Genomic DNA, 72,089 nt, shown 5'->3' on the forward strand with positions numbered 1-72,089 from the left:
ATTGAATCTCAGTCAGTGACAGGCATTGAATCTCAGACAGTGACTGGATTTGAACCTCAGTCAGTGACAGGGATTGAACCTCAGTCAGTGACTGGGAGTGAATCTCAGTCAGTGACAGGAATTGAATTTCACACAGTGACTGGATTTGAATCTCAGTCAGTGACTGGCATTGCATCTCAGTCAGTGACCGGGATGGAGATTCAGTCAGGGACAGGGATTGAACATCAGACAGTGACAGTAATTGAATCTTAGTCAGTGACAGTGATTGACAATCAGTCAGTGACAGAGATTGAACCACAGTCAGCTACAGGGATTGAATCTCAGTCAGTGACTGGGATTGAACCTCAGTCTGTGACAGGGATTGAATCACAGTCAGTGACAGGGATTGAATCCCTGCCAGTGACAAGGATTGACCTCAGACAGTGAAGGGATTGAATCTCAGTCAGTGACAGGAATTGAATCTCAGTCAGTGACAGGGATTGACCCTCGCACAGTGTCAGGGATTGACAATCAGTAAGTGACAGGGATTGAATCTCAGTCAGTGACATGGATTGAATCTCAGTCAGTGACATGGATTGAATCTCAGAAAATGACAGGGATTGACCCACAGTCAGGCACAGCAATTGATTCTCATTCTGTGACAGGGAATGACCATCAGTCAACAACTGGAATTGAATCTCATTTAGTGACAAGGATTGAATCTCAGTCAGTGTCCGGGATGGAGATTCTGCCAGGGACAGGGATTGAACCTCAGTCAGTGACTGGGATTGAATCTCAGACAGTGACAGGAATTGAATCTCAGACAGTGACTGGATAGGAACCTCTGTCAGTGACAGGAATTAATTCTCAGTCAGTGACAAGGATTGACTATCAGACAGTGACAGGGATTGACCCTCAGACAGTGACAGGGATTGACAATCAGTCAGTGACAGGCATTGAATCTCAGTCAGTGATAGGGATTGAACCTCTATCAGGGACAGGGATTGAATCTCAGTCAGTGACAGTAATTGAATCTCAGTCAGCGACAGGGATTGAATCTCAGTCAGTGACAGGGATTGAATCTCAGTCAGTGACAGCAATTCAAACTCTGTCAGTGACAGGGATTGAATCTCAGTCAGTGACTGGCATTGAATCTCAGTCAGTGAAGGGGATGGAGATTCAGTCAGGGACAGGGATTGAACCTCAGACAGTGACAGTAATGGAATCTCAGTTAGTGACAGTGATTGACAATCAGTCAGTGACAGAGATTGCACCATAGTCAGCTACAGGGATTGAATCTCAGTCAGTGACAGGGATTGAACCTCAGTCAGTGACAGGGATTGAATCTCAGTCAGTGACAGGGATTGAATCTTAGTCAGTGACAGGGATTGAATCTCAGTCAGTGACAGGAATTCTAATTCTGTCAGTTACAGGAATTGAATCTCAGTCAGTGCCAGGCATTGAATCACAGTCAGTGACCGGGATGGAGATTCAGTCAGTGACAGGGATTGAATCTCACTCAGTGATAGGGATTGAACCTTAGTCAGTGACAGGGATTGAATCTCAGTCAGTGCCAGGCATTGAATCTCAGTCAGTGACCGGGATGGAGATTCAGTCAGTGATAGGGATTGAATCTCATTCAGTGACAGGGTTTGAATCTCAGTCAGTGACAGGGATTGAACCTCGGTCTGTGACAGGGATTGAATCACAGTCAGTGATAGGGATTGAATCTCTGTCAGTGACAAGGATTGACCTCAGACAGTGACAGGGATTCACCCTCAGACAGTGACAGGGATTGAATCTCAGTCAGTGACAGGAATTGAATCTGAGTCAGTGACAGGGATTGAATCTCATTCAGTGACAGGCATTGAATCTCAGACAGTGACTGGATTTGAACCTCTGTCAGTGACAGGAATTGAATCTCTGTCAGTGACAAGGATTGACCCTCAGACAGTGACAGCGATTGACAATCAGTCAGTGATAGAGGTTGAAACGCCGTCAGCTACAGGGATTGAATCTCAGTCAGTGACTCTGATTGAACCTCAGTCTGTGACAGGGACTGAATCACAGTCAGTGACAGGGATTGAATCTCAGTCAGTGACAGGGCTTGACGCTCACACAGTGTCAGGGATTGACAATCACTCAGTGACAGGGATTGAATCTCAGTCAGTGACATGGATTGAATCTCAGTCAGTGACATGGATTGAACCTCAGTCGGTGACAGGAATTGAATCTCAGTCAGTGATAGGCATTGAACCACAGTCAGTTACAGGGACTGAATCTCAGTCAGTGACTGGAATTGAATCTCAGTCAGTGACAACAATTCAATCTCAGTCAGTGCCAGGCATTGAATCTCAGTCAGTGACAGGCATTGAATCTCAGCCAGTGACAGGGATTGAATCTCAGTCAGTGACAGGCATTGAACCTCAGTCAGTGACAGAGATTGAATCTCATTCAGTGTCAGGGTTTGAATCTCAGTCAGTGACAGGGATTGAATCTCAGTCAGTGACAGGAATTCTAATTCTGTCAGTTACAGGAATTGAATCTCAGTCAGTGCCAGGCATTGAATCTCAGTCAGTGACAGGGATTGAATCTCAGTCAGTGACAGGAATTGAGCCTCAGTCAGTGACCGAGATTGAATCTCAGTCAGTGATAGGGATTGAACCTCAGTCAGTGACAGGGATTGAATCTCAGTCAGTGACAGAGATTGAATCTTAGTCAGTGACAGGAATTGAATCTCAGTCAGTGACAGGCATTGAATCTCAGTCAGTGACCGGGATGGAGATTCAGTCAGTGACAGGGATTGAATCTCAGTCAGTGATAGGGATTGAACCTTAGTCAGTGACAGGGATTGAATCTCAGTCAGTGCCAGGCATTGAATCTCAGTCAGTGACCGGGATGGAGATTCAGTCAGTGATCGGGATTGAATCTCAGTCAGTGATAGGGATTGAACCTTAGTCAGTGACAGGGATTGAATCTCAGTCAGTGACAGGAATTGAATCTCAGTCAGTGACAGCAATTCAAACTCGGTCAGTGACAGGGATTGAATCTCACTCCGTGACTGGCATTGAATCTCAGTCAGTGACCGGGATGGAGATTCAGTCAGGGAGAGGGATTGACCCTCAGACAGTGACAGTAATTGAATCTCAGTCAGTGACAGTGATTGAAAATCAGTCAGTGACAGAGATTGAACCACAGTCAGCTACAGGGATTGAATCTCAGTCAGTGACAGGGATTGAACCTCGGTCTGTGACAGGGATTGAATCACAGTCAGTGATAGGGATTGAATCTCTGTCAGTGACAAGGATTGACCTCAGACAGTGACAGGGATTCACCCTCAGACAGTGACAGGGATTGAATCTCAGTCAGTGACAGGAATTGAAGCTGAGTCAGTGACAGGGATTGAATCTCATTCAGTGACAGGCATTGAATCTCAGACAGTGACTGGATTTGAACCTCTGTCAGTGACAGGAATTGAATCTCTGTCAGTGACAAGGATTGACCCTCAGACAGTGACAGTGATTGACAATCAGTCAGTGACAGAGGTTGAACCACCGTTAGCTACAGGGATTGAATCTCAGTCAGTGACTCTGATTGAACCTCAGTCTGTGACAGGGACTGAATCACAGTCAGTGACAGGGATTGAATCTCAGTCAGTGACAGGGATTGACGCTCACACAGTGTCAGGGATTGACAATCAGTCAGTGACAGGGATTGAATCTCAGTCAGTGACATGGATTGAATCTCAGTCAGTGACATGGATTGAACCTCAGTCGGTGACAGGAATTGAATCTCAGTCAGTGATAGGCATTGAACCACAGTCAGTTACAGGGACTGAATCTCAGTCAGTGACTGGAATTGAATCACAGTCAGTGACAACAATTAAATCTCAGTCAGTGCCAGGCATTGAATCTCAGTCAGTGACAGGCATTGAATCTCAGCCAGTGACAGGGATTGAATCTCAGTCAGTGACAGGCATTGAATCTCAGTCAGTGACTGGAATTGAACCTCAGTCAGTGACAGAGATTGAATCTCATTCAGTGTCAGGGTTTGAATCTCAGTCAGTGACAGGGATTGAATCTCAGTCAGTGACAGGAATTCTAATTCTGTCAGTTACAGGAATTGAATCTCAGTCAGTGCCAGGCATTGAATCTCAGTCAGTGACCGGGATGGAGATTCAGTCAGTGACAGGGATTGAATCTCATTCAGTGACAGGGATTGAATCTCAGTCAGTGACAGGAATTGAATCTCAGTCAGTGACAGCAATTCAAACTCAGTCAGTGACAGGGATTGAATCTCAGTCAGTGACTGGCATTGAATCTCAGTCAGTGACCGGGATGGAGATTCAGTCAGGGACAGGGATTGGACCTCAGACAGTGACAGTAATTGAATCTCAGTCAGTGACAGTGATTGAACCACAGTCAGCTACAGGGATTGAATCTCAGTCAGTGACAGGGATTGAATCCCTGTCAGTGACAAGGATTGACCTCAGACAGTGACAGGGCTTGACCCTCAGACAGTGACAGGGATTGAATCTCAGTCAGTGACAGGAATTGAATCTCAGTGACAGGGATTGACCCTCACACAGTGTCAGGGATTGACAATCAGTCAGTGACAGGCATTGAATCTCAGTCAGTGACAGGAATTGAATCTCAGTCAGTGACATGGATTGAATCTCAGTCAGTGACATGGATTGAATCTCAGAAAATGACAGGGATTGACCCACAGTCAGGGACAGCAATTGATTCTCAATCTGTGACAGGGAATGACCATCAGTTAATAACTGGAATTGAATCTCATTTAGTGACAAGGATTGAATCTCAGTCAGTGTCCGGGATGGAGATTCTGTCAGGGACAGGGATTGAACCTCAGTCAGTGACTGGGATTGAATCTCAGTCAGTGACAGGAATTGAATTTCAGAAAGTGACTGGATTGGAACCTCTGTCAGTGACAGGAATTGAATCTCAGTCAGTGACAAGGTTTGACTGTCAGACAGTGACAGGGATTGACAATCAGTCAGTGACCGAGATTGAATCTCAGTCAGTGAGAGGGATTGAATCTTAGTCAGTGACAGGAATGGGATATCCGTCATTGACAGGGATTGACCCTCAGAGAGTGACAGGGATTGACAATCGGTCAGTGACAGGCATTGAATCTCAGTCAGTGACAGGGATTGAATCTCAGTCAGTGACAGTAATTGAATCTCAGTCAGCGACAGGGATTTAATCTCAGTCAGTGACAGGGATTGAAACTCAGTCAGTGACAGGAATTGAACCTCAGTCAGTGACAGGGATTGAATGTCAGTCAGTGACAGGAATTGAATCTCAGACAGTGACTGGATTGGAACCTCTGTCAGTGACAGGAATTGAATCTCAGTCAGTGACAAGGATTGACTATCAGACAGTGATAGGGGTTGACAATCAGTCAGTGACCGAGATTGAATCTCAGTCAGTGATAGGGATTGAATCTCAGTCAGTGATAGGGATTGATCCTCAGTCAGTGACAGGGATTGAATCTCAGTCAGTGAAAGGGATTGAACCTCAATCAGTGACAGGGATTGAATCTCAGTCAGTGACAGTAATTGAATCTCAGTCAGTGACAGGAATTGAATCTCAGTCAGTGACAGCAATTCAAACTCTGTCAGTGACAGGGATTGAATCTTAGTCTGTGACAGGAATTGAATCTCAGTCCGTGATAGGGATTGATCCTCAGTCAGTGACAGGGATTGAATCTCAGTCAGTGATAGGGATTGAACCTCAATCTGTGACAGGGATTGAATCTCAGTGAGTGACAGTAATTGAAACTCCATCAGTGACAGGGATTGAATCTCAGTCAGTGACAGGAATTGAATCTTAGACAGTGACAGCAATTCAATCTCAGTCAGTGACAGTGATTGACAATCAGTCAGTGACAGAGATTGAACCACAGTCAGCTACAGGGATTGAATCTCAGTCATTGACAGGGATTGAACCAAAGTCAGTGACAGGGATTGAACCTCAGTCAGTGACAGGGATTGAATCTTAGTCAGTGACAGGAATTGAATCTCAGTCAGTGATAGGGATTGATCCTCAGTCAGTGACAGGAATTGAATCTGAGTCAGTGACGGGAATTGAATCTCAGTCAGTGACAGGAATTGAATCTCATTCAGTGACAGGCATTGAATCTCAGACAGTGACTGGATTTGAACCTCTGTCAGTGACAGGAATTGAATCTCAGTCAGTGACAAGGATTGACCCTCAGTCAGTGACAGAGATTGAACCACCGTCAGCTACAGGGATTGAATCTCAGTCAGTGACTGGGATTGAACCTCAGTCTGTGACAGGGATTGACGCTCACACAGTGTCAGGGATTGGCAATCAGTCAGTGACAGGGATTGAATCTTAGTCAGTGACATGGATTGAATCTCAATCAGTGACATGGATTGAACCTCAGTCAGTGACAGGCATTGAATCTCAGTCAGCAACAGCAATTCAAACTCTGTCAGTGACAGGGATTGAATCTCAGTCAGTGACTGGCATTGAATCTCAGTCAGTGACAGGAATTGAATCTCAGTCAGTGACAGGGATTGACCCTCACACAGTGTCAGGGATTGACAATCAGTCAGTGACAGGGATTCAATCTCAGTCAGTGACATGGATTGAACCTCAGTCAGTGACAGGAATTGAATCTCAGTCAGTGATAGGCATTGAACCACAGTCAGTTACAGGGACTGAATCTCAGTCAGTGACTGGAATTGAATCTCAGTCAGTGACAACAATTAAATCTCAGTCAGTGCCTGGCATTGAATCTCAGTCAGTGACAGTCATTGAATCTCAGCCAGTGACAGGGATTGAATCTCAGTCAGTGACAGGCATTGAATCTCAGTCAGTGACTAGGATTGAACCTCAGTCAGTGACCGGGATGGAGATTCAGTCAGGGACAGGGATTGAACATCAGACAGTGACAGTAATTGAATCTCAGTCAGTGACAGTGGTTGACAATCAGTCAGTGACAGAGATTGAACCACAGTCAGATACAGGGATTGAATCTCAGTCAGTGACTGGGATTGAACCTCAGTCTGTGACAGGGATTGAATCACAGTCAGTGACAGGGATTGAATCCCTGTCAGTGACAAGGTTTGACCTCAGACAGTGACAGGGCTTGACCCTCAGACAGTGACAGGGATTGAATCTCAGTCAGTGACAGGAATTGAATCTCAGTCAGTGACAGGGATTGAATCTCAGTCAGTGACAGGAATTCTAATTCTGTCAGTGACAGGAATTGAATCTCAGTCAGTGCCAGGCATTGAATCTCAGTCAGTGACCGGGATGGAGATTCAGTCAGTGACAGGGATTGAATCTCATTCAGTGACAGGGATTGAATCTCAGTCAGTGACAGGAATTGAATCTCAGTCAGTGACAGCAATTCAAACTCTGTCAGTGACAGGGATTGAATCTCAGTCAGTGACTGGCATTGAATCTCAGTCAGTGACCGGGATGGAGATTCAGTCAGGGACAGGGATTGAACCTCAGACAGTGACAGTAATTGAATCTCAGTCAGTGACAGTGATTGACAATCAGTCAGTGACAGAGATTGAACCACAGTCAGCTACAGGGATTGAATCTCAGTCAGTGACTGGGATTGAACCTCAGTCTGTGACAGGGATTGAATCACAGTCAGTGACAGGGATTGAATCCCTGTCAGTGACAAGGTTTGACCTCAGACAGTGACAGGGCTTGACCCTCAGACAGTGACAGGGATTGAATCTCAGTCAGTGACAGGAATTGAATCTCAGTCAGTGACAGGGATTGACCCTCACACAGTGTCAGGGATTGACAATCAGTCAGTGACAGGAATTGAATCTCAGTCAGTGACATGGATTGAATCTCAGAAAATGACAGGGATTGATCCACAGTCAGGGACAGCAATTGATTCTCAATCTGTGACAGGGAATGACCATCAGTCAATAACTGGAATTGAATCTCATTTAGTGACAAGGATTGAATCTCAGTCAGTGTCCGGGATGGAGATTCTGTCAGGGACAGGGATTGAACCTCAGACAGTGACAGTGATTGACAATCAGTCAGTGACTGGGATTGAACCTCAGTCTGCGACAGGGACTGAATCACATTCAGTGACAGGGATTGAATCTCAGTCAGTGACAGGGATTGACGCTCACACAGTGTCAGGGATTGACAATCAGTCAGTGACAGGGATTGAATCTTAGTCAGTGATATGGATTGAATCTCAGTCAGTGACATGGATTGAACCTCAGTCGGTGACAGGAATTGAATCTCAGTCAGTGATAGGCATTGAACCACAGTAAGTTACAGGGACTGAATCTCAGTCAGTGACTGGAATTAAATCTCAGTCAGTGACAACAATTAAATCTCAGTCAGTGACAATAATTAAATCTCAGTCAGTGACAGCAATTGAATCTCAGTCAGTGACAGGCATTGAATTTCAGTCAGTGACCGGGATGGAGATTCAGTCAGTGTCAGGGATTGAATCTCAGTCAGTGACAGGGATTGAATCTCAGTCAGTGACAGGGATTGAATCTCAGTCAGTGACAGGAATTGAATCTCAATCAGTGACAGCAATTCAAACTCTGTCAGTGACTGGCATTGAATCTCAGTCAGTGACCGGGATGGAGATTCAGTCAGGGACAGGGATTGAACATCAGACAGTGACAGTAATTGAATCTCAGTCAGTGACAGTGGTTGACAATCAGTCAGTGACAGAGATTGAACCACAGTCAGATACAGGGATTGAATCTCAGTCAGTGACTGGGATTGAACCTCAGTCTGTGACAGGGATTGAATCACAGTCAGTGACAGGGATTGAATCCCTGTCAGTGACAAGGATTGACCTCAGACAGTGACAGGGCTTGACCCTCAGACAGTGACAGGGATTGAATCTCAGTCAGTGACAGGAATTGAATCTCAGTCAGTGACAGGGATTGAATCTCAGTCAGTGACAGGAATTCTAATTCTGTCAGTGACAGGAATTGAATCTCAGTCAGTGCCAGGCATTGAATCTCAGTCAGTGACCGGGATGGAGATTCAGTCAGTGACATGGATTGAATCTCATTCAGTGACAGGGATTGAATCTCAGTCAGTGACAGGAATTGAATCTCAGTCAGTGACAGCAATTCAAACTCTGTCAGTGACAGGGATTGAATCTCAGTCAGTGACTGGCATTGAATCTCAGTCAGTGACCGGGATGGAGATTCAGTCAGGGACAGGGATTGAATCTCAGACAGTGACAGTAATTGAATCTCAGTCAGTGACAGTGATTGACAATCAGTCAGTGACAGAGATTGAACCACAGTCAGCTACAGGGATTGAATCTCAGTCAGTGACTGGGATTGAACCTCAGTCTGTGACAGGGATTGAATCACAGTCAGTGACAGGGATTGAATCCCTGTCAGTGACAAGGTTTGACCTCAGACAGTGACAGGGCTTGACCCTCAGACAGTGACAGGGATTGAATCTCAGTCAGTGACAGGAATTGAATCTCAGTCAGTGACAGGGATTGACCCTCACACAGTGTCAGGGATTGAACCTCAGTCAGTGACAGGGATTGAATCTCAGTCAGTGATAGGGATTGAATCTTAGTCAGCTACAGGGATTGAATCTCAGTCAGTGATAGGGACTGAACCTCAGTCAGTGACAGGGATTTAATCTCAGTCAGTGACAGTAATTGAATCTCAGTCAGTGACAGGGATTGAATCTCAGTCAGTGACAGGGATTGAATCTCAGTCAGTGACTGGCATTGAATCTCAGTCAGTGACCGGGATGGAGATTCAGTCAGGGACAGGGATTGACCCTCAGACAGTGACAGTAATTGAATCTCAGTCAGTGACAGTGATTGACAATCAGTCAGTGACAGAGATTGAACCACAGTCAGCTACAGGGATTGAATCTCAGTCAGTGAAAGGGATTGAACCTCAATCTGCGACAGGGATTGAATCACAGTCAGTGATAGGGATTGAATCTCTGTCAGCGACAAGGATTGACCTCAGACAGTGACAGGGATTGACCCTCAGACAGAGACAGGGATTGAATCTCAGTCAGTGACAGGAATTGAATCTGAGTCAGTGACAGGGATTGAATCTGAGTCAGTGACAGGAATTGAATCTCATTCAGTGACAGGCATTGAATCTCAGACAGTGACTGGATTTGAACCTCTGTCAGTGACAGGAATTGAATCTCAGTCAGTGACAAGGATTGACCCTCAGACAGTGACAGTGATTGACAATCAGTCAGTGACAGAGATTGAACCACCATCAGCTACAGGGATTGAATCTCAGTCAGTGACTGGGATTGAACCTCAGTCTGCGACAGGGACTGAATCATATTCAGTGACAGGGATTGAATCTCAGTCAGTGACAGGGATTGACGCTCACACAGTGTCAGGGATTGACAATCAGTCAGTGACAGGGATTGAATCTTAGTCAGTGATATGGATTGAATCTCAGTCAGTGACATGGATTGAACCTCAGTCGGTGACAGGAATTGAATCTCAGTCAGTGATAGGCATTGAACCACAGTAAGTTACAGGGACTGAATCTCAGTCAGTGACTGGAATTAAATCTCAGTCAGTGACAACAATTAAATCTCAGTCAGTGACAGCAATTAAATCTCAGTCAGTGACAACAATTAAATCTCAGTCAGTGACAGCAATTGAATCTCAGTCAGTGACAGGCATTGAATCTCAGTCAGTGACCGGGATGGAGATTCAGTCAGTGTCAGGGATTGAATCTCAGTCAGTGACAGGGATTGAATCTCAATCAGTGACAGGGATTGAATCTCAGTCAGTGACAGGAATTGAATCTCAATCAGTGACAGCAATTCAAACTCTGTCAGTGACTGGCATTGAATCTCAGTCAGTGACCGGGATGGAGATTCAGTCAGGGACAGGGATTGAACCTCAGACAGTGACAGTAATTGAATCTCAGTCAGTGACAGTGATGGACAATCAGTCAGTGACAGAGATTGAACCACAGTCAGCTACAGGGATTGAATCTCAGTCAGTGACTGGGATTGAACCACAGTCAGTTACAGGGACTGAATCTCAGTCAGTGACAGGCATTGAATCTCAGTCAGTGACTGGGATTGAACCTCAGTCAGTGACAGAGATTGAATCTCATTCAGTGTCAGGGTTTGAATCTCAGTCAGTGACAGGGATTGAATCTCAGTCAGTGACAGGAATTCTAATTCTGTCAGTTACAGGAATTGAATCTCAGTCAGTGCCAGGCATTGAATCTCAGTCAGTGAACGGGATGGAGATTCAGTCAGTGACAGGGATTGAATCTCATTCAGTGACAGGGATTGAATCTCAGTCAGTGACAGGAATTGAATCTCAGTCAGTGACAGCAATTCAAACTCAGTCAGTGACAGGGATTGAATCTCAGTCAGTGACTGGCATTGAATCTCAGTCAGTGACCGGGATGGAGATTCAGTCAGGGACAGGGATTGGACCTCAGACAGTGACAGTAATTGAATCTCAGTCAGTGACAGTGATTGAACCACAGTCAGCTACAGGGATTGAATCTCAGTCAGTGACAGGGATTGAATCCCTGTCAGTGACAAGGATTGACCTCAGACAGTGACAGGGCTTGACCCTCAGACAGTGACAGGGATTGAATCTCAGTCAGTGACAGGAATTGAATCTCAGTGACAGGGATTGACCCTCACACAGTGTCAGGGATTGACAATCAGTCAGTGACAGGCATTGAATCTCAGTCAGTGACAGGAATTGAGTCTCAGTCAGTGACATGGATTGAATCTCAGTCAGTGACATGGATTGAATCTCAGAAAATGACAGGGATTGACCCACAGTCAGGGACAGCAATCGATTCTCAATCTGTGACAGGGAATGACCATCAGTTAATAACTGGAATTGAATCTCATTTAGTGACAAGGATTGAATCTCAGTCAGTGTCCGGGATGGAGATTCTGTCAGGGACAGGGATTGAACCTCAGTCAGTGACTGGGATTGAATCTCAGTCAGTGACAGGAATTGAATCTCAGACAGTGACTGGATTGGAACATCTGTCAGTGACAGGAATTGAATCTCAGTCAGTGACAAGGTTTGACTGTCAGACCGTGACAGGGATTGACAATCAGTCAGTGACCGAGATTGAATCTCAGTCAGTGAGAGGGATTGAATCTTAGTCAGTGACAGGAATGGGATATCCGTCATTGACAGGGATTGACCCTCAGACAGTGACAGGGATTGACAATCAGTCAGTGACAGGCATTGAATCTCAGTCAGTGACAGGGATTGAATCTCATTCAGTTTTAGGGATTGAATCTCAGTCAGTGATAGGGATTGAACTTTAGTCAGTGACAGGGATTCAATCTCAGTCAGTGACAGTAATTGAATCTCAGTCAGCGACAGGGATTGAATCTCAGTCAGTGACAGGGATTGTATCTCAGTCAGTGACAGGAATTGAACCTCAGTCAGTGACAGGGATTGAATGTCAGTCAGTGACAGGAATTGAATCTCAGACAGTGACTGGATTGGAACCTCTGTCAGTGACAGGAATTGAATCTCAGTCAGTGACAAGGATTGACTATCAGACAGTGACAGGGATTGACAATCAGTCAGTGACCGAGATTGAATCTCAGTCAGTGATAGGGATTGAATCTCAGTCAGTGATAGGGATTGATCCTCAGTCAGTGACAGGGATTGAATCTCAGTCAGTGAAAGGGATTGAACCTCAATCACTGACAGGGATTGAATCTCAGTCAGTGACAGTAATTGAATCTCAGTCAGTGACAGGGATTGAATCTCAGTCAGTGACAGGAATTGAAACTCAGTCAGTGACAGCAATTCAAACTCTGTCAGTGACAGGTATTGAATCTTAGTCAGTGACAGGAATTGAATCTCAGTCCGTGATAGGGATTGATCCTCAGTCAGTGACAGGGATTGAATCTCAGTCAGTGATAGGGATTGAACCTCAATCTGTGACAGGGATTGAATCTCAGTCAATGACAGTAATTGAATCTCAGTCAGTGACAGCAATTCAATCCCAGTCAGTGACAGTGATTGACAATCAGTCAGTGACAGAAATGAACCACAGTCAGCTACAGGGATTGAATCTCAGTCATTGACAGGGATTGAACAACAGTCAGTGACAGGGATTGAACCTCAGTCAGTGACAGGGATTGAATCTTAGTCAGTGACAGGAATTGAATCTCAGTCAGTGATAGGGATTGATCCTCAGTCAGTGACAGGAATTGAATCTGAGTCAGTGACGGGAATTGAATCTCAGTCAGTGACAGGAATTGAATCTCATTCAGTGACAGGCATTGAATCTCAGACAGTGACCGGGATTGAACCTCTGTCAGTGACAGGAATTGAATCTCAATCAGTGACAGGGATTGACCCTCACACAGTGACAGGCATTGAATCTCAGTCAGTGACAGGGATTGAACCTCAGTCAGTGACAGGGATTGAACCTCAGTCAGTGACAGGAATTGAACCTCAGTCAGTGACAGGGATTGAATCTCAGTCACTGACAGGCATTGAATCTCAGTCAGTGACAGGGATTGAACCTCAGTCAGTGACAGGGATTGAACATCCGTCAGTGACAGGAATTGAACCTCAGTCAGGGACAGGGATTGAATCTCATTCAGTGACAGGCATTGAATCTCAGTCAGTGACAGGCATTGAATCTCAGTCAGTGACAGGAATTAAATCTCAATCAGTGACAGGGATTGACCCTCACACAGTGACAGGCATTGACTCTCAGTCAGTGACAGGGATTGAACCTCAGTCAGTGACAGGGATTGAACCTCAGTCAGTGACAGTAATTGAACCTCAGTCAGTGACAGGGATTGAATCTCAGTCAGTGACAGGCATTGAATCTCAGTCAGTGACAGGGATTGAACCTCAGTCAGTGACAGGGTTTGAACCTCAGTCAGTGACAGAAATTGAAACTCAATCAGGGACAGGGATTGAATCTCAGTCAGTGACAGGGATTGAAAATCACTCAGTGAAAGAGATTGAATCTCATTCAGTGTCAGGGATTGAATCTCAATCAGTGACAGGAATTGAACATATGTCAGGGACAGGGATTGAATCTCAGTCAGTGACAGGAATTGAAAATCACTCAGTGAAAGGAATTGATTCGCATTCAGTGTCAGGGATTGAATCTCAGTCAGTGACAGGGATTGAATATCAGTCAGTGACAGGAATTGAACCTCTGTCAGTGACAGGAATTGAATCGCAGTCAGTGACAGGGATTGACCCTCAGTCAGTGACAGGCATTGAACCTCAGTCAGGGACAGGGATTGAATCTCTGTCAGTGACAGGATTAACCCTCAGACAGTGACAGGGATTGAACCTCAGTCAGTGACAGGAATTGAACCTCAGTCAGTGACAGGCATTGAATCTCAGTCAGTGACAGGAATTAAATCTCAATCAGTGACAGGGATTGACCCTCACACAGTGACAGGCATTGAATCTCAGTCAGTGACAGGGATTGAACCTCAGTCAGTGACAGGGATTGAACCTCAGTCAGTGACAGTAATTTAACCTCAGTCAGTGACAGGGATTGAATCTCAGTCAGTGACAGGCATTGAATCTCAGTCAGTGACAGGGATTGAACCTCAGTCAGTGACAGGTATTGAACCTCAGTCAGTGACAGAAATTGAACCTCAGTCAGGGACAGGGATTGAATCTCAGTCAGTGACAGGGATTGAAAATCACTCAGTGAAAGACATTGAATCTCATTCAGTGTCAGGGATTGAATCTCAATCAGTGACAGGAATTGAACCTCTGTCATGGACAGGGATTGAATCTCAGTCAATGACAGGAATTGAAAATCACTCAGTGAAAGAGATTGAATCTCATTCAGTGTCAGGGATTGAATCTCAGTCAGTGACAGGGATTGAATCTCAGTCAGTGACAGGAATTGAACCTCTGTCAGTGACAGGGATTGAATCTCAGTCAGTGACTGGCAGTGAATCTCAGTCAGTGACCGGGATGGAGATTCAGTCAGTGACAGGGATTGACCCTCCGACAGTGACAGGGATTGAATCTCAGTCAGTGACAGTAATTGAATCTCAGTCAGTGACAGGGGTTGAAACGCAGTCACTGACAGGGATTGACCTTCAGTCCGTGACAGGAATTGAATCTCATTCAGTGACAGGGATTGAATCTCAGTCAGTGAGATGATTTGAATCGCAGTCACTGACAGGGATTGACCGTCGGTCCGTGACAGGAATTGAATCTCAGTCAGTTACCAGGATGGAGATTCAGTCAGGGATAGGGATTGACCCTCAGACAGTGAGAGGGATTGAATCTCATTCAGTGACAGGCATTGAATCTCAGTCAGAGACAGGGATTGAATGTCAGTTAGTGACAGGAATTGAATCTCAGTGAGTGACAGGGATTGAACGTCAGTCAGTGACAGGGATTGACAATCAGTCAGTGACATGGATTGACCCTCAGACAGTGACAGGGATTCAATCTCAGTCAGTGACAGGGATAGAATCTAAGTCAGTGACAGGAATTGAATCTCAGTCAGTGACTGGGATTGAATCACATTTAGTGACAGGAATTGAATCTCAGTGAGTGACAGGGATTGACCCTCCCACAGTTTCAGGGATTGACAATCAGTCAGTGACAGGGATGGAATCTCAGTCAGTGACTGGGATTGAATCTCAGTTAGTGACAGGAATTGAAAATCACTCAGTGAAAGAGATTGAATTTCATTCAGTGTCAGTGATTGAATCTCAATCAGTGACAGGAATTGAACATATGTCAGGGACAGGGATTGAATCTCAGTCAGTGACAGGAATTGAAAATCACTCAGTGAAAGAGATTGATTCGCATTCAGTGTCAGGGATTGAATCTCAGTCAGTGACAGGGATTGAATATCAGTCAGTGACAGGAATTGAACCTCTGTCAGTGACAGGAATTGAATCGCAGTCAGTGACAGGGATTGACCCTCAGTCAGTGACAGGCATTGAACCTCAGTCAGGGACAGGGATTGAATCTCTGTCAGAGACAGGATTGACCCTCAGACAGTGACAGGGATTGAACCTCAGTCAGTGACAGGAATTGAACCTCAGTCAGTGACAGGCATTGAATCTCAGTCAGTGACAGGAATTAAATCTCAATCAGTGACAGGGATTGACCCTCACACAGTGACAGGCATTGAATCTCAGTCAGTGACAGGGATTGAACCTCAGTCAGTGACAGGGATTGAACCTCAGTCAGTGACAGTAATTTAACCTCAGTCAGTGACAGGGATTGAATCTCAGTCAGTGACAGGCATTGAATCTCAGTCAGTGACAGGGATTGAACCTCAGTCAGTGACAGGTATTGAACCTCAGTCAGTGACAGAAATTGAACCTCAGTCAGGGACAGGGATTGAATCTCAGTCAGTGACAGGGATTGAAAATCACTCAGTGAAAGACATTGAATCTCATTCAGTGTCAGGGATTGAATCTCAATCAGTGACAGGAATTGAACCTCTGTCATGGACAGGGATTGAATCTCAGTCAATGACAGGAATTGAAAATCACTCAGTGAAAGAGATTGAATCTCATTCAGTGTCAGGGATTGAATCTCAGTCAGTGACAGGGATTGAATCTCAGTCAGTGACAGGAATTGAACCTCTGTCAGTGACAGGGATTGAATCTCAGTCAGTGACAGTAATTGAATCTCAGTCAGTGACAGGGGTTGAAACGCAGTCACTGACAGGGATTGACCTTCAGTCCGTGACAGGAATTGAATCTCATTCAGTGACAGGGATTGAATCTCAGTCAGTGAGATGATTTGAATCGCAGTCACTGACAGGGATTGACCGTCGGTCCGTGACAGGAATTGAATCTCAGTCAGTTACCAGGATGGAGATTCAGTCAGGGATAGGGATTGACCCTCAGACAGTGAGAGGGATTGAATCTCATTCAGTGACAGGCATTGAATCTCAGTCAGAGACAGGGATTGAATGTCAGTTAGTGACAGGAATTGAATCTCAGTGAGTGACAGGGATTGAACGTCAGTCAGTGACAGGGATTGACAATCAGTCAGTGACATGGATTGACCCTCAGACAGTGACAGGGATTCAATCTCAGTCAGTGACAGGGATAGAATCTAAGTCAGTGACAGGAATTGAATCTCAGTCAGTGACTGGGATTGAATCACATTTAGTGACAGGAATTGAATCTCAGTGAGTGACAGGGATTGACCCTCCCACAGTTTCAGGGATTGACAATCAGTCGGTGACAGGGATGGAATCTCAGTCAGTGACTGGGATTGAATCTCAGTTAGTGACAGGAATTGAATCTCAGTGAGTGACAGGGATTGAGCCTCAGTCAGTGACAGGGATTGACAATCAGTCAGTGTCATAGATTGACCCTCAGACAGTGACAGGGACTGAATCTCAGTCAGTGACAGGGATAGAATCTAAGTCAGTGACAGGAATTGAATCTCAGTCTGTGGCAGGGATTGACCCTCACACAGTGTCAGGGATTGACAATCTGTCAGTGACAGGCATTGAATCTCAGTCAGTGACAGGGATTGAATCTCAGTCAGTGACAGGCATTGAATCTCAGTCAGTGACAGGGATTGAACCTCAGACAGTGACAGGGATTGAAACTCAGTCAGTGACAGGAATTGATTTTCAGTCAGTGACAGGGATTGTACCTCAGTCATTGACAGAGACTGAATCTCATTCAGTGTCAGAATTGAATCTCAGTCAGTGACAGGGATTGAATCTCAGTCAGTGACAGAAATTCAAACTCTGTCCCTGACAGGAATTGAATCTCACTCAGTGACAGGCATTGAATCTCAGTCAGTGACCGGGATGGAGATTCAGTCAGTGACAGGGATTGAACCTCAGTCAGTAACAGGGATTGAGTATCATTCAGTGACAGGGATTGAATCACAGTCAGTGACAGGAATTGAATCTTAGTCAGTGTCAGGGAATGAACCTCAGTCAGTCAGACAGGAATTGAATCTCAGTCAGTGACAGGGATTGATCCTCAGTCAGTGATAGGGATTGAATCTCAGTCAGTGACAGGAATTGAATCTCAGTCAGTGACAGGGATTGAATCTCAGTCAGTGACAGGGATTGAATCTCAGTCAGTGACAGGGATTGTATCTTTATCATTGCCAGTGAATGATCTCCGTCAGTGTCATGAATTTAATCTCAGTCAGTGACAGGGATTGAACCTCAGTCAGTAACAGGGATTGAATCTCGGTCATGACATGATTTGAATCGCCGTCACTGACAGGGATTGACCTTCCGTCCGTGACAGGAATTGAATCTCATTCAGTGACAGCGATTGAATCTCACTCAGTGACAGGGATTGAATCTCAGACATTGACTCGGTTTGAACCTCAGTCAGTGACAGGAATTGAATCTCAGTCAGTGACAGGATTTGTCCCTCAGACAGTGACAGGGATTGACAATCAGTCAGTGACAGGGATTGACTCTCAGTCAGTGACAGGCATTGATCCTCAGTCAGTGACAGGGATTGTATCTTAATCAGTGCCAGTGATTGATCTCCGTCAGTGACATGAATTTAATCTCAGTCAGTGACAGGCGTTGAATCTCAGTCAGTGACAGGGATTGAATCTCAGTCAGTGACATGATTTGAATCGCAGTCACTGACAGGGATTGACCTTCAGTCCGTGACAGGAATTGAATCTCATTCAGTGACAGGGATTGAATGTCTCTCAGTGACAGGGATTGAATCTCAATTTGTGACACGAATTGAATCTCTGTCAGTGACATGATTTGAATTGCAGTCACTGACAGGGATTGACCTTCAGTCCGTGACAGGAATTGAATCTCTCTCAGTGACAGGGATTAAATCTCAATTTGTGACAGGAATTTAATCTCAGACAGTGACAGGAATTGTCCGTCAGACAGTGACAGGGATTGACAATCAGTCAGTGACAGGGATTGAATCTCAGTCAGTGACAGGAATTCAATCTCAGTCAGTGACAGGAATTGTCCGTCAGACAGTGACAGGGATTGACAATCAGTCAGTGACAGGGATTGAATCTCAGTCAGTGACAGGAATTCAATCTCAGTCAGTGACAGGGATTGATTCTCAGTCAGTGACAGGAATTGAATCTCAGTCAGTGACAGGGATTGACCCTCACACAGTGTCATGGATTGACAATCAGTCAGTGACAGGGATTGAATCACAGTCAGTGACTGGGATTGAACATCTGTCAGTGACAAGAATTGAATCTCAGTCAGTGATAATGATTGACCCTAAGACAGTGACAGGGATTGACAATCAGTCAGTGACAGGGATTGAATCTCAGTCAGTGACAGGAATTGAATCTCCGTCAGTGACAGGGATTGACACTCAGACAGTGACAGGGATTGACAATCAGTCAGTGACAGGGATTGAATCTCAGTCAGTGACAGGAATTCAATCTCTGTCAGTGACAGGGATTGATTCTCAGTCAGTGACAGGAATTGAATCTCAGTCAGTGACAGGGATTGACCCTCACACAATGTCATGGATTGACAATCAGTGAGTGACAGGGATTGAATCACAGTCAGTGACAGGAATTCAATCTCAGTCATTGAAAGAGATTGAACCTTAGTCAGTGACAATGATTGACCCTAAGAAAGTGACAGGGATTGACAATCAGTCAGTGACAGAGATTGAATCTCAGTCAGTGACAGGAATTCAATCTCAGTCATTGAAAGAGATTGAACCTTAGTCAGTGACAGGGATTGAGCCACAGTCAGTGACAGGAATGGAGCCTCAGTCAGTGACAGGGATTGAATCTCTGTCAGTGACAGGGATTGAGCCTAATCAGTGACAGGGATTGAATCTCATTCAGTGCCAGGGATTGAATCACAGTCAGTGGCAGGAATTGAATCTCATTCAGTGCCAGGGATTGAATCTCAGTCAGTGACAGCAATTAAATCTCAGTCAGTGACAGGGATTGAATCTCAGTCAGTGACAGGCATTGAATCACAGTCATTGACAGGGATTGAATCTCAGTCAGTGACAGGCATTGAATCTCAGTCAGTGACAGGGATTGAACGTCAGTCAGTGACAGGAATTGAATCTCAGTCAGTGACAGGCATTGAATCTCAGTCAGTGACAGGAATTGAATCACAGTCAGTGACAGGCATTGAATCTCAGTCAGTGACTGGGATTGAACCTCAGTCAGTGACAGGAATTGAAAATCACTCAGTGAAAGAGATTGATTCGCATTCAGTGTCAGGGATTGAATCTCAGTCAGTGACAGGGATTGAATATCAGTCAGTGACAGGAATTGAACCTCTGTCAGTGACAGGAATTGAATCGCAGTCAGTGACAGGGATTGACCCTCAGTCAGTGACAGGCATTGAACCTCAGTCAGGGACAGGGATTGAATCTCTGTCAGAGACAGGATTGACCCTCAGACAGTGACAGGGATTGAACCTCAGTCAGTGACAGGAATTGAACCTCAGTCAGTGACAGGCATTGAATCTCAGTCAGTGACAGGGATTGAACCTCAGTCAGTGACAGGTATTGAACCTCAGTCAGTGACAGAAATTGAACCTCAGTCAGGGACAGGGATTGAATCTCAGTCAGTGACAGGGATTGAAAATCACTCAGTGAAAGACATTGAATCTCATTCAGTGTCAGGGATTGAATCTCAATCAGTGACAGGAATTGAACCTCTGTCATGGACAGGGATTGAATCTCAGTCAATGACAGGAATTGAAAATCACTCAGTGAAAGAGATTGAATCTCATTCAGTGTCAGGGATTGAATCTCAGTCAGTGACAGGGATTGAATCTCAGTCAGTGACAGGAATTGAACCTCTGTCAGTGACAGGGATTGAATCTCAGTCAGTGACAGTAATTGAATCTCAGTCAGTGACAGGGGTTGAAACGCAGTCACTGACAGGGATTGACCTTCAGTCCGTGACAGGAATTGAATCTCATTCAGTGACAGGGATTGAATCTCAGTCAGTGAGATGATTTGAATCGCAGTCACTGACAGGGATTGACCGTCGGTCCGTGACAGGAATTGAATCTCAGTCAGTTACCAGGATGGAGATTCAGTCAGGGATAGGGATTGACCCTCAGACAGTGAGAGGGATTGAATCTCATTCAGTGACAGGCATTGAATCTCAGTCAGAGACAGGGATTGAATGTCAGTTAGTGACAGGAATTGAATCTCAGTGAGTGACAGGGATTGAACGTCAGTCAGTGACAGGGATTGACAATCAGTCAGTGACATGGATTGACCCTCAGACAGTGACAGGGATTCAATCTCAGTCAGTGACAGGGATAGAATCTAAGTCAGTGACAGGAATTGAATCTCAGTCAGTGACTGGGATTGAATCACATTTAGTGACAGGAATTGAATCTCAGTGAGTGACAGGGATTGACCCTCCCACAGTTTCAGGGATTGACAATCAGTCGGTGACAGGGATGGAATCTCAGTCAGTGACTGGGATTGAATCTCAGTTAGTGACAGGAATTGAATCTCAGTGAGTGACAGGGATTGAGCCTCAGTCAGTGACAGGGATTGACAATCAGTCAGTGTCATAGATTGACCCTCAGACAGTGACAGGGACTGAATCTCAGTCAGTGACAGGGATAGAATCTAAGTCAGTGACAGGAATTGAATCTCAGTCTGTGGCAGGGATTGACCCTCACACAGTGTCAGGGATTGACAATCTGTCAGTGACAGGCATTGAATCTCAGTCAGTGACAGGGATTGAATCTCAGTCAGTGACAGGCATTGAATCTCAGTCAGTGACAGGGATTGAACCTCAGACAGTGACAGGGATTGAAACTCAGTCAGTGACAGGAATTGATTTTCAGTCAGTGACAGGGATTGTACCTCAGTCAGTGACAGAGACTGAATCTCATTCAGTGTCAGAATTGAATCTCAGTCAGTGACAGGGATTGAATCTCAGTCAGTGACAGAAATTCAAACTCTGTCCCTGACAGGAATTGAATCTCACTCAGTGACAGGCATTGAATCTCAGTCAGTGACCGGGATGGAGATTCAGTCAGTGACAGGGATTGAACCTCAGTCAGTAACAGGGATTGAGTATCATTCAGTGACAGGGATTGAATCACAGTCAGTGACAGGAATTGAATCTTAGTCAGTGTCAGGGAATGAACCTCAGTCAGTCAGACAGGAATTGAATCTCAGTCAGTGACAGGGATTGATCCTCAGTCAGTGATAGGGATTGAATCTCAGTCAGTGACAGGAATTGAATCTCAGTCAGTGACAGGGATTGAATCTCAGTCAGTGACAGGGATTGAATCTCAGTCAGTGACAGGGATTGTATCTTTATCATTGCCAGTGAATGATCTCCGTCAGTGTCATGAATTTAATCTCAGTCAGTGACAGGGATTGAACCTCAGTCAGTAACAGGGATTGAATCTCGGTCATGACATGATTTGAATCGCCGTCACTGACAGGGATTGACCTTCCGTCCGTGACAGGAATTGAATCTCATTCAGTGACAGCGATTGAATCTCACTCAGTGACAGGGATTGAATCTCAGACATTGACTCGGTTTGAACCTCAGTCAGTGACAGGAATTGAATCTCAGTCAGTGACAGGATTTGTCCCTCAGACAGTGACAGGGATTGACAATCAGTCAGTGACAGGGATTGACTCTCAGTCAGTGACAGGCATTGATCCTCAGTCAGTGACAGGGATTGTATCTTAATCAGTGCCAGTGATTGATCTCCGTCAGTGACATGAATTTAATCTCAGTCAGTGACAGGCGTTGAATCTCAGTCAGTGACAGGGATTGAATCTCAGTCAGTGACATGATTTGAATCGCAGTCACTGACAGGGATTGACCTTCAGTCCGTGACAGGAATTGAATCTCATTCAGTGACAGGGATTGAATGTCTCTCAGTGACAGGGATTGAATCTCAATTTGTGACACGAATTGAATCTCTGTCAGTGACATGATTTGAATTGCAGTCACTGACAGGGATTGACCTTCAGTCCGTGACAGGAATTGAATCTCTCTCAGTGACAGGGATTAAATCTCAATTTGTGACAGGAATTTAATCTCAGACAGTGACAGGAATTGTCCGTCAGACAGTGACAGGGATTGACAATCAGTCAGTGACAGGGATTGAATCTCAGTCAGTGACAGGAATTCAATCTCAGTCAGTGACAGGAATTGTCCGTCAGACAGTGACAGGGATTGACAATCAGTCAGTGACAGGGATTGAATCTCAGTCAGTGACAGGAATTCAATCTCAGTCAGTGACAGGGATTGATTCTCAGTCAGTGACAGGAATTGAATCTCAGTCAGTGACAGGGATTGACCCTCACACAGTGTCATGGATTGACAATCAGTCAGTGACAGGGATTGAATCACAGTCAGTGACTGGGATTGAACATCTGTCAGTGACAAGAATTGAATCTCAGTCAGTGATAATGATTGACCCTAAGACAGTGACAGGGATTGACAATCAGTCAGTGACAGGGATTGAATCTCAGTCAGTGACAGGAATTGAATCTCCGTCAGTGACAGGGATTGACACTCAGACAGTGACAGGGATTAACAATCAGTCAGTGACAGGGATTGAATCTCAGTCAGTGACAGGAATTCAATCTCTGTCAGTGACAGGGATTGATTCTCAGTCAGTGACAGGAATTGAATCTCAGTCAGTGACAGGGATTGACCCTCACACAGTGTCATGGATTGACAATCAGTGAGTGACAGGGATTGAATCACAGTCAGTGACTGGGATTGAACCTCTGTCAGTGACAGGAATTGAATCTCAGTCAGTGACAATGATTGACCCTAAGAAAGTGACAGGGATTGACAATCAGTCAGTGACAGAGATTGAATCTCAGTCAGTGACAGGAATTCAATCTCAGTCATTGAAAGAGATTGAACCTTAGTCAGTGACAGGGATTGAGCCACAGTCAGTGACAGGAATGGAGCCTCAGTCAGTGACAGGGATTGAATCTCTGTCAGTGACAGGGATTGAGCCTAATCAGTGACAGGGATTGAATCTCATTCAGTGCCAGGGATTGAATCACAGTCAGTGGCAGGAATTGAATCTCATTCAGTGCCAGGGATTGAATCTCAGTCAGTGACAGCAATTAAGTCTCAGTCAGTGACAGGGATTGAATCTCAGTTAGTGACAGGCATTGAATCACAGTCATTGACAGGGATTGAATCTCAGTCAGTGACAGGCATTGAATCTCAGTCAGTGACAGGGATTGAACGTCAGTCAGTGACAGGAATTGAATCTCAGTCAGTGACAGGCATTGAATCTCAGTCAGTGACAGGAATTGAATCACAGTCAGTGACAGGCATTGAATCTCAGTCAGTGACTGGGATTGAACCTCAGTCAGTGACAGAGATTGAATCTCATTCAGTGTCAGGGTTTGATCTCAGTCAGTGACAGGGATTGAATCTCAGTCAGTGACAGGGATTGAATCTCAGTCAGTGGCAGGGATTGAATCTCAGTCAGTGACAGGAATTGAATCCCATTCAGTGACAGGGATTGAATCCCAGTCAGTCACAGGAATTGAATCTCAGTCAATAACAGGGATTGAATCTCATTCAGTGACAGGGATTGAATCTCAGTCAGTGACAGGCATTGAATCTCAGTCAGTGACAGGATTGACCCTAAGACAGTGACAGGGATTGACAATCAGTCAGTGGCAGGGATTGCATCTCAGTTAGTGATAGGGATTGAATCTCAGTTAGTGACAGGAATTGAATCTCAGTCAGTGACAGGGATTGAATCTCAGTCAATGACAGGGATTGAATCTCAGTCAGTGACAGTGATTTAAAATCAGTCAGTGACAGGGATTGAATCTCATTCAGTGACAGCGATTGAATGTCTCTCAGTGACAGGGATTGAATCTCAATTTGTGACACGAATTGAATCTCTGTCAGTGACATGATTTGAATTGCAGTCACTGACAGGGATTGACCTTCAGTCCGTGACAGGAATTGAATCTCTCTCAGTGACAGGGATTAAATCTCAATTTGTGACAGGAATTTAATCTCAGACAGTGACAGGAATTGTCCGTCAGACAGTGACAGGGATTGACAATCAGTCAGTGACAGGGATTGAATCTCAGTCAGTGACAGGAATTCAATCTCAGTCAGTGACAGGAATTGTCCGTCAGACAGTGACAGGGATTGACAATCAGTCAGTGACAGGGATTGAATCTCAGTCAGTGACAGGAATTCAATCTCAGTCAGTGACAGGGATTGATTCTCAGTCAGTGACAGGAATTGAATCTCAGTCAGTGACAGGGATTGACCCTCACACAGTGTCATGGATTGACAATCAGTCAGTGACAGGGATTGAATCACAGTCAGTGACTGGGATTGAACATCTGTCAGTGACAGGAATTGAATCTCAGTCAGTGATAATGATTGACCCTAAGACAGTGACAGGGATTGACAATCAGTCAGTGACAGGGATTGAATCTCAGTCAGTGACAGGAATTGAATCTCCGTCAGTGACAGGGATTGACACTCAGACAGTGACAGGGATTGACATTCAGTCAGTGACAGGGATTGAATCTCAGTCAGTGACAGGAATTCAATCTCTGTCAGTGACAGGGATTGATTCTCAGTCAGTGACAGGAATTGAATCTCAGTCAGTGACAGGGATTGACCCTCACACAGTGTCATGGATTGACAATCAGTGAGTGACAGGGATTGAATCACAGTCAGTGACTGGGATTGAACCTCTGTCCGTGACAGGAATTGAATCTCAGTCAGTGACAATGATTGACCCTAAGAAAGTGACAGGGATTGACAATCAGTCAGTGACAGAGATTGAATCTCAGTCAGTGACAGGAATTCAATCTCAGTCATTGAAAGAGATTGAACCTTAGTCAGTGACAGGGATTGAGCCACAGTCAGTGACAGGAATGGAGCCTCAGTCAGTGACAGGGATTGAATCTCTGTCAGTGACAGGGATTGAGCCTAATCAGTGACAGGGATTGAATCTCATTCAGTGCCAGGGATTGAATCACAGTCAGTGGCAGGAATTGAATCTCATTCAGTGCCAGGGATTGAATCTCAGTCAGTGACAGCAATTAAGTCTCAGTCAGTGACAGGGATTGAATCTCAGTTAGTGACAGGCATTGAATCACAGTCATTGACAGGGATTGAATCTCAGTCAGTGACAGGCATTGAATCTCAGTCAGTGACAGGGATTGAACGTCAGTCAGTGACAGGAATTGAATCTCAGTCAGTGACAGGCATTGAATCTCAGTCAGTGACAGGAATTGAATCACAGTCAGTGACAGGCATTGAATCTCAGTCAGTGACTGGGATTGAACCTCAGTCAGTGACAGAGATTGAATCTCATTCAGTGTCAGGGTTTGATCTCAGTCAGTGACAGGGATTGAATCTCAGTCAGTGACAGGGATTGAATCTCAGTCAGTGGCAGGGATTGAATCTCAGTCAGTGACAGGAATTGAATCCCATTCAGTGACAGGGATTGAATCCCAGTCAGTCACAGGAATTGAATCTCAGTCAATAACAGGGATTGAATCTCATTCAGTGACAGGGATTGAATCTCAGTCAGTGACAGGCATTGAATCTCAGTCAGTGACAGGATTGACCCTAAGACAGTGACAGGGATTGACAATCAGTCAGTGGCAGGGATTGCATCTCAGTTAGTGATAGGGATTGAATCTCAGTTAGTGACAGGAATTGAATCTCAGTCAGTGACAGGGATTGAATCTCAGTCAATGACAGGGATTGAATCTCAGTCAGTGACAGTGATTTAAAATCAGTCAGTGACAGGGATTGAATCTCAGTCAGTGACAGGGATTGAACCTCCGTCAATAACAGGGATTGAGTCTCATTCAGTGACAGGGATTGAATCTCACTCAGTGACAGGGAATTAATCTCAGTCAGTGACAGGGAATTAATCTCAGTCAGTGACAGGGATTGAATCTCAGTCAGTGACAGGGATTGAATCTCAGTCAGTGACAGGAATTGAATCCCATTCAGTGACAGGGATTGAATCCCAGTCAGTCACAGGAATTGAATCTCAGTCAATAACAGGGATTGAATCTCATTCAGTGACAGGGATTGAATCTCAGTCAGTGACAGGCATTGAATCTCAGTCAGTGACAGGATTGACCCTAAGACAGTGACAGGGATTGACAATCAGTCAGTGGCAGGGATTGCATCTCAGTTAGTGATAGGGATTGAATCTCAGTTAGTGACAGGAATTGAATTTCAGTCAGTGACAGGGATTGAATCTCAGTCAATGACAGGGATTGAATCTCAGTCAGTGACAGGGATTGAAAATCAGTCAGTGACAGGGATTGAATCTCAGTCAGTGACAGGGATTGAACCTCCGTCAATAACAGGGATTGTGTCTCATTCAGTGACAGGGATTGAATCTCACTCAGTGACAGGGAATTAATCTCAGTCAGTGACAGGGATTGTATCTCAGTCAGTGAAAGGGATTGAATCTCAGTCAGTGACAGGGATTGAACATCCGTCAGTGACAGGAATTGAACCTCAGTCAGGGACAGGGATTGAATCTCATTCAGTGACAGGCATTGAATCTCAGTCAGTGACCGGGATTGAATCTCAGTCAGTGACAGGAATTAAATCTCAATCAGTGACAGGGATTAACACTCACACAGTGACAGGCATTGACTCTCAGTCAGTGACAGGGATTGAACCTCAGTCAGTGACAGGGATGGAATCTCAGTCAGTGACAGGGATTGAATCTCAGTCAGTGACAGGGATTGAATCTCAGTCAGTGACAGGAATTGAAGCTCAGTCATTGAAAGTGATTGAAGCTCAGTCAGTGACAGGGATTGAGCCACAGTCAGTGACAGGAATTGAGCCTCAGTCAGTGACAGGTTTGAACCTCATTCAGTGCCTGGGATTGAGTCTCAGTCAGTGGCAGGAATTGAATCTCATTCAGTGCCAGGGATTGAATCTCAGTCAGTGACAGCAATTAAATCTCTGTCAGTGACAGGAATTGAATCTCAGTCATTGACAGGGATTGAATCTCAGTCATTGACAGGGATTGAATCTCAGTCAGTGACAGGCATTGAATCTCAGTCAGTGCCAGGGATTGAAGCTCAGTCAGTGACAGGCATTGAATCTCAGTCAGTGACATGAATTGAATCACAGAGAGTGACAGGCATTGAATCTCAGTCAGTAACTGGGATTGAACCTCAGTCAGTGACAGAGATTGAATCTCATTCAGTGTCAGTGTTTGAATCTCAGCCAGTGACAGGGATTGAATCTCAGTCAGTGACAGGCATTGAATCTCAGTCAGTGACAGGGATTGAATCTCAGTCAGTGACAGGGATTGAACATCCGTCCGTGACAGGAATTGAATCTCAGTCAGGGACAGGGATTGAATCTCAGTCAGTGACAGGCATTGAATCTCAGTCAGTGACCGGGATTGAACCTCAGTCAGTGACAGGGATTGAACCTCAATCAGTGACAGGGATTGACCCGCACACAGTGACAGGCATTGAATCTCAGTCAGTGACAGGGATTGAACCTCAGTCAGTGACAGGGATTGAACCTCAGTCAGTGACAGGAATTGAACCTCAGTCAGTGACAGGGATTGAATCTCAGTCACTGACAGGCATTGAATCTCAGTCAGTGACAGGGATTGAACCTCAGTCAGTGACAGGGATTGAACATCCGTCAGTGACAGGAATTGAACCTCAGTCAGGGACAGGGATTGAATCTCAGTCAGTGACAGTGTTTGAATCTCAGCCAGTGACAGGGATTGAATCTCAGTCAGTGACAGGCATTGAATCTCAGTCAGTGACAGGGATTGAATCTCAGTCAGTGACAGGGATTGAACATCCGTCAGTGACAGGAATTGAATCTCAGTCAGGGAAAGGGATTGAATCTCAGTTAGTGACAGGCATTGAATCTCAGTCAGTGACCGGGATTGAATCTCAGTCAGTGACAGGGATTGAACCTCAATCAGTGACAGGGATTGACCCTCACACAGTGACAGGCATTGAATCTCAGTCAGTGACAGGGATTGAACCTCAGTCAGTGACAGGGATTGAACCTCAGTCAGTGACAGGAATTGAACCTCAGTCAGTGACAGGGATTGAATCTCAGTCAGTGACAGGCATTGAATCTCAGTCAGTGACAGGAATTGAACCTCAGTCAGTGACAGGGATTGAACATCCGTCAGTGACAGGAATTGAACCTCAGTCAGGGACAGGGATTGAATCTCATTCAGTGACAGGCATTGAATCTCAGTCAGTGACCGGGATTGAATCTCAGTCAGTGACAGGAATTAAATCTCAATCAGTGACAGGGATTGACCCTCACACAGTGACAGGCATTGACTCTCAGTCAGTGACAGGGATTGAACCTCAGTCAGTGACAGGGATTGAACCTCAGTCAGTGACAGTAATTGAACCTCAGTCAGTGACAGGGATTGAATCTCAGTCAGTGACAGGCATTGAATCTCAGTCAGTGACAGGGATTGAACCTCAGTTAGTGACAGCGTTTGAACCTCAGTCAGTGACAGAAATTGAACCTCAATCAGGGACAGGGATTGAATCTCAGTCAGTGACAGGCATTGAATCTCAGTCAGTGACAGGAATTGAACCTCAGTCAGTGACAGGGATTGAACATCCGTCAGTGACAGGAATTGAACCTCAGTCAGGGACAGGGATTGAATCTCATTCAGTGACAGGCATTGAATCTCAGTCAGTGACCGGGATTGAATCTCAGTCAGTGACAGGAATTAAATCTCAATCAGTGACAGGGATTGACCCTCACACAGTGACAGGCATTGACTCTCAGTCAGTGACAGGGATTGAACCTCAGTCAGTGACAGGGATTGAACCTCAGTCAGTGACAGTAATTGAACCTCAGTCAGTGACAGGGATTGAATCTCAGTCAGTGACAGGCATTGAATCTCAGTCAGTGACAGGGATTGAACCTCAGTTAGTGACAGCGTTTGAACCTCAGTCAGTGACAGAAATTGAACCTCAATCAGGGACAGGGATTGAATCTCAGTCAGTGACAGGCATTGAATCTCAGTCAGTGACAGGAATTGAACCTCAGTCAGTGACAGGGATTGAACATCCGTCAGTGACAGGAATTGAACCTCAGTCAGGGACAGGGATTGAATCTCATTCAGTGACAGGCATTGAATCTCAGTCAGTGACCGGGATTGAATCTCAGTCAGTGACAGGAATTAAATCTCAATCAGTGACAGGGATTGACCCTCACACAGTGACAGGCATTGACTCTCAGTCAGTGACAGGGATTGAACCTCAGTCAGTGACAGGGATTGAACCTCAGTCAGTGACAGTAATTGAACCTCAGTCAGTGACAGGGATTGAATCTCAGTCAGTGACAGGCATTGAATCTCAGTCAGTGACAGGGATTGAACCTCAGTTAGTGACAGCGTTTGAACCTCAGTCAGTGACAGAAATTGAACCTCAATCAGGGACAGGGATTGAATCTCAGTCAGTGACAGGGATTGAAAATCACTCAGTGAAAGAGATTGAATTTCATTCAGTGTCAGGGATTGAATCTCAATCAGTGACAGGAATTGAACCTATGTCAGGGACAGGGATTGAATCTCAGTCAGTGACAGGAATTGAAAATCACTCAGTGAAAGAGATTGAATTTCATTCAGTGTCAGGGATTGAATCTCAATCAGTGACAGGAATTGAACCTATGTCAGGGACAGGGATTGAATCTCAGTCAGTGACAGGAATTGAAAATCACTCAGTGAAAGAGATTGAATCGCATTCAGTGTCAGGGATTGAATCTCAGTCAGTGACAGGGATTGAATCTCAGTCAGTGACAGGAATTGAACCTCTGTCAGTGACAGGAATTGAATCGCAGTCAGTGACAGGGATTGACCCTCAGTCAGTGACAGGGATTGAATCTCAGTCAGTGACAGGCATTGAATCTCAGTCAGTGACAGGGATTGAACCTCAGTCAGTGACAGGGATTGAACATCCGTCAGTGACAGGAATTGAACCTCAGTCAGGGACAGGGATTGAATCTCAGTCAGTGACAGTGTTTGAATCTCAGCCAGTGACAGGGATTGAATCTCAGTCAGTGACAGGCATTGAATCTCAGTCAGTGACAGGGATTGAATCTCAGTCAGTGACAGGGATTGAACATCCGTCAGTGACAGGAATTGAATCTCAGTCAGGGAAAGGGATTGAATCTCAGTTAGTGACAGGCATTGAATCTCAGTCAGTGACCGGGATTGAATCTCAGTCAGTGACAGGGATTGAACCTCAATCAGTGACAGGGATTGACCCTCACACAGTGACAGGCATTGAATCTCAGTCAGTGACAGGGATTGAACCTCAGTCAGTGACAGGGATTGAACCTCAGTCAGTGACAGGAATTGAACCTCAGTCAGTGACAGGGATTGAATCTCAGTCAGTGACAGGCATTGAATCTCAGTCAGTGACAGGGATTGAACCTCAGTCAGTGACAGGGATTGAACATCCGTCAGTGACAGGAATTGAACCTCAGTTAGGGACAGGGATTGAATCTCATTCAGTGACAGGCATTGAATCTCAGTCAGTGACCGGGATTGAATCTCAGTCAGTGACAGGAATTAAATCTCAATCAGTGACAGGGATTGACCCTCACACAGTGACAGGCATTGACTCTCAGTCAGTGACAGGGATTGAACCTCAGTCAGTGACAGGGATTGAACCTCAGTCAGTGACAGTAATTGAACCTCAGTCAGTGACAGGGATTGAATATCAGTCAGTGACAGGCATTGAATCTCAGTCAGTGACAGGGATTGAACCTCAGTCAGTGACAGGGTTTGAACCTCAGTCAGTGACAGAAATTGAACCTCAATCAGGGACAGGGATTGAATCTCAGTCAGTGACAGGGATTGAAAATCACTCAGTGAAAGAGATTGAATTTCATTCAGTGTCAGGGATTGAATCTCAATCAGTGACAGGAATTGAACCTATGTCAGGGACAGGGATTGAATCTCAGTCAGTGACAGGAATTGAAAATCACTCAGTGAAAGAGATTGAATCGCATTCAGTGTCAGGGATTGAATCTCAGTCAGTGACAGGGATTGAATCTCAGTCAGTGACAGGAATTGAACCTCTGTCAGTGACAGGAATTGAATCGCAGTCAGTGACAGGGATTGACCCTAAGTCAGTGACAGGGATTGAACCTCAGTCAGGGACAGGGATTGAATCTCTGTCAGTGACAGGATTGACCCTCAGACAGTGACAGGGATTGAACCTCAGTCAGTGACAGGAATTGAACCTCAGTCAGTGACAGGCATTGAATCTCAGTCAGTGACAGGAATTAAATCTCAATCAGTGACAGGGATTGACCCTCACACAGTGACAGGCATTGAATCTCAGTCAGTGACAGGGATTGAACATCCGTCAGTGACAGGAATTGAACCTCAGTCAGGGACAGGGATTGAATCTCAGTCAGTGACAGTGTTTGAATCTCAGCCAGTGACAGGGATTGAATCTCAGTCAGTGACAGGCATTGAATCTCAGTCAGTGACAGGGATTGAATCTCAGTCAGTGACAGGGATTGAACATCCGTCAGTGACAGGAATTGAATCTCAGTCAGGGAAAGGGATTGAATCTCAGTTAGTGACAGGCATTGAATCTCAGTCAGTGACCGGGATTGAATCTCAGTCAGTGACAGGGATTGAAAATCACTCAGTGAAAGAGATTGAACCTCATTCAGTGTCAGGGATTGAATCTCAATCAGTGACAGGAATTGAACCTCTGTCATGAACAGGGATTGAATCTCAGTCAATGACAGGAATTGAAAATCTCTCAGTGAAAGAGATTGAATCTCATTCAGTGTCAGGGATTGAATCTCAGTCAGTGACAGGGATTGAATCTCAGTCAGTGACAGGAATTGAACCTCTGTCAGTGACAGGGATTGAATCTCAGTCAGTGACAGGGATTGAAAATCACTCAGTGAAAGAGATTGAATCTCATTCAGTGTCAGGGATTGAATCTCAATCAGTGACAGGAATTGAACCTCTGTCATGGACAGGGATTGAATCTCAGTCAATGACAGGAATTGAAAATCACTCAGTGAAAGAGATTGAATCTCATTCAGTGTCAGGGATTGAATCTCAGTCAGTGACAGGGATTGAATCTCAGTCAGTGACAGGAATTGAACCTCTGTCAGTGACAGGGATTGAATCTCAGTCAGTGACTGGCAGTGAATCTCAGTCAGTGACCGGGATGGAGATTCAGTCAGTGACAGGGATTGACCCTCCGACAGTGACAGGGATTGAATCTCAGTCAGTGACAGTAATTGAATCTCAGTCAGTGACAGGGGTTGAATCGCAGTCACTGACAGGGATTGACCTTCAGTCCGTGACAGGAATTGAATCTCATTCAGTGACAGGGATTGAATCTCAGTCAGTGAGATGATTTGAATCGCAGTCACTGACAGGGATTGACCGTCGGTCCGTGACAGGAATTGAATCTCAGTCAGTTACCAGGATGGAGATTCAGTCAGGGATAGGGATTGACCCTCAGACAGTGAGAGGGATTGAATCTCATTCAGTGACAGGCATTGAATCTCAGTCAGAGACAGGGATTGAATGTCAGTTAGTGACAGGAATTGAATCTCAGTGAGTGACAGGGATTGAACGTCAGTCAGTGACAGGGATTGACAATCAGTCAGTGACATGGATTGACCCTCAGACAGTGACAGGGATTCAATCTCAGTCAGTGACAGGGATAGAATCTAAGTCAGTGACAGGAATTGAATCTCAGTCAGTGGCAGGAACTGAATCTCAGTCAGTGACTGGGATTGAATCACATTTAGTGACAGGAATTGAATCTCAGTGAGTGACAGGGATTGACCCTCCCACAGTGTCAGGGATTGACAATCAGTCAGTGACAGGGATGGAATCTCAGTCAGTGACTGGGATTGAATCTCAGTTAGTGACAGGAATTGAATCTCAGTCAGTGACAGGGATTGAGCCTCAGTCAGTGACAGGGATTGACAATCAGTCAGTGTCATAGATTGACCCTCAGACAGCGACAGGGATTGAATCTCAGTCAGTGACAGGGATAGAATCTAAGTCAGTGACAGGAATTGAATCTCAGTCTGTGGCAGGGATTGACCCTCACACAGTGTCAGGGATTGACAATCTGTCAGTGACAGGCATTGAATCTCAGTCAGTGACAGGGATTGAATCTCAGTCAGTGACAGGCATTGAATCTCAGTCAGTGACAGGGATTGAACCTCAGACAGTGACAGGGATTGAAACTCAGTCAGTGACAGGAATTGATTTTCAGTCAGTGACAGGGATTGTACCTCAGTCAGTGACAGAGACTGAATCTCATTCAGTGTCAGAATTGAATCTCAGTCAGTGACAGGGATTGAATCTCAGTCAGTGACAGAAATTCAAACTCTGTCCCTGACAGGAATTGAATCTCACTCAGGGACAGGCATTGAATCTCAGTCAGTGACCGGGATGGAGATTCAGTCAGTGACAGGGATTGAACCTCAGTCAGTAACAGGGATTGAGTATCATTCAGTGACAGGGATTGAATCACAGTCAGTGACAGGAATTGAATCTTAGTCAGTGTCAGGGAATGAATCTCAGTCAGTCAGACAGGAATTGAATCTCAGTCAGTGACAGGGATTGATCCTCAGTCAGTGATAGGGATTGAATCTCAGTCAGTGACAGGAATTGAATCTCAGTCAGTGACAGGGATTGAATCTCAGTCAGTGACAGGGATTGAATCTCAGTCAGTGACAGGGATTGTATCTTTTTCATTGCCAGTGATTGATCTCCGTCAGTGTCATGAATTTAATCTCAGTCAGTGACAGGGATTGAACCTCAGTCAGTAACAGGGATTGAATCTCAGTCATGACATGATTTGAATCGCCGTCACTGACAGGGATTGACCTTCCAACCGTGACAGGAATTGAATCTCATTCAGTGACAGCGATTGAATCTCACTCAGTGACAGGGATTGAATCTCAGACATTGACTCGGTTTGAACCTCAGTCAGTGACAGGAATTGAATCTCAGTCAGTGACAGGATTTGTCCCTCAGACAGTGACAGGGATTGACAATCAGTCAGTGACAGGGATTGACTCTCAATCAGTGACAGGCATTGATCCTCAGTCAGTGACAGGGATTGTATCTTAATCAGTGCCAGTGATTGATCTCCGTCTGTGACATGAATTTAATCTCAGTCAGTGACAGGCGTTGAATCTCAGTCAGTGACAGGGATTGAATCTCAGTCAGTGACATGATTTGAATCGCAGTCACTGACAGGGATTGACCTTCAGTCCGTGACAGGAATTGAATCTCATTCAGTGACAGCGATTGAATGTCTCTCAGTGACAGGGATTGAATCTCAATTTGTGACACGAATTGAATCTCTGTCAGTGACATGATTTGAATTGCAGTCACTGACAGGGATTGACCTTCAGTCCGTGACAGGAATTGAATCTCTCTCAGTGACAGGGATTAAATCTCAATTTGTGACAGGAATTGAATCTCAGACAGTGACAGGAATTGTCCGTCAGACAGTGACAGGGATTGACAATCAGTCAGTGACAGGGATTGAATCTCAGTCAGTGACAGGAATTCAATCTCAGTCAGTGACAGGAATTGTCCGTCAGACAGTGACAGGGATTGACAATCAGTCAGTGACAGGGATTGAATCTCAGTCAGTGACAGGAATTCAATCTCAGTCAGTGACAGGGATTGATTCTCAGTCAGTGACAGGAATTGAATCCCAGTCAGTGACAGGGATTGACCCTCACACAGTGTCATGGATTGACAATCAGTCAGTGACAGGGATTGAATCACAGTCAGTGACTGGGATTGAACCTCTGTCAGTGACAGGAATTGAATCTCAAACAGTGACAATGATTGACCCTAAGACAGTGACAGGGATTGACAATCAGTCAGTGACAGAGATTGAATCTCAGTCTGTGACAGGGATTGAATCTTAGTCAGTGACAGGGATTGAATCTCAGTCAGTGACAGGAATTGAATCTCAAACAGTGACAATGATTGACCCTAAGACAGTGACAGGGATTGACAATCAGTCAGTGACAGAGATTGAATCTCAGTCTGTGACAGGGATTGAATCTTAGTCAGTGACAGGGATTGAATCTCAGTCAGTGACAGGAATTGAATCTCCGTCAGTGACAGGGATTGACCCTCAGACAGTGACAGGGATTGACAATCAGTCAGTGACAGGGATTGAATCTCTGTCAGGGACAGGGATTGAATCTCAGTCAATGACAGGAATTGAATCTCAGTCAATGACAGGATTTCAATCTCAGTCAGTGACAGGAATTGTCCGTCAGACAGTGACAGGGATTGACAATCAGTCAGTGACAGGGATTGAATCTCAGTCAGTGACAGGAATTCAATCTCAGTCAGTGACAGGGATTGATTCTCAGTCAGTGACAGGAATTGAATCTCAGTCAGTGACAGGGATTGAACCTCACACAGTGTCATGGATTGACAATCAGTCAGTGACAGGGATTGAATCACAGTCAGTGACAGGGATTGAACCTCTGTCAGTGACAGGAATTGAATCTCAGTCAGTGACAATGATTGACCCTAAGACAGTGACAGGGATTGACAATCAGTCAGTGACAGAGATTGAATCTCAGTCAGTGACAGGAATTCAATCTCAGTCATTGAAAGAGATTGAACCTTATTCAGTGACAGGGATTGAGCCACAGTCAGTGACAGAAATGGAGCCTCAGTCAGTGACAGGGATTGAATCTCAGTCAGTGACAGGGATTGAGCCTAATCAGTGACAGGGATTGAATCTCATTCAGTGCCAGGGACTGAATCACAGTCAGTGGCAGGAATTGAATCTCATTCAGTGCCAGGGATTGAATCTCAGTCAGTGACAGCAATTAAATCTCAGTCAGTGACAGGGATTGAATCTCAGTCAGTGACAGGCATTGAATAACAGTCATTGACAGGGATTGAATCTCAGTCAGTGACAGGCATTGAATCTTAGTCAGTGACAGGGATTGAACGTCAGCCAGTGACAGGAATTGAATCTCAGTCAGTGACAGGCATTGAATCTCAGTCAGTGACAGGAATTGAATCACAGTCAGTGACAGGCATTGAATCTCAGTCAGTGACTGGGATTGAACCTCAGTCAGTGACAGAGATTGAATCCCAGTCAGTCACAGGAATTGAATCTCAGTCAATAACAGGGATTGAATCTCATTCAGTGACAGGGATTGAATCTCAGTCAGTGACAGGCATTGAATCTCAGTCAGTGATAGGATTGACCCTAAGACAGTGACAGGGATTGACAATCAGTCAGTGGCAGGGATTGCATCTCAGTTAGTGATAGGGATTGAATCTCAGTTAGTGACAGGAATTGAATCTCAGTCAGTGACAGGGATTGAATCTCAGTCAATGACAGGGATTGAATCTCAGTCAGTGACAGGGATTGAAAATCAGTCAGTGACAGGGATTGAATCTCAGTCAGTGACAGGGATTGAACCTCCGTCAATAACAGGGATTGAGTCTCATTCAGTGACAGGGATTCAATCTCACTCAGTGACAGGGAATTAATCTCAGTCAGTGACAAGAATTGAATCTCAGTCAGTGACAGGGCTTGATCCTCAGTCAGTGATAGGGATTGAATCTCAGTCAGTGACAGGAATTGAATCTCAGTCAGTGCCAGTGATTGATCTCCGTCAGTGTCATGAATTTAATCTCAGTCAGTGACAGGGATTGAACGTCATTCAGTAACAGGGATTGAATCTCAGTCATGACATGATTTGAATCGCCGTCACTGACAGGGATTGACCTTCCATCCGTGACAGGAATTGAATCTCATTCAGTGACAGCGATTGAATCTCACTCAGTGACAGGGATTGAACCTCAATTTGTGACAGGAATTGAATCTCAGTCAGTGACAGGGTTTGAACCTCAGTCAGTGACAGGAATTGAATCTCAGTCAGTGACAGGATTTGTCCCTTAGACAGTGACATGGAGTGACAATCAGTCAGTGACAGGAATTGACTCTCAGTTAATGACAGGGATTGATCCTCAGTCAGTGATAGGGATTGATTCTCAGTCAGTGACAGGAATTGAATCTCAGTCAGTGACAGGGATTGAATCTCAGTCAGTGACAGGAATTGAATCTCAGTCAGAGACAGGGATTGTATCTTAATCAGTGCCAGTGATTGATCTCCGTCAGTGACATGAATTTAATCTCAGTCAGTGACAGGCGTTGAATCTCAGTCAGTGACATGGTTTGAATTGCAGTGACAGGGATTGACCTTCAGTCCGTGACAGGAATTGAATCTCTCTCAGTGACAGGGATTAAATCTCAGTTTGTGACAGGAATTGAATCTCAGACAGTGACAGGAATTGTCCGTCAGACAGTGACAGGGGTTGACAATCAGTCAGTGACAGGGATTGAATCTCAGTCAGTGACAGGAATTGTCCGTCAGACAGTGTCATGGATTGACAATCAGTCAGTGACAGGGATTGAGTATCATTCAGTGACAGGGATTGAATCACAGTCAGTGACAGGAATTGAATCTCAGTCAGTGACAGGGATTGATCCTCAGTCAGTGATAGGGATTGAATCACAGTCAGTGACAGGAATTGAATCTCAGTCAGTGACAGGGATTGAATCTCAGTCAGTGACAGGGATTGAATCTCAGTCAGTGACAGGGATTGTATCTTTATCTTTGCCAGTGATTGATCTCCGTCAGTGTCATGAATTTAATCTCAGTCAGTGACAGGAATTGAACCTCAGTCAGTAACTGTGATTGAATCTCAGTCATGACATGATTTGAATCGCCGTCACTGACAGGGATTGACCTTCCGTCCGTGACAGGAACTGAATCTCATTCAGTGACAGCGATTGAATCTCACTCAGTGACAGGGATTGAATCTCAGACATTGACTAGGTTTGAACCTCAGTCAGTGACAGGAATTGAATCTCAATCTGTGACAGGATTTTTCCCTCAGACAGTGACAGGGATTGACAATCAGTCAGTGACAGGGATTGACTCTCAGTCAGTGACAGGGATTGATCCTCAGTCAGTGACAGGGATTGAATCTCAGTCAGTGACAGGAATTGATTCTTAGTCAGTGACAGGGATTGTATCTTAATCAGTGCCAGTGATTGATCTCCGCCAGTGACATGAATTTAATCTCAGTCAGTGACAGGCGTTGAATCTCAGTCAGTGACAGGGATTGAATCTCAGTCAGTGACATGATTTGAATCGCAGTCACTGACAGGGATTTACGTTCAGTCCGTGACAGGAATTGAATCTCATTCAGTGACAGGGATTGAATCTCAATTTGTGACACGAATTGAATCTTTGTCAGTGACATGATTTGAATTGCAGTCACTGACAGGGATTGACCTTCAGTCCGTGACAGGAATTGAATCTCTCTCAGTGACAGGGATTAAATCTCAATTTGTGACAGGAATTGAATCTCAGACAGTGACAGGAATTGTCCGTCAGACAGTGACAGGGATTGACAATCAGTCAGTGACAGGGATTGAATCTCAGTCAGTGACAGGAATTCAATCTCAGTCAGTGACAGGAATTGTCCGTCAGACAGTGACAGGGATTGAATCTCAGTCAGTGACAGGAATTCAATCTCAGTCAGTGACAGGGATTGATTCTCAGTCAGTGACAGGAATTGAATCTCAGTCAGTGACAGGGATTGACCCTCACACAGTGTCATGGATTCACAATCAGTCAGTGACAGGGATTGAATCTCAGTCTGTGACAGGGATTGAGTCTTAGTCAGTGACAGGGATTAAATCTCAGTCAGTGACAGGAATTGAATCTCCGTCAGTGACAGGGATTGACCCTCAGACAGTGACAGGGATTGACAATCAGTCAGTGACAGGGATTGAATCTCAGTCAGGGACAGGGATTGAATCTCAGTCATTGAAAGAGATTGAACCTTAGTCAGTGACAGGGATTGAGCCACAGTCAGTGACAGGAATGGAGCCTCAGTCAGTGACAGGGATTGAATCTCAGTCAGTGACAGGGATTGAGCCTAATCAGTGACAGGGATTGGATCTCATTCAGTGCCAGGGATTGAATCACAGTCAGTGGCAGGAATTGAATCTCATTCAGTGCGAGGGATTGAATCTCAGTCAGTGACAGGGATTGAATCTCAGTCAGTGACAGCAATTAAATCTCAGTCAGTGACAGGAATTGAATCACAGTCAATGACAGGCATTGAATCTCAGTCAGTAACTGGGATTGAACCTCAGTCAGTGACAGAGATTGAATCTCATTCAGTGTCAGTGTTTGAATCTCAGTCAGTGACAGGGATTGAATCTCAGTCAGTGACAGGCATTGAATCTCAGTCAGTGACAGGGATTGAATCTCAGTCAGTGACAGGGATTGAATCTCAGTCAGTGACAGGAATTGAATCTCATTCAGTGACAGGGATTGAATCTCAGTCAGTGACAGGCATTGAATCTCAGTCAGTAACCGCGATTGAATCTCAGTCAGTGACAGGAATTTAATCTCAATCAGTGACAGGGATTGACCCTCACACAGTGTCAGGGATTGACAAACAGTCAGTGACAGGGTTTGAATCTCAGTCAGTGACAGGGTTTGAATCTCATTCAGTGACAGGCATTGAATCTCAGTCAGCGACAGGGATTGAACTCAGTCAGTGCCAGGGATTGAACCTCAGTCCGTGACAGGAATTGAACCTCAGTCAGTGACAGGGATTGAATCTCAGTCATTGACAGGGATTGAAAATCACTCAGTGAAAGAGATTGAATCTCATTCAGTGTCAGGGATTGAATCTCAGTCAGTGACAGCAATTAAATCTCAGTCAGTGACAGGGATTGAATCTCAGTCAGTGACAGCAATTCAATCTCAGTCATTGAAAGAGATTGAACCTTAGTCAGTGACAGGGATTGAGCCACAGTCAGTGACAGGAATTGAGCCTCAGTCAGTGACAGGGATTGAATCTCAGTCAGTGACAGGGAATGAATCTCAGTGAGTGACAGGGATTGAGCCTAATCAGTGACTGGGATTGAATCTCATTCAGTGCCATGGATTGAGTCACAGTCAGTGGCAGGAATTGAATCTCATTCAGAGCCAGGGATTGAATCTCAGTCAGTGACAGGGATTGAATCTCAGTCAGTGACAGGGATTGAATCTCAGTCAGTGACAGAGATTGAGCCTAATCAGTGACAGGGATTGTATCACATTCAGTGCCAGGGATTGAATCACAGTCAGTGGCAGGAATTGAATCTCAGTCAGGAACAGGGATTGAATCTCAGTCATTGACAGGGATTGAAAATCACTCAGTGAAAGAGATTGAATCTCATTCAGTGTCAGGGATTGAATCTCAGTCAGTGACAGCAATTAAAACTCAGTCAGTGACAGGAATTGAATCTCAGTCAGTGACAGGCATTGAATCTCAGTCAGTGACAGGGATTGAACGTCAGTCTGTGACTGGAATTGAATCTCAGTCAGTGACAGCAATTAAAACTCAGTCAGTGACAGGAATTGAATCTCAGTCAGTGACAGGCATTGAATCTCAGTCAGTGACAGGAATTGAATCACAGTCAGTGACAGGCATTGAATCTCAGTCAGTGACTGGGACTGAACCTCAGTCAGTGACAGGGATTGAATCTCAGTCAGTGGCAGGGATTGAAACTCAGTCAGTGACAGGGATTGTATCTTTATCTTTGCCAGTGATTGATCTCCGTCAGTGTCATGAATTTAATCTCAGTCAGTGACAGGAATTGAACCTCAGTCAGTAACTGGGATTGAATCTCAGTCATGACATGATTTGAATCGCCGTCACTGACAGGGATTGACCTTCCGTCCGTGACAGGAACTGAATCTCATTCAGTGACAGCGATTGAATCTCACTCAGTGACAGGGATTGATTCTCAGACATTGACTAGGTTTGAACCTCAGTCAGTGACAGGAATTGAATCTCAGTCAGTGACAGGATTTGTCCCTCAGACAGTGACAGGGATTGACTCTCAGTCAGTGACAGGGATTGATCCTCATTCAGTGACAGGGATTGAATCTCAGTCAGTGACAGGAATTGATTCTCAGTCAGTGACAGGGATTGTATCTTAATCAGTGCCAGTGATTGATCTCCGCCAGTGACATGAATTTAATCTCAGTCAGTGACAGGCGTTGAATCTCAGTCAGTGACAGGGATTGAATCTCAGTCAGTGACATGATTTGAATCGCAGTCACTGACAGGGATTTACGTTCAGTCCGTGACAGGAATTGAATCTCATTCCGTGACAGGGATTGAATGTCTCTCAGTGACAGGGATTGAATCTCAATTTGTGACACGAATTGAATCTCAGACAGTGACATGATTTGAATTGCAGTCACTGACAGGGATTGACCTTCAGTCCGTGACAGGAATTGAATCTCTCTCAGTGACAGGGATTAAATCTCAATTTGTGACAGGAATTGAATCTCAGACAGTGACAGGAATTGTCCGTCAGACAGTGACAGGGATTGACAATCAGTCAGTGACAGGGATTGAATCTCAGTCAGTGACAGGAATTCAATCTCAGTCAGTGACAGGAATTGTCCGTCAGACAGTGACAGGGATTGACAATCAGTCAGTGACAGGGATTGAATCTCAGTCAGTGACAGGAATTCAATCTCAGTCAGTGACAGGGATTGATTCTCAGTCAGTGACAGGAATTGAATCTCAGTCAGTGACAGGGATTGACCCTCACACAGTGTCATGGATTCACAATCAGTCAGTGACTGGGATTGAATCTCAGTCTGTGACAGGAATTGAATCTCCGTCAGTGACAGGGATTGACCCTCAGACAGTGACAGGGATCGACAATCAGTCAGTGACAGGGATTGAATCTCAGTCAGGGACAGGGATTGAATCTCAGTCATTGAAAGAGATTGAACCTAAGTCAGTGACAGGGATTGAGCCACAGTCAGTGACAGGAATGGAGCCTCAGTCAGTGACAGGGATTGAATCTCAGTCAGTGACAGGGATTGAGCCTAATCAGTGACAGGGATTGGATCTCATTCAGTGCCAGGGATTGAATCACAGTCAGTGGCAGGAATTGAATCTCATTCAGTGCGAGGGATTGAATCTCAGTCAGTGACAGGGATTGAATCTCAGTCAGTGACAGCAATTAAATCTCAGTCAGTGACAGGAATTGAATCACAGTCAATGACAGGCATTGAATCTCAGTCAGTAACTGGGATTGAACCTCAGTCAGTGACAGAGATTGAATCTCATTCAGTGTCAGTGTTTGAATCTCAGTCAGTGACAGGGATTGAATCTCAGTCAGTGACAGGCATTGAATCTCAGTCAGTGACAGGGATTGAATCTCAGTCAGTGACAGGGATTGAATCTCAGTCAGTGACAGGAATTGAATCTCATTCAGTGACAGGGATTGAATCTCAGTCAGTGACAGGCATTGAATCTCAGTCAGTAACCGCGATTGAATCTCAGTCAGTGACAGGAATTTAATCTCAATCAGTGACAGGGATTGACCCTCACACAGTGTCAGGGATTGACAAACAGTCAGTGACAGGGTTTGAATCTCAGTCAGTGACAGGGTTTGAATCTCATTCAGTGACAGGCATTGAATCTCAGTCAGCGACAGGGATTGAACTCAGTCAGTGCCAGGGATTGAACCTCAGTCCGTGACAGGAATTGAACCTCAGTCAGTGACAGGGATTGAATCTCAGTCATTGACAGGGATTGAAAATCACTCAGTGAAAGAGATTGAATCTCATTCAGTGTCAGGGATTGAATCTCAGTCAGTGACAGCAATTAAATCTCAGTCAGTGACAGGGATTGAATCTCAGTCAGTGACAGCAATTCAATCTCAGTCATTGAAAGAGATTGAACCTTAGTCAGTGACAGGGATTGAGCCACAGTCAGTGACAGGAATTGAGCCTCAGTCAGTGACAGGGATTGAATCTCAGTCAGTGACAGGGAATGAATCTCAGTGAGTGACAGGGATTGAGCCTAATCAGTGACTGGGATTGAATCTCATTCAGTGCCATGGATTGAGTCACAGTCAGTGGCAGGAATTGAATCTCATTCAGAGCCAGGGATTGAATCTCAGTCAGTGACAGGGATTGAATCTCAGTCAGTGACAGGGATTGAATCTCAGTCAGTGACAGAGATTGAGCCTAATCAGTGACAGGGATTGTATCACATTCAGTGCCAGGGATTGAATCACAGTCAGTGGCAGGAATTGAATCTCAGTCAGGAACAGGGATTGAATCTCAGTCATTGACAGGGATTGAAAATCACTCAGTGAAAGAGATTGAATCTCATTCAGTGTCAGGGATTGAATCTCAGTCAGTGACAGCAATTAAAACTCAGTCAGTGACAGGAATTGAATCTCAGTCAGTGACAGGCATTGAATCTCAGTCAGTGACAGGGATTGAACGTCAGTCTGTGACTGGAATTGAATCTCAGTCAGTGACAGCAATTAAAACTCAGTCAGTGACAGGAATTGAATCTCAGTCAGTGACAGGCATTGAATCTCAGTCAGTGACAGGAATTGAATCACAGTCAGTGACAGGCATTGAATCTCAGTCAGTGACTGGGACTGAACCTCAGTCAGTGACAGGGATTGAATCTCAGTCAGTGGCAGGGATTGAAACTCAGTCAGTGACAGGGATTGTATCTTTATCTTTGCCAGTGATTGATCTCCGTCAGTGTCATGAATTTAATCTCAGTCAGTGACAGGAATTGAACCTCAGTCAGTAACTGGGATTGAATCTCAGTCATGACATGATTTGAATCGCCGTCACTGACAGGGATTGACCTTCCGTCCGTGACAGGAACTGAATCTCATTCAGTGACAGCGATTGAATCTCACTCAGTGACAGGGATTGATTCTCAGACATTGACTAGGTTTGAACCTCAGTCAGTGACAGGAATTGAATCTCAGTCAGTGACAGGATTTGTCCCTCAGACAGTGACAGGGATTGACTCTCAGTCAGTGACAGGGATTGATCCTCATTCAGTGACAGGGATTGAATCTCAGTCAGTGACAGGAATTGATTCTCAGTCAGTGACAGGGATTGTATCTTAATCAGTGCCAGTGATTGATCTCCGCCAGTGACATGAATTTAATCTCAGTCAGTGACAGGCGTTGAATCTCAGTCAGTGACAGGGATTGAATCTCAGTCAGTGACATGATTTGAATCGCAGTCACTGACAGGGATTTACGTTCAGTCCGTGACAGGAATTGAATCTCATTCCGTGACAGGGATTGAATGTCTCTCAGTGACAGGGATTGAATCTCAATTTGTGACACGAATTGAATCTCAGACAGTGACATGATTTGAATTGCAGTCACTGACAGGGATTGACCTTCAGTCCGTGACAGGAATTGAATCTCTCTCAGTGACAGGGATTAAATCTCAATTTGTGACAGGAATTGAATCTCAGACAGTGACAGGAATTGTCCGTCAGACAGTGACAGGGATTGACAATCAGTCAGTGACAGGGATTGAATCTCAGTCAGTGACAGGAATTCAATCTCAGTCAGTGACAGGAATTGTCCGTCAGACAGTGACAGGGATTGACAATCAGTCAGTGACAGGGATTGAATCTCAGTCAGTGACAGGAATTCAATCTCAGTCAGTGACAGGGATTGATTCTCAGTCAGTGACAGGAATTGAATCTCAGTCAGTGACAGGGATTGACCCTCACACAGTGTCATGGATTCACAATCAGTCAGTGACTGGGATTGAATCTCAGTCTGTGACAGGAATTGAATCTCCGTCAGTGACAGGGATTGACCCTCAGACAGTGACAGGGATTGACAATCAGTCAGTGACAGGGATTGAATCTCAGTCAGGGACAGGGATTGAATCTCAGTCATTGAAAGAGATTGAACCTAAGTCAGTGACAGGGATTGAGCCACAGTCAGTGACAGGAATGGAGCCTCAGTCAGTGACAGGGATTGAATCTCAGTCAGTGACAGGGATTGAGCCTAATCAGTGACAGGGATTGAATCTCATTCAGTGCCAGGGATTGAATCACAGTCAGTGGCAGGAATTGAATCTCATTCAGTGCCAGGGATTGAATCTCAGTCAGTGACAGGGATTGAATCTCAGTCAGTGACAGCAATTAAATCTCAGTCAGTGACAGGAATTGAATCACAGTCAGTGACAGGCATTGAATCTCAGTCAGTAACTGGGATTGAACCTCAGTCAGTGACAGAGATTGAATCTCATTCAGTGTCAGTGTTTGAATCTCAGTCAGTGACAGGGATTGAATCTCAGTCAGTGACAGGCATTGAATCTCAGTCAATGACAGGGATTGAATCTCAGTCAGTGACAGCGATTGAATCTCAGTCAGTGACAGGAATTGAATCTCATTCAGTGACAGGGATTGAATCTCAGTCAGTGACAGGCATTGAATCTCAGTCAGTAACCGCGATTGAATCTCAGTCAGTGACAGGAATTTAATCTCAATCAGTGACAGGGATTGACCCTCACACAGTGTCAGGGATTGACAAACAGTCAGTGACAGGGTTTGAATCTCAGTCAGTGACAGGGTTTGAATCTCATTCAGTGACAGGCATTGAATCTCAGTCAGCGACAGGGATTGAACTCAGTCAGTGCCAGGGATTGAACCTCAGTCAGTGACAGGAATTGAACCTCAGTCAGTGACAGGGATTGAATCTCAGTCATTGACAGGGATTGAAAATCACTCAGTGAAAGAGATTGAATCTCATTCAGTGTCAGGGATTGAATCTCAGTCAGTGACAGCAATTAAATCTCAGTCAGTGACAGGGATTGAATCTCAGTCAGTGACAGCAATTCAATCTCAGTCATTGAAAGAGATTGAACCTTAGTCAGTGACAGGGATTGAGCCACAGTCAGTGACAGGAATTGAGCCTCAGTCAGTGACAGGGATTGAATCTCAGTCAGTGACAGGGAATGAATCTCAGTCAGTGACAGGGATTGAATCTCATTCAGTGCCAGGGATTGAGTCACAGTCAGTGGCAGGAATTGAATCTCATTCAGAGCCAGGGATTGAATCTCAGTCAGTGACAGGGATTGAATCTCAGTCAGTGACAGGGATTGAATCTCAGTCAGTGACAGAGATTGAGCCTAATCAGTGACAGGGATTGAATCTCATTCAGTGCCAGGGATTGAATCACAGTCAGTGGCAGGAATTGAATCTCAGTCAGGGACAGGGATTGAATCTCAGTCATTGACAGGGATTGAAAATCACTCAGTGAAAGAGATTGAATCTCATTCAGTGTCAGTGATTGAATCTCAGTCAGTGACAGCAATTAAATCTCAGTCAGTGACAGGGATTGAATCTCAGTCAGTGACAGGAATTCAATCTCAGTCAGTGACAGGAATTGAATCACAGTCAGTGACAGGCATTGAATCTCAGTCAGTGACAGGCATTGAATCTCAGTCAGTGACAGGGATTGAATCTCAGTCAGTGACAGGAATTGAATCCCATTCAGTGACAGGGAATGAATCCCAGTCAGTCACAGGAATTGAATCTCAGTCAATAACAGGGATTGAATCTCATTCAGTGACAGGGATTGAATCTCAGTCAGTGACAGGCATTGAATCTCAGTCAGTGACAGGATTGACCCTCAGACAGTGACAGGGATTGACAATCAGTCAGTGGCAGGGATTGCATCTCAGTTAGTGCTAGGGATTGAATCTCAGTTAGTGACAGGAATTGAACCTCAGTCAGTGACAGGGATTGAATCTCAGTCAGTGACAGGGATTGAATCTCAGTCAGTGACAGGGATTGAAAATCAGTCAGTGACAGGGATTGAAAATCAGTCAGTGACAGGGATTGAACCTCAGTCAATAACAGGGATTTAGTCTCATTCAGTAACAGGGATTGAATCTCACTCAGTGACAGGGAATTAATCTCAGCCAGTGACAAGAATTGAATCTCAGTCAGTGACAGGGATTGATCCTCAGTCAGTGACAGGGATTGAATCTCAGTCAGTGACAGGGATTGTATCTTAATCAGTGCCAGTGATTGATCTCCGTCAGTGTCATGAATTTAATCTCAGTCAGTGACAGGGATTGAACGTCATTCAGTAACAGGGATTGAATCTCAGTCATGACATGATTTGAATCGCCGTCACTGACAGGGATTGACCTTCCGTCCGTGACAGGAATTGAATCTCATTCAGTGACAGCGATTGAATCTCACTCAGCGACAGGGATTGAACCTCAATTTGTGACAGGAATTGAATCTCAGTCAGTGACAGGGTTTGAACCTCAGTCAGTGACAGGAATTGAATCTCAGTCAGTGACAGGAATTGTCCCTCAGACAGTGACAGGGATTGACAATCAGTCAGTGACAGGGATTGACTCTCATTTAGTGACAGGGATTGATCCTCAGTCAGTGATAGGGATTGATTCTCAGTCAGTGACAGGACTTGAATCTCAGTCAGTGACAGGAATTGAATCTCAGTCAGTGACAGGGATTGAATCTCAGTCAGTGACAGGGATTGAATCTCAGTCAGTGACAGGGATTGTATCTTAATCAGTGCCAGTGATTGATCTCCGTCAGTGTCATGAATTTAATCTCAGTCAGTGACAGGGATTGAACGTCATTCAGTAACAGGGATTGAATCTCAGTCATGACATGATTTGAATCGCCGTCACTGACAGGGATTGACCTTCCGTCCGTGACAGGAATTGAATCTCATTCAGTGACAGCGATTGAATCTCACTCAGTGACAGGGATTGAACCTCAATTTGTGACAGGAATTGAATCTCAGTCAGTGACAGGGTTTGAACCTCAGTCAGTGACAGGAATTGAATCTCAGTCAGTGACAGGATTTGTCCCTCAGACAGTGACAGGGATTGACAATCAGTCAGTGACAGGGATTGACACTCAGTTAGTGACAGGGATTGATCCTCAGTCAGTGATAGGGATTGATTCTCAGTCAGTGACAGGAATTGAATCTCAGTCAGTGACAGGAATTGAATCTCAGTCAGTGACAGGAATTGAATCTCAGTCAGTGACAGCGATTGTATCTTAATCAGTGCCAGTGATTGATCTCCGTCAGTGACATGAATTTAATCTCAGTCAGTGACAGGCGTTGAATCTCAGTCAGTGACATGGTTTGAATTGCAGTCACTGACAGGGATTGACCTTCAATCCGTGACAGGAATTGAATCTCTCTCAGTGACAGGGATTAAATCTCAATTTGTTACAGGAATTGAATCTCAGACAGTGACAGGAATTGTCCGTCAGACAGTGACAGGGGGTGACAATCAGTCAGTGACAGGGATTGAATCTCAGTCAGTGACAGGAATTCAATCTCAGTCAGTGACAGGAATTGTCTGTCAGACAGTGACAGGGATTGACAATCAGTCAGTGACAGGGATTGAATCTCAGTCAGTGACAGGAATTCAATCTCAGTCAGTGACAGGGATTGATTCTCAGTCAGTGACAGGAATTGAATCTCAGTCAGTGACAGGGATTGACCCTCACACAGTGTCATGGATTGACAATCAGTCAGTGACAGGGATTGAGTATCATTCAGTGACAGGGATTGAATCACTGACGTTCAATCCCTGTCACTGACTGAGAATCAATGCCTGTCACTGACTGAGATTCAATCCCTGTCAATGACTGTGATTCAATGCCTGTCACTGACTGAGATTCAATCCCTGTCACTGACTGAGAATTAATTGCTGTCACTGACTGAGATTCAATCCCTGTCACTGACTGAGATTCAATCCCTGGCACTGAATGAGATTCAATTCCTGCCACTGACTGTGATTCAATCCCTGGCACTGAATGAGATTCAATCCCTGTCACTGATTAGGCTCAATCCCTGTCACTGACTGAGATTCAATCCCTGTCACTGACTGAGGCTCCATCCCTGTCACTGACTGAGATTCAATCCCTGGCACTGAATGAGATTCAATTCCTGCCACTGACTGTGATTCAATCCCTGGCACTGAATGAGATTCAATCCCTGTCACTGATTAGGCTCAATCCCTGTCACTGACTGAGATTCATTCCCTGTCACTGACTGAGATTCAATCCCTGTCACTGACTGAGGCTCAATTCCTGTCACTGACTGTGGCTCAATCCCTGTCACTGACTAAGGTTCAATCTCTTTCAATGACTGAGATTGAATTCCTGTCACTGACTGAGATTCAATCCCTGTCACTGACTGAGATTTAATTGCTCTCACTGACTGAGATTCAATCCCTGACACTGAATGAGATTCAATCTCTTTCACTGAGTGATTTTCAATCCCTGTCAATGACTGAGATTCAATCCCTGTCCCTGACTGAGGTTCAATTCCTGTCACTGACTGAGGTTCAATCCCTGTCACTGACTGAGATTCAATGCCAGTCACTGAATGAGATTCAAACCCTGTCACTGACTGAGATTCAAACCCTGTCACTGACTGTTTGTCAATCCCTGACACTGTGTGAGGGTCAATCCCTGTCACTGATTGAGATTAAATTGAGATTATGTGACAGGGATTGAATCTCATTCAGTGCCAGGGATTGAATCACAGTCAGTGGCAGGAATTGAATCTCATTCAGTGCCAGGGATTGAATCTCAGTCAGTGACAGGGATTGAATCTCAGTCAGTGACAGCAATTAAATCTCAGTCAGTGACAGGAATTGAATCACAGTCAGTGACAGGCATTGAATCTCAGTCAGTAACTGGGATTGAACCTCAGTCAGTGACAGAGATTGAATCTCATTCAGTGTCAGTGTTTGAATCTCAGTCAGTGACAGGGATTGAATCTCAGTCAGTGACAGGCATTGAATCTCAGTCAGTGACAGGGATTGAATCTCAGTCAATGACAGGCATTGAATCTCAGTCAGTGACCGGGATTGAATCTCAGTCAGTGACAGGAATTTAATCTCAATCAGTGACAGGGATTGACCCTCACACAGTGTCAAGGATTGACAATCAGTCAGTGACAGGGTTTGAATCTCAGTCAGTGACCGGGATTGAATCTCATTCAGTGACAGGCATTGAATCTCAGTCAGTGACAGGGATTGAACCTCAGTCAGTGACAGGGATTGAACCTCAGTCAGTGACAGGAATTGAACCTCAGTCAGGGACAGGGATTGAATCTCAGTCATTGACAGGGATTGAAAATCACTCAGTGAAAGAGATTGAATCTCATTCAGTGTCAGGGATTGAATCTCAGTCAGTGACAGCAATTAAATCTCAGTCAGTGACAGGGATTGAATCTCAGTCAGTGACAGGAATTCAATCTCAGTCAGTGACAGAAATTGTCCGTCAGACAGTGACAGGGATTGACAATCAGTCTATGACAGGGATTGAATCTCAGTCAGTGACAGGAATTCAATCTCAGTCAGTGACAGGGTTTGATTCTCAGTCAGTGACAGGAATTGAATCTCAGTCAGTGACAGGGATTGACCCTCACACAGTGTCATGGATTGACAATCAGACAGTGACAGGGATTGAATCACAGTCAGTGACTGGGATTGAACCACAGTCTGTGACAGGGATTGACCCTCAGTCAGTGACAGGAATTGAATCTCAGACAGTGACTGGATTTGAACCTCTGTCAGTGACAGGAATTGAAACTCAGTCAGTGACAAGGATTGACCCTAAGACAGTGACAGGGATTGACAATCAGTCAGTGACAGGGATTGAATCTCAGTCAGGGACAGGGATTGAATCTTAGTCAGTGACAGGGATTGAATCTCAGTCAGTGACAGGAATTGAATCTCCATCAGTGACAGGGATTGACCCTCAGACAGTGACAGGGATTGACAATCAGTCAGTGACAGGGATTGAATCTCAGTCAGGGACAGGGATTGAATCTCAGTCAGTGACAGGAATTGAATCTCAGTCAGTGACAGGAATTGAATCTCTGTCAGTGACAGGATTGACCCTCAGACAGTGACAGGGATTGACAATCAGTCAGTGGCAGGGATTGCATCTCAGTTAGTGATAGCGATTGAATCTCATTCAGTTACAGGGATTGAATCTCAGTCAGTGACAGGGATTGATTCTCTGTCAGTGACAGGATTGACCCTCAGACAGTGACAGGGATTGACAATCAGTCAGTGTCGGGGTTTGAATCTCAGTCAGTGACAGGAATTCAATCTCAGTCATTGAAAGAGATTGGACCTTAGTCAGTGACAGGGATTGAGCCACAGTCAGTGACAGGAATGGAGCCTCAGTCAGTGACAGGGATTGAATCTCAGTCAGTGACAGGGATTGAGCCTAATCAGTGACAGGGATTGAATCTCATTCAGTGCCAGGGATTGAATCACAGTCAGTGGCAGGAATTGAATCTCATTCAGTGCCAGGGATTGAATCTCAGTCAGTGACAGGGAATGAATCTCAGTCAGTGACAGCAATTAAATCTCAGTCAGTGACAGGAATTGAATCACAGTCAGTGACAGGCATTGAATCACAGTCAGTAACTGGGATTGAACCTCAATCAGTGACAGAGATTGAATCTCATTCAGTGTCAGTGTTTGAATCTCAGTCAGTGACAGGGATTGAATCTCAGTCAGTGACAGGCATTGAATCTCAGTCAGTGACAGGGATTGAATCTCAGTCAGTGACAGGGATTGAATCTCAGTCAGTGACAGGAATTGAATCTCATTCAGTGACAGTGATTGAATTTCAGTCAGTGACAGGCATTGAATCTCAGTCAGTAACCGCGATTGAATCTCAGTCAGAGACAGGAATTTAATCTCAATCAGTGACAGGGATTGACCCTCACACAGTGTCAGGGATTGAGAAATAGTCAGTGACAGGGTTTGAATCTCAGTCAGTGACAGGGTTTGAATCTCATTCAGTGACAGGCATTGAATCTCAGTCAGTGACAGGGATTGAACCTCAGTCAGTGCCAGGGATTGAACCTCAGTCAGTGACAGGAATTAAACCTCAGTCAGGAACAGGGATTGAATCTCAGTCATTGACAGGGATTGAAAATCACTCAGTGAAAGAGATTGAATCTCATTCAGTGTCAGGGATTGAATCTCAGTCAGAGACAGCAATTAAATCTCAGTCAGTGACAGGGATTGAATCTCAGTCAGTGACAGGAAATTAATCTCAGTCAGTGACAGGGATTGAGCCTAATCAGTGACAGGGATTGAATCTCATTCAGTGCCAGGGATTGAATCACAGTCAGTGGCAGGAATTGAATCTCATTCAGAGCCAGGGATTGAATCTCAGTCAGTGACAGGCATTGAATCTCAGTCAGTGACAGGGATTGAATCTCAGTCAATGACAGGCATTGAATCTCAGTCAGTGACCGGGATTGAATCTCAGTCAGTGACAGGAATTTAATCTCAATCAGTGACAGGGATTGACCCTCACACAGTGTCAAGGATTGACAATCAGTCAGTGACAGGGTTTGAATCTCAGTCAGTGACCGGGATTGAATCTCATTCAGTGACAGGCATTGAATCTCAGTCAGTGACAGGAATTGAATCTCATTCAGTGCCAGGGATTGAATCTCAGTCAGTGACAGGGATTGAATCTCAGTCAGTGACAGCAATTAAATCTCAGTCAGTGACAGGAATTGAATCACAGTCAGTGACAGGCATTGAATCTCAGTCAGTAACTGGGATTGAACCTCAGTCAGTGACAGAGATTGAATCTCATTCAGTGTCAGTGTTTGAATCTCAGTCAGTGACAGGGATTGAATCTCAGTCAGTGACAGGCATTGAATCTCAGTCAGTGACAGGGATTGAATCTCAGTCAATGACAGGCATTGAATCTCAGTCAGTGACCGGGATTGAATCTCAGTCAGTGACCGGAATTTAATCTCAATCAGTGACAGGGATTGACCCTCACACAGTGTCAAGGATTGACAATCAGTCAGTGACAGGGTTTGAATCTCAGTCAGTGACCGGGATTGAATCTCATTCAGTGACAGGCATTGAATCTCAGTCAGTGACAGGGATTGAACCTCAGTCAGTGACAGGGATTGAACCTCAGTCAGTGACAGGAATTGAACCTCAGTCAGGGACAGGGATTGAATCTCAGTCATTGACAGGGATTGAAAATCACTCAGTCAAAGAGATTGAATCTCATTCAGTGTCAGGGATTGAATCTCAGTCAGTGACAGCAATTAAATCTCAGTCAGTGACAGGGATTGAATCTCAGTCAGTGACAGGAATTCAATCTCAGTCAGTGACAGAAATTGTCCGTCAGACAGTGACAGGGATTGACAATCAGTCTATGACAGGGATTGAATCTCAGTCAGTGACAGGAATTCAATCTCAGTCAGTGACTGGGTTTGATTCTCAGTCAGTGACAGGAATTGAATCTCAGTCAGTGACAGGGATTGACCCTCACACAGTGTCATGGATTGACAATCAGACAGTGACAGGGATTGAATCACAGTCAGTGACTGGGATTGAACCTCAGTCTGTGACAGGGATTGACCCTCAGTCAGTGACAGGAATTGAATCTCAGACAGTGACTGGATTTGAACCTCTGTCAGTGACAGGAATTGAAACTCAGTCAGTGACAAGGATTGACCCTAAGACAGTGACAGGGATTGACAATCAGTCAGTGACAGGGATTGAATCTCAGTCAGGGACAGGGATTGAATCTTAGTCAGTGACAGGGATTGAATCTCAGTCAGTGACAGGAATTGAATCTCCGTCAGTGACAGGGATTGACCCTCAGACAGTGACAGGGATTGACAATCAGTCAGTGACAGGGATTGAATCTCAGTCAGGGACAGGGATTGAATCTCACTCAGTGACAGGAATTGAATCTCTGTCAGTGACAGGATTGACCCTCAGACAGTGACAGGGATTGACAATCAGTCAGTGGCAGGGATTGCATCTCAGTTAGTGATAGCGATTGAATCTCATTCAGTTACAGGGATTGAATCTCAGTCAGTGACAGGGATTGATTCTCTGTCAGTGACAGGATTGACCCTCAGACAGTGACAGGGATTGACAATCAGTCAGTGTCGGGGATTGAATCTCAGTCAGTGACAGGAATTCAATCTCAGTCATTGAAAGAGATTGGACCTTAGTCAGTGACAGGGATTGAGCCACAGTCAGTGACAGGAATGGAGCCTCAGTCAGTGACAGGGATTGAATCTCAGTCAGTGACAGGGATTGAGCCTAATCAGTGACAGGGATTGAATCTCATTCAGTGCCAGGGATTGAATCACAGTCAGTGGCAGGAATTGAATCTCATTCAGTGCCAGGGATTGAATCTCAGTCAGTGACAGGGAATGAATCTCAGTCAGTGACAGCAATTAAATCTCAGTCAGTGACAGGAATTGAATCACAGTCAGTGACAGGCATTGAATCACAGTCAGTAACTGGGATTGAACCTCAATCAGTGACAGAGATTGAATCTCATTCAGTGTCAGTGTTTGAATCTCAGTCAGTGACAGGGATTGAATCTCAGTCAGTGACAGGCATTGAATCTCAGTCAGTGACAGGGATTGAATCTCAGTCAGTGACAGGGATTGAATCTCAGTCAGTGACAGGAATTGAATCTCATTCAGTGACAGTGATTGAATTTCAGTCAGTGACAGGCATTGAATCTCAGTCAGTAACCGCGATTGAATCTCAGTCAGAGACAGGAATTTAATCTCAATCAGTGACAGGGATTGACCCTCACACAGTGTCAGGGATTGACAAATAGTCAGTGACAGGGTTTGAATCTCAGTCAGTGACAGGGTTTGAATCTCATTCAGTGACAGGCATTGAATCTCAGTCAGTGACAGGGATTGAACCTCAGTCAGTGCCAGGGATTGAACCTCAGTCAGTGACAGGAATTGAACCTCAGTCAGGAACAGGGATTGAATCTCAGTCATTGACAGGGATTGAAAATCACTCAGTGAAAGAGATTGAATCTCATTCAGTGTCAGGGATTGAATCTCAGTCAGTGACAGCAATTAAAACTCAGTCAGTGACAGGAATTGAATCTCAGTCAGTGACAGGCATTGAATCTCAGTCAGTGACAGGGATTGAACGTCAGTCTGTGACTGGAATTGAATCTCAGTCAGTGCCAGGGATTGAATCACAGTCAGAGACAGCAATTAAATCTCAGTCAGTGACAGGGATTGAATCTCAGTCAGTGACAGCAATTCAATCTCAGTCATTGACAGGGATTGAGCCTAATCAGTGACAGGGATTGAATCTCATTCAGTGCCAGGGATTGAATCACAGTCAGTGGCAGGAATTGAATCTCATTCAGTGACAGGGATTGAATCTCAGTCAGTGACAGGGATTGAATCTCAGTCAGTGACAGAGATTGAGCCTAATCAGTGACAGGGATTGAATCTCATTCAGTGCCAGGGATTGAATCTCAGTCAGTGACAGGGATTGAATCTCAGTCAGTGACAGCAATTAAATCTCAGTCAGTGACAGGGATTGAATCTCAGTCAGTGACAGGCATTGAATCACAATCATTGACAGGGATTGAATCTCAGTCAGTGACAGGCATTGAATCTCAGTCAGTGACAGGGATTGAACGTCAGTCAGTGACTGGAATTGAATCTCAGTCATTGAAAGTGATTGAAGCTTAGTCAGTGACAGGAATTGAGCCACAGTCAGTGACAGGGATTGAGCCTCAGTCAGTGACAGGGTTGAACCTCATTCAGTGCCTGGGATTGAATCTCAGTCAGTGGCAGGAATTGAATCTCATTCAGTGCCAGGGATTGAACCTCAGTCAGTGACAGGCATTGAATCTCAGTCATTGACAGGGATTGAATCTCAGTCAGTGACAGGCATTGAATGTCAGTCAGTGACAGGGATTGAAACTCAGTCAGTGACAGGGATTGAACGTCGGTCAGTGACTGGAATTGAATCTCAGTCAGTGACAGGGAATGAATCTCAGTCAGTGACAGCAATTAAATCTCAGTCAGTGACAGGAATTGAATCACAGTCAGTGACAGGCATTGAATCACAGTCAGTAACTGGGATTGAACCTCAATCAGTGACAGAGATTGAATCTCATTCAGTGTCAGTGTTTGAATCTCAGTCAGTGACAGGGATTGAATCTCAGTCAGTGACAGGCATTGAATCTCAGTCAGTGACAGGGATTGAATCTCAGTCAGTGACAGGGATTGAATCTCAGTCAGTGACAGGAATTGAATCTCATTCAGTGACAGTGATTGAATCTCAGTCAGTGACAGGCATTGAATTTCAGTCAGTAACCGCGATTGAATCTCAGTCAGAGACAGGAATTTAATCTCAATCAGTGACAGGGATTGACCCTCACACAGTGTCAGGGATTGACAATCAGTCAGTGACAGGGTTTGAATCTCAGTCAGTGACAGGGATTGAATCTCAGTCAGTGACAGGGATTGAATCTCATTCAGTGACAGGCATTGAATCTCAGTCAGTGACAGGGATTGAACCTCAGTCAGTGACAGGGATTGAACCTCATTCAGTGACAGGAATTGAACCTCAGTCAGGGACAGGGATTGAATCTCAGTCATTGACAGGGATTGAAAATCACTCCGCGAAAGAGATTGAATCTCATTCAGTGTCAGGGATTGAATCTCAGTCAGTGACAGCAATTAAATCTCAGTCAGTGACAGGGATTGAATGTCAGTCAGTGACAGGAATTCAATCTCAGTCATTGAAAGAGATTGAACCTTAGTCAGTGACAGGGATTGAATCTCAGTCAGTGACAGGAATTCAATCTCAGTTATTGAAAGAGATTGAGCCTCAGTCAGTGACAGGGTTGAACCTCATACAGTGCCTGGGATTGTATCTCAGTCAGTGGCAGGAATTGAATCTCATTCAGTGCCAGGGATTTAATCTCAGTCAGTGACAGCAATTAAATCTCAGTCAGTGACAGGAATTGAATCTCAGTCAGTGACAGGGAATGAATCTCAGTCAGTGACAGCAATTAAATCTCAGTCAGTGACAGGAATTGAATCACAGTCAGTGACAGGCATTGAATCACAGTCAGTAACTGGGATTGAACCTCAATCAGTGACAGAGATTGAATCTCATTCAGTGTCAGTGTTTGAATCTCAGTCAGTGACAGGGATTGAATCTCAGTCAGTGACAGGCATTGAATCTCAGTCAGTGACAGGGATTGAATCTCAGTCAGTGACAGGGATTGAATCTCAGTCAGTGACAGGAATTGAATCTCATTCAGTGACAGTGATTGAATCTCAGTCAGTGACAGGCATTGAATTTCAGTCAGTAACCGCGATTGAATCTCAGTCAGAGACAGGAATTTAATCTCAATCAGTGACAGGGATTGACCCTCACACAGTGTCAGGGATTGACAATCAGTCAGTGACAGGGTTTGAATCTCAGTCAGTGACAGGGATTGAATCTCAGTCAGTGACAGGGATTGACTCTCAGTCAGTGACAGGAATTGAATGTCATTCAGTGACAGGGATTGAATCTCATTCAGTGACAGGCATTGAATCTCAGTCAGTGACAGGGATTGAACCTCAGTCAGTGACAGGGATTGAACCTCATTCAGTGACAGGAATTGAACCTCAGTCAGGGACAGGGATTGAATCTCAGTCATTGACAGGGATTGAAAATCACTCCGCGAAAGAGATTGAATCTCATTCAGTGTCAGGGATTGAATCTCAGTCAGTGACAGCAATTAAATCTCAGTCAGTGACAGGGATTGAATGTCAGTCAGTGACAGGAATTCAATCTCAGTCATTGAAAGAGATTGAACCTTAGTCAGTGACAGGGATTGAATCTCAGTCAGTGACAGGAATTCAATCTCAGTTATTGAAAGAGATTGAGCCTCAGTCAGTGACAGGGTTGAACCTCATACAGTGCCTGGGATTGTATCTCAGTCAGTGGCAGGAATTGAATCTCATTCAGTGCCAGGGATTTAATCTCAGTCAGTGACAGCAATTAAATCTCAGTCAGTGACAGGAATTGAATCTCAGTCAGTGACAGGCATTGAATCACAGTCATTGACAGGGTTTGAATCTCAGTCAGTGACAGGCATTGAATCTCAGTCAGTGACAGGGATTGAAACACAGTCAGTGACAGGGATTGAACGTCAGTCAGTGACTGGAATTGAATCTCAGTCAGTGACAGCAATTAAATCTCAGTCAGTGACAGGAATTAAATCTCAGTCAGTGACAGGGATTGAGCCTAATCAGTGACAGGGATTGAATCTCATTCAGTGCCAGGGATTGAATCACAGTCAGTGGCAGGAATTGAATCTCATTCAGTGCCAGGGATTGAATCTCAGTCAGTGACAGGGATTGAATCTCAGTCAGTGACAGCAATTGAATCTCAGTCAGTGACAGGAATTGAATCACAGTCAGTGACAGGCATTGAATCTCAGTCAGTAACTGGGATTGAACCTCAGTCAGTGACAGAGATTGAATCTCATTCAGTGTCAGTGTTTGAATCTCAGTCAGTGACAGGGATTGAATCTCAGTCAGTGACAGGCATTGAATCTCAGTCAGTGACAGGGATTGAATCTCAGTCAATGACAGGCATTGAATCTCAGTCAGTGACCGGGATTGAATCTCAGTCAGTGACAGGGATTAAATCTCAATCAGTGACAGGGATTGACCCTCACACAGTGTCAGGGATTGACAATCAGTCAGTGACAGGGTTTGAATCTCAGTCAGTGACCGGGATTGAATCTCATTCAGTGACAGGCATTGAATCTCAGTCAGTGACAGGGATTGAACCTCAGTCAGTGACAGGGATTGAACCTCAGTCAGTGACAGGAATTGAACCTCAGTCAGGGACAGGGATTGAATCTCAGTCATTGACAGGGATTGAAAATCACTCAGTGAAAGAGATTGAATCTCATTCAGTGTCAGGGATTGAATCTCAGTCAGTGACAGCAATTAAATCTCAGTCAGTGACAGGGATTGAATCTCAGTCAGTGACAGGAATTCAATCTCAGTCAGTGACAGGAATTGTCCGTCAGACAGTGACAGGGATTGACAATCAGTCTATGACAGGGATTGAATCTCAGTCAGTGACAGGAATTCAATCTCAGTCAGTGACAGGGTTTGATTCTCAGTCAGTGACAGGAATTGAATCTCAGTCAGTGACAGGGATTGAGCCTCACACAGTGTCATGGATTGACAATCAGACAGTGACAGGGATTGAATCACAGTCAGTGACTGGGATTGACCCTCAGTCAGTGACAGGAATTGAATCTCAGACAGTGACAAGGATTGAGCCTAAGACAGTGACAGGGATTGACAATCAGTCAGTGACAGGGATTGAATCTCAGTCAGGGACAGGGATTGAATCTTAGTCAGTGACAGGGATTGAATCTCAGTCAGTGACAGGAATTGAATCTCCGTCAGTGACAGGGATTGACCCTCAGACAGTGACAGGGATTGACAATCAGTCAGTGGCAGGGATTGCATCTCAGTTAGTGATAGCGATTGAATCTCATTCAGTTACAGGGATTGAATCTCAGTCAGTGACAGGGATTGATTCTCTGTCAGTGACAGGATTGACCCTCAGACAGTGACAGGGATTGACAATCAGTCAGTGTCAGGGATTGAATCTCAGTCAGTGACAGGAATTCAATCTCAGTCATTGAAAGAGATTGAACCTTAGTCAGTGACAGGGATTGAGCTACAGTCAGTGACAGGAATGGAGCCTCAGTCAGTGACAGGGATTGAATCTCATTCAGTGCCAGGGATTGAATCACAGTCAGTGGCAGGAAGTGAATCTCATTCAGTGCCAGGGATTGAATCTCAGTCAGTGACAGGGAATTAATCTCAGTCAGTGACAGCAATTAAATCTCAGTCAGTGACAGGAATTGAATCACAGTCAGTGACAGGCATTGAATCACAGTCAGTAACTGGGATTGAACCTCAATCAGTGACAGAGATTGAATCTCATTCAGTGTCAGTGTTTGAATCTCAGTCAGTGACAGGGATTGAATCTCAGTCAGTGACAGGCATTGAATCTCAGTCAGTGACAGGGATTGAATCTCAGTCAGTGACAGGGATTGAATCTCAGTCAGTGACAGGAATTGAATCTCATTCAGTGACCGTGATTGAATCTCAGTCAGTGACAGGCATTGAATTTCAGTCAGTAACCGCGATTGAATCTCAGTCAGAGACAGGAATTTAATCTCAATCAGTGACAGGGATTGACCCTCACACAGTGTCAGGGATTGACAAATAGTCAGTGACAGGGTTTGAATCTCAGTCAGTGACAGGGTTTGAATCTCATTCAGTGACAGGGATTGAAAATCACTCAGTGAAAGAGATTGAATCTCATTCAGTGTCAGGGATTGAATCTCAGTCAGAGACAGCAATTAAATCTCAGTCAGTGACAGGGATTGAATCTCAGTCAGTGACAGGAAATCAATCTCAGTCAGTGACAGGGATTGAGCCTAATCAGTGACAGGGATTGAATCTCATTCAGTGCCAGGGATTGAATCACAGTCAGTGGCAGGAATTGAATCTCATTCAGTGCCAGGGATTGAATCTCAGTCAGTGACAGGGATTGAATCTCAGTCAGTGACAGAGATTGAGCCTAATCAGTGACAGGGATTGAATCTCATTCAGTGCCAGGGATTGAATCACAGTCAGTGGCAGGAATTGAATCTCATTCAGTGCCAGGGATTGAATCTCAGTCAGTGACAGGGATTGAATCTCAGTCAGTGACAGCAATTAAATCTCAGTCAGTGACAGGGATTGAATCTCAGTCAGTGACAGGCATTGAATCACAATCATTGACAGGGATTGAATCTCAGTCAGTGACAGGCATTGAATCTCAGTCAGTGACAGGGATTGAATCTCAGTCAGTGACAGGAATTGAATCTCAGTCATTGAAAGTGATTGAAGCTTAGTCAGTGTCAGGGATTGAGCCACAGTCAGTGACAGGGATTGAGCCTCAGTCAGTGACAGGGTTGAACCTCATTCAGTGCCTGGGATTGAATCTCAGTCAGTGGCAGGAATTGAATCTCATTCAGTGCCAGGGATTGAACCTCAGTCAGTGACAGGCATTGAATCTCAGTCATTGACAGGGATTGAATCTCAGTCAGTGACAGGCATTGAATGTCAGTCAGTGACAGGGATTGAAACTCAGACAGTGACAGGGATTGAACGTCGGTCAGTGACTGGAATTGAATCTCAGTCAGTGACAGGAATTGAATCTCAGTCAGTGACAGGCATTGAATCTCAGTCAGTGACAGGAATTGAATCACAGTCAGTGACAGGCATTGAATCTCAGTCAGTAACTGGGATTGAACCTCAGTCAGTGACAGAGATTGAATCTCAATCAGTGTCAGTGTTTGAATCTCAGTCAGTGACAGGGATTGAATCTCAGTCAGTGACAGGCATTGAATCTCAGTCAGTGACAGGGATTGAATCTCAGTCAGTGACAGGGATTGACTCTCAGTCAGTGACAGGAAGTGTATGTCATTCAGTGACAGGGATTGAATCTCAGTCAGTGACAGGCATTGAATTTCAGTCAGTAACCGCGATTGAATCTCAGTCAGAGACAGGAATTTAATCTCAATCAGTGACAGGGATTGACCCTCACACAGTGTCAGGGATTGACAATCAGTCAGTGACAGGGTTTGAATCTCAGTCAGTGACAGGGATTGAATCTCAGTCAGTGACAGGGATTGACTCTCAGTCAGTGACAGGAATTGAATGTCATTCAGTGACAGGGATTGAATCTCATTCAGTGACAGGCATTGAATCTCAGTCAGTGACAGGGATTGAACCTCAGTCAGTGACAGGGATTGAACCTCAGTCAGTGACAGGAATTGAACCTCAGTCAGGGACAGGGATTGAATCTCAGTCATTGACAGGGATTGAAAATCACTCCGTGAAAGAGATTGAATCTCATTCAGTGTCAGGGATTGAATCTCAGTCAGTGACAGCAATTAAATCTCAGTCAGTGACAGGGATTGAATGGCAGTCAGTGACAGGAATTCAATCTCAGTCATTGAAAGAGATTGAACCTTAGTCAGTGACAGGGATTGAATCTCAGTCAGTGACAGGAATTCAATCTCAGTCATTGAAAGAGATTGAGCCTCAGTCAGTGACAGGGTAGAACCTCATTCAGTGCCTGGGATTGTATCTCAGTCAGTGGCAGGAATTGAATCTCATTCAGTGCCAGGGATTTAATCTCAGTCAGTGACAGCAATTAAATCTCAGTCAGTGACAGGAATTGAATCTCAGTCAGTGACAGGCATTGAATCACAGTCATTGACAGGGATGAATCTCAGTCAGTGACAGGCATTGAATCTCAGTCAGTGACAGGGATTGAAACACAGTCAGTGACAGGGATTGAACGTCAGTCAGTGACTGGAATTGAATCTCAGTCAGTGACAGCAATTAAATCTCAGTCAGTGACAGGAATTAAATCTCAGTCAGTGACAGGAATTAAATCTCAGTCAGTGACAGGCATTGAATCTCAGTCAGTGACAGGAATTGAATCACAGTCAGTGACAGGCATTGAATCTCAGTCAGTTAACTGGGATTGAACCTCAGTCAGTGTCAGAGATTGAATCTCAGTCAGTGTCAGTGTTTGAATCTCAGTCAGTGACAGGAATTGAATCTCAGTGAGTGACAGGGATTGAACCTCAGTCAGTGACAGAGATTGACAATCAGTCAGTGACATGGATTGACCCTCAGACAGTGACAGGGATTGAAACTCAGTCAGTGACAGGGATAGAATCTAAGTCAGTGACAGGAATTGAATCTCAGTCAGTGGCAGGTACTGAATCTCAGTCAGTGACTGCGATTGAATCTCAGTTAGTGACAGGAATTGAATCTCAGTGAGTGACAGGGATTGACCCTCACACAGTGTCAGGGATTGACAATCAGACAGTGACAGGGATGGAATCTCAGTCAGTGACTGGGATTGAATCTCAGTTAGTGACAGGAATTGAATCTCAGTGAGTGACAGGGATTGAACCTCAGTCAGTGACAGGGATAGAATCTAAGTCAGTGACAGGAATTGAATCTAAGTCAGTGGCAGGGATTGACCCTCACACAGTGTCAGGGATTGACAATCAGTCAGTGACAGCGATTGAACCTCAGTCAGTAACAGGGATTGAGTCTCATTCAGTGACAGGGATTGAATCACAGTCAGTGACAGGAATTGAATCTTAGTCAGTGTCAGGGAATGAATCTCAGTCAGTGACAGGAATTGAACCTCAGTCAGTGACAGCAATTAAATCTCAGTCAGTGACAGGAATTGAATCTCAGTCAGTGACAGGCATTGAATCTCAGTCAGTGACAGGGATTGAGTATCATTCAGTGACAGGGATTGAGCCACAGTCAGTGACAGGAATTGAGCCTCAGTCAGTGACAGGGATTGAATCTCAGTCAGTGACAGGGAATGAATCTCAGTCAGTGACAGGGATTGAGCCTAATCAGTGACAGGGATTGAATCTCATTCAGTGCCAGGGATCGAATCACAGTCAGTGACAGGAATTGAATCTCATTCAGTGCCAGGGATTGAATCTCAGTCAGTGACAGGGATTGAATCTCAGTCAGTGACAGAGATTGAGCCTAATCAGTGACAGGGATTGAATCTCATTCAGTGCCAGGGATTGAATCACAGTCAGTGGCAGGAATTGAATCTCATTCAGTGCCAGGGATTGAATCTCAGTCAGTGACAGGGATTGAATCTCCGTCAGTGACAGCAATTAAATCTCAGTCAGTGACAGGGATTGAATCTCAGTCAGTGACAGGCATTGAATCACAATCATTGACAGGGATTGAATCTCAGTCAGTGACAGGCATTGAATCTCAGTCAGTGACAGGGATTGAACGTCAGTCAGTGACTGGAATTGAATCTCAGTCAGTGACAGCAATTAAAACTCAGTCAGTGACAGGAATTCAATCTCAGTCAGTGACAGGCATTGAATCTCAGTCAGTGACAGGAATTGAATCACATTCAGTGACAGGCATTGAATCTCAGTCAGTGACCGGGATTGATCCTCAGTCAGTGACAGAGATTGAATCTCATTCAGTGTCAGGGTTTGAATCTCAGTCAGTGATAGGGATTGAATCTCAGTCAGTGACAGGGATTGAATCTCAGTCAGTGACAGGGATTGAATCTCAGTCAGTGACAGGGATTGAATCTCAGTCAGTGACAGGAATTGAATCCCATTCAGTGACAGGGATTGAATCTCAGTCAGTCACAGGAATTGAATCTCAGTCAGGGACTGGGATTGAACCTCAGTCAGTGACAGAGATTGAATCTCATTCAGTGTCAGGGTTTGAATCTCAGTCAGTGACAGGGATTGAATCTCAGTCAGTGACAGGGATTGAATCTCAGTCAGTCACAGGAATTGAATCTCAGTCAGTGACAGGAATTGAATCTCTGTCAGTGACAGGATTGACCCTCAGACAGTGACAGGGATTGACAATCAGTCAGTGACAAGGATTGAATCACAGTTAGTTATAGCGATTGAACCTCAGTCAGTTACAGTGATTGAATCTCTGTCAGTGACAGGATTGACCCTCAGACAGTGACAGGGATTGAATCTCAGTCAGTGACAGGGATTGAATCTCAGTCAGTGACAGGGATTGAATCTCAGTCAGTGACAGGAATTGAATCTCAGTCATTGAAAGTGAATGAAGCTTAGTCAGTGACAGGGATTGAGCCACAGTCAGTGACAGGGATTGAGCCTCAGTCAGTGACAGGGTTGAACCTCATTCAGTGCCTGGGATTGAATCTCAGTCAGTGGCAGGAATTGAATCTCATTCAGTGCCAGGGATTGAACCTCAGTCAGTGACAGGCATTGAATCTCAGTCATTGACAGGGATTGAATCTCAGTCAGTGACAGGCATTGAATGTCAGTCAGTGACAGGGATTGAACCTCAGTCAGTGACAGAGATTGAATCTCATTCAGTGTCAGGGTTTGAATCTCAGTCAGTGACAGGGATTGAATCTCAGTCAGTGACAGGGATTGAATCTCAGTCAGTCACAGGATTGTCCCTCAGACAGTGACAGGGATTGACAATCAGTCAGTGACAAGGATTGAATCACAGTTAGTTATAGCGATTGAACCTCAGTCAGTTACAGTGATTGAATCTCTGTCAGTGACAGGATTGACCCTCAGACAGTGACAGGGATTGAATCTCAGTCAGTGACAGGGATTGAATCTCAGTCAGTGACAGGGATTGAATCTCAGTCAGTGACAGGAATTGAATCTCAGTCATTGAAAGTGATTGAAGCTTATTCAGTGACAGGGATTGAGCCACAGTCAGTGACAGGGATTGAGCCTCAGTCAGTGACAGGGTTGAACCTCATTCAGTGCCTGGGATTGAATCTCAGTCAGTGGCAGGAATTGAATCTCATTCAGTGCCAGGGATTGAACCTCAGTCAGTGACAGGCATTGAATCTCAGTCATTGACAGGGATTGAATCTCAGTCAGTGACAGGCATTGAATGTTAGTCAGTGACTGGGATTGAAACTCAGTCAGTGACAGGGATTGAACGTCGGTCAGTGACTGGAATTGAATCTCAGTCAGTGACAGGAATTGAATCTCAGTCAGTGACAGGCATTGAATCTCAGTCAGTGACAGGAATTGAATCACAGTCAGTGACAGGCATTGAATCTCAGTCAGTAACTGGGATTGAACCTCAGTCAGTGACAGAGATTGAATCTCAATCAGTGTCAGTGTTTGAATCTCAGTCAGTGACAGGGATTGAATCTCAGTCAGTGACAGGCATTGAATCTCAGTCAGTGACAGGGATTGAATCTCAGTCAGTGACAGGGATTGACTCTCAGTCAGTGACAGGTATTGAATGTCATTCAGTGACAGGGATTGAATCTCAGTCAGTGACAGGCATTGAATCTCAGTCAGTGACCGGGATTGAATCTCAGTCAGTGACAGGAATTTAATCTCAATCAGTGACAGGGATTGACCCTCACACAGTGTCAGGGATTGACAAACAGTCAGTGACAGGGTTTGAATCTCAGTCAGTGACCGGGATTGAATCTCATTCAGTGACAGGCATTGAATCTCAGTCAGTGACAGGGATTGAACCTCAGTCAGTGACAGGGATTGAACCTCAGTCAGTGACAGGAATTGAACCTCAGTCAGGGACAGGGATTGAATCTCAGTCAGTGACAGGAATTGAATCACATTCAGTGACAGGGATTGAATCTCAGTCAGTGACTGGGATTGATCCTCAGTCAGTGACAGAGATTGAATCTCATTCAGTGTCAGGGTTTGAATCTCAGTCAGTGATAGGGATTGAATCTCAGTCAGTGACAGGAATTGAATCCCATTCAGTGACAGGGATTGAATCTCAGTCAGTCACAGGAATTGAATCTCAGTCAGGGACTGGGATTGAACCTCAGTCAGTGACAGAGATTGAATCTCATTCAGTGTCAGGGTTTGAATCTCAGTCAGTGACAGGGATTGAATCTCAGTCAGTGACAGGGATTGAATCTCAGTCAGTCACAGGAATTGAATCTCAGTCAGTGACAGGAATTGAATCTCTGTCAGTGACAGGATTGACCCTCAGACAGTGACAGGGATTGACAATCAGTCAGTGACAAGGATTGAATCACAGTTAGTTATAGCGATTGAACCTCAGTCAGTTACAGTGATTGAATCTCTGTCAGTGACAGGATTGACCCTCAGACAGTGACAGGGATTGAATCTCAGTCAGTGACAGGGATTGAATCTCAGTCAGTGACAGGGATTGAATCTCAGTCAGTGACAGGAATTGAATCTCAGTCATTGAAAGTGAATGAAGCTTAGTCAGTGACAGGGATTGAGCCACAGTCAGTGACAGGGATTGAGCCTCAGTCAGTGACAGGGTTGAACCTCATTCAGTGCCTGGGATTGAATCTCAGTCAGTGGCAGGAATTGAATCTCATTCAGTGCCAGGGATTGAACCTCAGTCAGTGACAGGCATTGAATCTCAGTCATTGACAGGGATTGAATCTCAGTCAGTGACAGGCATTGAATGTCAGTCAGTGACAGGGATTGAACCTCAGTCAGTGACAGAGATTGAATCTCATTCAGTGTCAGGGTTTGAATCTCAGTCAGTGACAGGGATTGAATCTCAGTCAGTGACAGGGATTGAATCTCAGTCAGTCACAGGATTGTCCCTCAGACAGTGACAGGGATTGACAATCAGTCAGTGACAAGGATTGAATCACAGTTAGTTATAGCGATTGAACCTCAGTCAGTTACAGTGATTGAATCTCTGTCAGTGACAGGATTGACCCTCAGACAGTGACAGGGATTGAATCTCAGTCAGTGACAGGGATTGAATCTCAGTCAGTGACAGGGATTGAATCTCAGTCAGTGACAGGAATTGAATCTCAGTCATTGAAAGTGATTGAAGCTTAGTCAGTGACAGGGATTGAGCCACAGTCAGTGACAGGGATTGAGCCTCAGTCAGTGACAGGGTTGAACCTCATTCAGTGCCTGGGATTGAATCTCAGTCAGTGGCAGGAATTGAATCTCATTCAGTGCCAGGGATTGAACCTCAGTCAGTGACAGGCATTGAATCTCAGTCATTGACAGGGATTGAATCTCAGTCAGTGACAGGCATTGAATGTTAGTCAGTGACTGGGATTGAAACTCAGTCAGTGACAGGGATTGAACGTCGGTCAGTGACTGGAATTGAATCTCAGTCAGTGACAGGAATTGAATCTCAGTCAGTGACAGGAATTGAATCCCATTCAGTGACAGGGATTGAATCTCAGTCAGTCACAGGAATTGAATCTCAGTCAGGGACTGGGATTGAACCTCAGTCAGTGACAGAGATTGAATCTCATTCAGTGTCAGGGTTTGAATCTCAGTCAGTGACAGGGATTGAATCTCAGTCAGTGACAGGGATTGAATCTCAGTCAGTCACAGGAATTGAATCTCAGTCAGTGACAGGAATTGAATCTCTGTCAGTGACAGGATTGACCCTCAGACAGTGACAGGGATTGACAATCAGTCAGTGACAAGGAATGAATCACAGTTAGTTATAGCGATTGAACCTCAGTCAGTTACAGTGATTGAATCTCTGTCAGTGACAGGATTGACCCTCAGACAGTGACAGGGATTGAATCTCAGTCAGTGACAGGGATTGAATCTCAGTCAGTGACAGGGATTGAATCTCAGTCAGTGACAGGAATTGAATCTCAGTCATTGAAAGTGAATGAAGCTTAGTCAGTGACAGGGATTGAGCCACAGTCAGTGACAGGGATTGAGCCTCAGTCAGTGACAGGGTTGAACCTCATTCAGTGCCTGGGATTGAATCTCAGTCAGTGGCAGGAATTGAATCTCATTCAGTGCCAGGGATTGAACCTCAGTCAGTGACAGGCATTGAATCTCAGTCATTGACAGGGATTGAATCTCAGTCAGTGACAGGCATTGAATGTCAGTCAGTGACAGGGATTGAACCTCAGTCAGTGACAGAGATTGAATCTCATTCAGTGTCAGGGTTTGAATCTCATTCAGTGCCAGGGATTGAACCTCAGTCAGTGACAGGCATTGAATCTCAGTCATTGACAGGGATTGAATCTCAGTCAGTGACAGGCATTGAATGTTAGTCAGTGACTGGGATTGAAACTCAGTCAGTGACAGGGATTGAACGTCGGTCAGTGACTGGAATTGAATCTCAGTCAGTGACAGGAATTGAATCCCATTCAGTGACAGGGATTGAATCTCAGTCAGTCACAGGAATTGAATCTCAGTCAGGGACTGGGATTGAACCTCAGTCAGTGACAGAGATTGAATCTCATTCAGTGTCAGGGTTTGAATCTCAGTCAGTGACAGGGATTGAATCTCAGTCAGTGACAGGGATTGAATCTCAGTCAGTCACAGGAATTGAATCTCAGTCAGTGACAGGAATTGAATCTCTGTCAGTGACAGGATTGACCCTCAGACAGTGACAGGGATTGACAATCAGTCAGTGACAAGGATTGAATCACAGTTAGTTATAGCGATTGAACCTCAGTCAGTTACAGTGATTGAATCTCTGTCAGTGACAGGATTGACCCTCAGACAGTGACAGGGATTGAATCTCAGTCAGTGACAGGGATTGAATCTCAGTCAGTGACAGGGATTGAATCTCAGTCAGTGACAGGAATTGAATCTCAGTCATTGAAAGTGAATGAAGCTTAGTCAGTGACAGGGATTGAGCCACAGTCAGTGACAGGGATTGAGCCTCAGTCAGTGACAGGGTTGAACCTCATTCAGTGCCTGGGATTGAATCTCAGTCAGTGGCAGGAATTGAATCTCATTCAGTGCCAGGGATTGAACCTCAGTCAGTGACAGGCATTGAATCTCAGTCATTGACAGGGATTGAATCTCAGTCAGTGACAGGCATTGAATGTCAGTCAGTGACAGGGATTGAACCTCAGTCAGTGACAGAGATTGAATCTCATTCAGTGTCAGGGTTTGAATCTCAGTCAGTGACAGGGATTGAATCTCAGTCAGTGACAGGGATTGAATCTCAGTCAGTCACAGGATTGTCCCTCAGACAGTGACAGGGATTGACAATCAGTCAGTGACAAGGATTGAATCACAGTTAGTTATAGCGATTGAACCTCAGTCAGTTACAGTGATTGAATCTCTGTCAGTGACAGGATTGACCCTCAGACAGTGACAGGGATTGAATCTCAGTCAGTGACAGGGATTGAATCTCAGTCAGTGACAGGGATTGAATCTCAGTCAGTGACAGGAATTGAATCTCAGTCAGTGACAGGCATTGAATGTTAGTCAGTGACTGGGATTGAAACTCAGTCAGTGACAGGGATTGAACGTCGGTCAGTGACTGGAATTGAATCTCAGTCAGTGACAGGAATTGAATCTCATTCAGTGCCAGGGATTGAACCTCAGTCAGTGACAGGCATTGAATCTCAGTCATTGACAGGGATTGAATCTCAGTCAGTGACAGGCATTGAATGTTAGTCAGTGACTGGGATTGAAACTCAGTCAGTGACAGGGATTGAAAGTCGGTCAGTGACTGGAATTGAATCTCAGTCAGTGACAGGAATTGAATCTCAGTCAGTGACAGGAATTGAATCCCATTCAGTGACAGGGATTGAATCTCAGTCAGTCACAGGAATTGAATCTCAGTCAGGGACTGGGATTGAACCTCAGTCAGTGACAGAGATTGAATCTCATTCAGTGTCAGGGTTTGAATCTCAGTCAGTGACAGGGATTGAATCTCAGTCAGTGACAGGGATTGAATCTCAGTCAGTCACAGGAATTGAATCTCAGTCAGTGACAGGAATTGAATCTCTGTCAGTGACAGGATTGACCCTCAGACAGTGACAGGGATTGACAATCAGTCAGTGACAAGGATTGAATCACAGTTAGTTATAGCGATTGAACCTCAGTCAGTTACAGTGATTGAATCTCTGTCAGTGACAGGATTGACCCTCAGACAGTGACAGGGATTGAATCTCAGTCAGTGACAGGGATTGAATCTCAGTCAGTGACAGGGATTGAATCTCAGTCAGTGACAGGAATTGAATCTCAGTCATTGAAAGTGAATGAAGCTTAGTCAGTGACAGGGATTGAGCCACAGTCAGTGACAGGGATTGAGCCTCAGTCAGTGACAGGGTTGAACCTCATTCAGTGCCTGGGATTGAATCTCAGTCAGTGGCAGGAATTGAATCTCATTCAGTGCCAGGGATTGAACCTCAGTCAGTGACAGGCATTGAATCTCAGTCATTGACAGGGATTGAATCTCAGTCAGTGACAGGCATTGAATGTCAGTCAGTGACAGGGATTGAACCTCAGTCAGTGACAGAGATTGAATCTCATTCAGTGTCAGGGTTTGAATCTCAGTCAGTGACAGGGATTGAATCTCAGTCAGTGACAGGGATTGAATCTCAGTCAGTCACAGGATTGTCCCTCAGACAGTGACAGGGATTGACAATCAGTCAGTGACAAGGATTGAATCACAGTTAGTTATAGCGATTGAACCTCAGTCAGTTACAGTGATTGAATCTCTGTCAGTGACAGGATTGACCCTCAGACAGTGACAGGGATTGAATCTCAGTCAGTGACAGGGATTGAATCTCAGTCAGTGACAGGGATTGAATCTCAGTCAGTGACAGGAATTGAATCTCAGTCATTGAAAGTGATTGAAGCTTAGTCAGTGACAGGGATTGAGCCACAGTCAGTGACAGGGATTGAGCCTCAGTCAGTGACAGGGTTGAACCTCATTCAGTGCCTGGGATTGAATCTCAGTCAGTGGCAGGAATTGAATCTCATTCAGTGCCAGGGATTGAACCTCAGTCAGTGACAGGCATTG

The sequence above is a fragment of the Chiloscyllium plagiosum genome, unplaced genomic scaffold (assembly GCF_037043375.1).
Source record: "Chiloscyllium plagiosum isolate Xiang-an unplaced genomic scaffold, Cpla_swu_hap1 HiC_scaffold_33, whole genome shotgun sequence".
NCBI classification, from domain to species: Eukaryota; Metazoa; Chordata; class Chondrichthyes; order Orectolobiformes; family Hemiscylliidae; genus Chiloscyllium; species Chiloscyllium plagiosum.